This window comes from Dermacentor silvarum, chromosome 10, assembly GCF_013339745.2.
Source record: "Dermacentor silvarum isolate Dsil-2018 chromosome 10, BIME_Dsil_1.4, whole genome shotgun sequence".
Lineage (NCBI taxonomy): Eukaryota > Metazoa > Arthropoda > Arachnida > Ixodida > Ixodidae > Dermacentor > Dermacentor silvarum.
The window spans coordinates 25440983-25506744 of NC_051163.1; the positions used below are offsets into that span (position 1 = coordinate 25440983).

The 65762-nt window shown below is 45.4% G+C and overlaps 3 protein-coding genes across 3 annotated transcripts in view; all 3 read right to left on the reverse strand.

Moving 5' to 3' along the window:
• LOC125940870 (uncharacterized) overlaps nt 1-4919 on the reverse strand; it is a 14923-nt gene extending 10004 nt beyond the window's left edge. The window contains exons 1-4 of the mRNA XM_049657501.1: nt 4776-4919; nt 4641-4685; nt 2665-2756; nt 325-651 (exon numbers count right to left, since the gene is read on the reverse strand). Coding sequence (XP_049513458.1) covers nt 325-651; nt 2665-2698 — 361 coding nt within the window. The 5' untranslated portion in view covers nt 2699-2756; nt 4641-4685; nt 4776-4919. The remainder of the gene's footprint in view (nt 1-324; nt 652-2664; nt 2757-4640; nt 4686-4775) is intronic.
• Nucleotides 4920-12630: 7711 nt separating this feature from the next.
• On the reverse strand, nt 12631-23429 carry LOC125940775 (protein FAM135B-like). Its single transcript, XM_049657338.1, has 8 exons — nt 23274-23429; nt 23035-23171; nt 20784-20875; nt 20222-20322; nt 18531-18682; nt 17378-17488; nt 16430-16546; nt 12631-13274 (listed from the first exon to the last, which is right to left on the reverse strand). Exons 1-8 carry the CDS (start codon nt 23408-23410, stop codon nt 13063-13065), a joined length of 1059 nt encoding a protein of 352 aa, XP_049513295.1. The 5' UTR covers nt 23411-23429; the 3' UTR covers nt 12631-13062.
• A 1979-nt stretch (nt 23430-25408) lies between these two features.
• On the reverse strand, nt 25409-41619 carry LOC125940872 (protein FAM135A-like). The gene is made up of 7 exons (XM_049657502.1): nt 41554-41619; nt 39004-39160; nt 37877-37926; nt 30000-30232; nt 29270-29454; nt 26980-27217; nt 25409-25466 (listed from the first exon to the last, which is right to left on the reverse strand). The coding sequence occupies exons 2-7, from the start codon at nt 39098-39100 to the stop codon at nt 25409-25411; spliced, it is 861 nt and encodes a 286-aa protein (XP_049513459.1). The 5' UTR covers nt 39101-39160; nt 41554-41619.
• Nucleotides 41620-65762: the final 24143 nt, after the last annotated feature.

Consider the following 65762-nt stretch of genomic DNA (forward strand, 5'->3'; position numbering starts at 1 on the left):
TACTTTATGCTTTGACGATGGCGTTTCTATGCTCCGAGATAGCACTCAAGGGCCGTGTACGAAATTCTAAAACTGTAATAATTTCTTTCTCAGCCTTTTATTTATTTCTTTATTTAAGACAATCTTCCAAATTTGACAAAGGGGTCATGGCTAAATGGGAACAGTCGCCTGACTATAGGTCGTGACACCTTTATAGCTGCAGTAAAAGCAGAAGCAATCTAGAATAGCTCATTGTAATTGCGTGTATAACGTCCCTTTAACTAAGTGGAGCAGCGGGTGGCTTACCTGCCTACGCCATCTGTAGTGTTTCTACAGTTCGCTTACCATACAAGCCAGTGTCGTCGTTGTCGTCGTCGTCATCGTGAGTGACGTCGTGAGCGTCGCCAGTCACACCGTGAGCATCGCCACTGACGCCGTGAGCATCGCCAGTGACGCCGTGAGCGTCGCCAGTGACGTCGTGAGCGTCGCCAGTGACGTCTTGAGCGTCACCAGTGACGTCTTGAGCGTCACCAGGGACGTCGTGAGCGTCGCCAGGGGCGTCGTGAGCGTCGTCTTGGGCAACCCTTGGGGGTTTATTCTCCGGAAAATTGAGAGGAGGCAAACTCATCGATATTATCGTGCCTTCCGTGACTTCTGCTCCGCTTTCGGTGGCTGAAACGTGACAAAACAGTGCCAGACAATCGCGGAATGTGTACATTTGGGCCCGATATCGTAAACGGCGGCTCATCGTTCTTTCTAACAGAAGGCGTTGTATCCTATCCGCCACCGTTCTTGTCACCGCCTTCGTGGCTGCCGTACGATCCAGCTCGGAAGCTGGTACAACGTCATCTGGGGTTACAAATTACATGCTGACTCAAATACGCTAAAATTTTCCCACCTGTATTTGAACGCACAAGGATTACCTCACACAATACAGATTATGATCGAAAATTGGGTCTCATGCCCCATGTAAGAGTGGAACTCAATAACGCAGGGTAGAGCAATTGCTCATACCCTCGTAAGGCAGAGGCACAAGCAGTGACTCATCAGTGGTTCATACCCCCATAAGCAAGGAAAGAGGGGTTTGTGTTTGAGTTTTCGCGTAACAGAATTATGTTTTCTCGCATATTCAAATTATTTTCTCGTAAATTCAAATTGCAATCCGACGCTATCATGTCTGTGGTTGTGTGCAAATCGGACGCTACGAATTTTCTAGCGTATTTTACTTTGAGAAACTCAGTTCAGGAACGAAGTTATTCCTGACTCCCCCCTCTTCGGCGTGCCTCATAATCAGATTGGGGTTTTGGCACGTAAAACCTCAGAACATAATTACTTTAATAACGTCGGACGCGATAGCAGTGCTGCGCATTTTTTTAATCTACGCGACCATTAGCAATAATTGCTACTGAATGCCCGCTGGCACGTGTATTAAAACCGAAACGAATTGGCCCGGTTCTGGTTCTACACCGTCACTGCAAAGTGACAATGCAAAGAATCCGTCCCGAAATGCTACTGCAGCACGCGTGCTAAAAAGATCGTGAAATATTACCACGTGACCATTCAGGGAGTCGCGAAAGAAACATTTGAAAGACATTAAGCTTCGCCTTTAAGAGTGGAACGCGATAACATTCAAAGATCCCAGACTGCTTTTCAGGCTTCCCGGCAACTGCAGCTTTCTTTTTGTTTTTCGCCACTTTCTCCAACGCGCGCCGCTGCCGCGGATGCGCTGAGGCTGACGCCATCTGGATGGTGTTGTTGCGAGGAACAGAGCGGGGCGTGCCGCTCTCTGAATGGTAGAAACGCAGGAAAAGGGGTTCGTGCTTGGTGTTTCCGTGTAACAGAATTATCTTTTCTCCTACATTCAAATTACAATCCGACGCTATCATATATGTACGTTGTGGTTAAGTCGTACTTCGGAATGATCTTCGTTCACAAGACGGTCGGCGCCGCACGCCGGACGCCGACACCGGATTTTTTGCGACACGGGGCCCTTAACGCTATCGCGTTAACGTGGACTTACGGTTGGATGCAGCTCGAAACGCTGCTGTCGCATCCTACCACTCAAATCAAGCTGCCAAGCAAGTTGCGAGGTGCCATACACCATGTTCGTACGGCGGCGAACACTGCGATATAGCGTAAGAAAAAAGTCTCGTCGACTTCGAAGGCTTGGCGAGTACGTTTGTTCACGCAGCTTCTCAGCTACGTTCTCCGTGATAGTCCGCATCAGCAGAAAAATTCTTACTCTGGAAAGACCAAGTACCCGCCTATCGTCACATTGAACACCTTAACGATGACGAAAGGTCAGTGGCAAGCAGCACTTGCTAATGACAAGCTTTGTCAGATTATATGCTGTGCCGCCTTATTGCTTTGGCATAGTCCTCTATTCCAGCATACAGATGGTATAACGGAGCGATAAACGAACTTTACATTATTTCTTACGGACATGCCACGTATGGTGCAAGACTCGATGCAAGCACTATGTTTTTCCATAGGTCATTAAACAATAAACTCATGCTCATGTTCAGCGCTCTCTTATCTTGTCTGTTTCTTTCTCGAGACCTGACCTGATACTCAATTAAACAGCATTTCACTGCATCCAGTTGCCGAAGCTGAACTTTTCAATGCGGGAGACAAGATTGTGAGCATTGCAAAAGCATTCTGATCCCCCTCAGCAGGCAAACTTACAGAAGACGATGGCGAGGATCATCGTTAGGCTCATCGTCACCACAAAAACGAAGACTGTTATCAGCACGGTCGACGACCCGAGGACGGTTTCTCTGCACAAAGTTAACACAGCATAAATTTTACCATAACTTGGAGAGCGAAATGGTGAACTAGCATTGCTGTTGCATGCGTGGAAAAAAGTTCAAGCTGACTACTGTGCAACGTGCGTCTCAACATGGCAGCCGTGTGGCAGGTCGACATTTCAACGTCACTGAGAAGACGATTCGCGATTGGCGGAAATCTTAAAGCAAGCTACAGAAGATAAACTAGTATCTCTTTGCAAAGTGTATACATTTTTATAAGACGTGGGCATTATACAACGGTGCGCCTTATATGAAACCTTTTCGTAAACATGGCTGTTTATTTTGGAAGGTACGTCTTATACAAGGGCGCCACTTGCGCACCGGAGAATACGGTATAGGTAATTCACCCGAGTAAACAAAGCTGGAAGTTCTATTAAGGCATAACCAAATCTCCTCATGATGCCGTAATTCACTGAGCAGCAACCTAGAAGGAGCAGGAAACTTACTGAGTCGTTCCCTGGAAGGTAAAAAAAATGATTCGGCAATGAATACAGGTTGCAACGCAGCACAATTCATTGAAAACCGCGACGTATATACAGGGTTGTCACTTAAATTGAGCGAAACTACGTAGCTGGACAGAGCCAAGGTAATGTTGTTTGCCGTCGCATGGAGATACTCAAATTATTTTTTGCATTCCGCCTAATTAGATAATTAGACTTAATTATTAATTAATCAACTTCGCAATTATTAGAGTTAGAATAACGTTATCAATTAAAAATTGTAGAGCAACACGAGAAACTCCCAATGCAGCTAGATTTCCGTTGCTCAATACGTGCTGCATACAATTGTTTTTCCGAACATGAAAAAAGCCCGCGAATACACGCAAAGTGCCTCGAGCAGCCAGTTGCAGTGTTGCGTGCATTCGCGGGCTACTTCCACGCTCGGAGAATCATTTTGATGTAGCACGTATTCAGCAACAGAAAGCTGTATTGGGAGTTTCTGATGTTGCTCTACAATTTTCTCAATGACACTTTTCATCTAATTAAAATAATTGAGTTTAATTGAATTAAATGAAGACTACTTATCTAATTAGGTGGAATACAAAAAATATTCTCAGTAACTTCAAGCGACGGCAAACAACATTACCTTGATTCGGTTAGGCACGTGGCATTTTGCATATTTTCAAAGTTTGGCCCAAGTTACGCGAAACACTCTGTGTCTACTTGAGAAGGAATGTTCGGGCATACAAGCATCGATACACGTTCAAGTTTCCCCTAGCAGGCATAATTACCTCAACTTCTGAGTACGGATTATGAAAATGAAGAGCAAAACTGGGGGCGTGTATTTCGCGTACTGTTTAATAATATTTCTATTATATGCGATGCAGACTCAACGTCTATGCAGAAAGGGCGTATACATAAAAGAGCCACGAACGTAAACCTACGTGCAGGAAGAGTGACAAAAAGAAAAAGAAAGAACAAGCACAATCGTCACTGAACGACGTGACACCCATCCACTGGTATAAAATAAATCAAACGTGCTTTTGGAACAAAACGCCACCTCACTACATTCTAATAGCACTTTACACCCTTCGTAACTTATTTTCATGGATACGTAGTGACTGTAGCAGCATGTATTTGGTTGTTGCAGAGAGAAAGCGGCAGCGTGAACAGCATAAGATGGCGGCACTAAAACGCTTCCCTAAAATAGTCTACATTAGGCGAAAGAAACTTTTATTCTTCGGTTTCACCTGCCAAAACCACGATATGATTATGAGGCACGCCGTACTGTGTGGACTTCGGATTCATTCAGAGCATCTCGGGGCTCTTTAACGGGCACCTAATACACGGTACACCGGCGTTCTTGCAACCAACAGAGCGACGGAGACACTTGGTGGAATCGAGGTGAACATACCAACGGCGATGCTCGATTCCTCGAAGGCAGGTTGCTGTGGCGATACTGCAAAAGAAAATCAGCGAGCTGTCAAAACGGTAACCGCCAAGCCAACCGAGCTGCGCATATCGCATGTGGCAGCTAGGGTCAACTCACGGGCGCCGGCGGGAACGTCGGGAAACATTTCTGCAAAACAATCATTCACGGCCAGTCAACGCGAGATTGTCTTGACACGTGACTAACAACCTAACCGCCAAGCCAACAGGGCTACGCATGTCATATGTGGCAGCAAGAGGCAACTCACGGGCGCCGGCGGGAACGTCGGGAAACATTTCTGCAAAGCAAGCATTCAAGGGCAGTCAACGCGAGATTGTGTTGGCACGTGACTGTGGCGACAAAAGAGGCGCGCAGCTAACGAATAACGAACACGGCATACTTTCATCGCGATACCTGAGCACCCTGAATGGATCCCTTAGACGTTGGTGATAACGACGAAATCTTGATAACGCTAATCTACTTCGTAGCAGGATATACTAAAGTCCCTATATAAGAAAAGTACCGCCATCCTTTGATAAACGCCGCTTCTCTCTCTCCTGTATCTCCGATTGGACGATGACAGCGCGCGCTTTTCACTTCTCTATATTTTCTTTTTTTCCGCCTCAGAGCCATGTTGAAAGTCCTCTGCGCAGCCGCAGTCGCCGGCGGCGGCGGCGGCGGCGGCGCGCGCCCGGCCTGAAAGCTTCAACGTGGACTTTCTAGGTGCGCCACCGTCGACTTGGCTTTCGCAAGCAAAAAGTAAAGAAAAAAGCAAGCGCTTTAGGAGAGGAGGCGGCGGAGGAAAGAGTAGATGGCGGTACTTTTCTTATATAGGGATTTTAGGGTATACGGCATCTGGGGTATACGCGCTCTTGACGTGGCGGTGCAGCCAACGGGAATCTAGGTGCCGTTTCACTGCTACAGACGCCGGCGTTTTCGCTCAATGAGCCATTCGACGCTTTCGCATCAAAACTACATTAAATTCCGCTGTTATATGCACCAAAACCACGATGTGATTATGAGTCACGCCGCAGTGGGGCACTCAGGATTAATATCCACCCCTTGGGGATGCTTGACGGGCCCCCAATGCACGGGACACGTTCTTTTTTGCATTTCGCCCCCCCATCAAAATGGGGTCGCCGCGGCCGGGATTTGATCGCGCAACATCGTGCTTAGCAGCCTGACACCATGGTCGCGTAGCCACCACGGCGGGTTCGAGGCCTTATTCTAATCCGCTAATCTCCGACAGAGTTGCGCAAGCTTAAATGTGGGTGTGACGCAACGCACAAAAGTCTACAGGGCTTCCCAGCCACGGAGTGGTCCCAGCTAACGTTAACGCCAAGCTGTTTAACGGTAAAGGATAAATTAAAAACACGGTGCAAGATACGATTACAGGGCCTAAGGTGTTTGGTCGTCGGACCTCTGACGACTAGCTGAGCACAGTGGGTTTTATAATTGTATCTTGCACAGCATGTTTTTAGGTGTGTTTTTTTTTTCGGTAAACAGCTTGGCTAGCTGGGACACGCGGTATTGAGCATTTGAGACGCTGGTTAACCTGCTGTTTTGTTTTTCTTTTTCTCCCGTGAGTTCTAAAATCACCATAGCCTGGCGGCATGAAGTTCATGCAGCTAACTGGGCTACCACTCCTGCTGCCTGTGGTGAAGCCAGCAGATCCCATAAAAACATGATGTGCCCCTCAATATTGTCACTAGCGCCTTTGTAGCGCGCGCCCTAATAAAGAAATTATAAAAAACAGTTTCGTTTCTATTGACTCTATGTCGCCTTCAATAAAATGCCTCTCGATATGCAATTGAATAACGTGCAGCATCGCTGTAAGTGCAGCGGGCAGGCGCCAAGCGACTTAAATGAGTGAATCGGCGTAAATGAGCTATGAAACTGGTGAACGAGCATGCTGACATGTCCCGAGCCATCGTCAAAATTGGGGCGTGAGCCATAGCAGTGAACTGAAACAAGTGCACAAACAGAGAATGGACCTTTGTAGTTTTCTCAAGCGAAATCGCCCTTCAGGTGCCGCCATTTCTCGCATCGCATTTTGCGAGCGCAAGCGAGAAATCGAAGCGAAAATTGCCAGCTCACCTGCCAGCGTTAGAAGTTTGCTTGTTTGCTTCTTGCTTGCTTGCTCGCTTGCTTGCTTCCTATACCATGGCGCATACCCACTAAGGGGGATTGGCCAAGAAGCCGGCGGTCAAATGGGTGAGGGGGAGAAAACTTGAGGGAAAAAGTATTGTGAGGGTACAGTTGAAATTATTCCATGAAACTAACTGATGTTAGAGCCATAATTGTTTTTATCTTATAGGGAATCGCGGGCTTCTTGAAAAGAGAGCAAGCTAGAAGGTAATAAATTTCATCAGTTTAGTTGGAATGTTCTAAATAATAAATAATAAATCAGTAAATTAACGTAAATTGCAATTTTGTAAAACAATAAATCAGTAAATCAACTAGGTATTCTCCTTGTGTCACCAAGGAACTCGCATACGGCCCTGCATACGTTCCTCTGGCTAAAACCTAGTGTAGATGCCACAAAGGATAGAATGATTTCAGTATTTAGAGCGATGCCTAATATTCGGAACGGAATTTCGAAGTATTTCTTTCTCTGTATTGCGAATCGGCGGCAGGTTAATAAAAATGGTCAATGGTTTCAGGTTCTTTGCAGAAATGACATAGAGGGGACATCGTCGAGCCTAGGCTGGTTTGGCGTTGTTTTCTGTCATTGATGGCGCCCACCCACTGTGCGGGATTGACCATGAGTCACAAATGACATTAGAGGGGGCGTTTAATACTTACTAATAGTGAAATAAATATTTAGACGAAACGAAATAGTTGAAAAATATCGTAACGTAGTTTCTTTTTAGATGCGAAGCAGCTTATGGCGGGAGCTTTGCCCGTCCCTCCCGCGGCGTCCCACACCCCCACAGCGCATGCGCGTCCCCTCCCCCTCTCTATCCTCTCCCACGCTCGCCCCCTTTCTCTCCTCTAGGAATCCTCTAGTGTACGGAGCGGCGCCTGCGTGTCACACCCCTACAGCGCATGCGCGTCCCCTCCCCCTCTCTCACCTCTCCTACGCTCTTCCCCTTTCTCTCCTCTAGGAATCCGGAGCGGCGCGCACGACAGGTGGTGCGACAGCTGCATAATCCGCTGGAGGCGCCACGGTAGTTCCGCGGTAAGAAAATCATAGAGCGCGCGCACCTCATTCTCTCTCCTGTGCGATGAGCGCTCGGGCCGCTGCCGCGAAACCATCTCCCGCTCAAGCTAACCATCTCCCCGCTGCTTCGCATCCACACATGGTTCCCTTTAGCGGGAGACGGAGTAGTTTTTTTTAATTTTCTTGAAACAAGTAAAAATTCTTCAACGGCAGAGAAAGCATCCCTACGACAGTGTTAAAGAGGAATTTCTTCCCCCCCCCCCCCCAGAAAAAATGTCCGGGATGAAAGCATTTACTCCAAATTGTCGAAATGATAATTGTAATTTATTTTTACTTAAATATGATAAACGGCGAGAAATAAAAGAAACAATAAATGACGAATCGTCTCTGCGTCTCCACAGAATGGACTGAAATGGAAGGGCGCCGATCATCCCGGTGACGACATTGTCTAAGGCATGCATACGACAGCGTACTCGAAGGAAAAGAACTTTAATTTTTCGAGAGTAAAGTTAATGTTTGGTTTGGTTTGGTTTTCTTTTTATCACGGCGCATACCCACTGCAGTGGTTTGGAAAAGATTTGAATTTTATTATTAAATAGCAGTTTCTACTAAAATTAGTAAAGTTGCCAGGAAGAAATGAATAAAAAATGTCAGGCAAATGTTTCTTTTCTTTTTTTTTCTCCCCCAAATGACCCTTCTCCGCACAGGTATGGTTTAAGCGACCATGAGGTATAGAGAAAACCTAATTATAAACATCAATTATCTGACCTTAATTAACAGCACAAGAGCACACGCACAAAAGAGCGAGGGAACAGAAAAAAGTCAGGAAAGCGCTCCTCTCACAAATGAAATTCAGTTAGGCGATGAATGCTAACCAACTATTCCTACGTTGTCATCTTGATGTAACTGAGCTGCATCTTATTCATCCAGTACAGAGATGAAGCGATGTCACACGAGCGGCCAGACGTGTGAGTGCGCAGTCAGACTTTACACGGCGATAGGTCAAAATCCCTGTGCATGGAAAGCGACGAACCACTGTGAAGTTGCACTAGTGTCTGACCAGCATTTCGACAGCGACAGCAGTCACTGTTTGGTTTACTTAGTAGTGGCTCATACCCGCTATGGGTGGTTAGCCAAAAATCGGACGAATTATCAATGCAATTGGTCAAGGGAACGCATTTAATCTTCGACGGGTTAGTTTTACGCTGTCAGTGAAGTGACGTCACGTAATACTTCAACCTACAAAGGATAACGCCGAAAAGACGAGTGTTGGTAAATTGAGTTGATTGTTTATCGAGATTAAGTTATATTTTAAGTTCTCGATTACACAGTACTATTGCGCTTTTTCTTGCACTTCCTTGTTTCCTAATGTTTGGCTATCCTCCATAATGGCTACGTGCATGTTGAAGACCATCATCATTATTGCAATAATGACCGCTGCATTATGAATGCAGACATGGTCGCGCCATTCTCTGTGCAAGGGATTTCTTCCTATTATCTCCCCTAAGGCCGGGAGTAATTCTTTTTCGTTTTCAAGACAAGCTTGTATTGGCTCGGAAGTTTCGGTGGCGTTGTCGTCACGCAAAAACCCGTGTGTGACGCATACCCGCATTGCATATGCGGGTATAAGCCAGGGATATACGGGTATGAGCCAGGGACGAGAAAGAAAGAAGGGAAGAAAGAAAGGAAGAAAGAAAGAAAGAAAGCGCAGGTGAGGGGAAAGCTGCGCTGGCGCCGGATCACGTGACGCGCGCGACCAATGTGGGTCGTTTGGCATGTCGCGGGCAGGGGAAGGGAAGAAAAGGAGGTTGGTGTGCGCTCCACCGTGCTTCCCTCGCGTCAGATCAGTTTCGGCGTCCGGATGGGAAAGCCGCGCATGGTGCGTTCCGCCGAGGAGCAGGCTGGGTTTGAGCAATGGCGCCACGAACTCGCTCGGGAAAGGGCTCGTCGTCGACTAGCCGATTCTAGCGGGAGGGATTCCGAAGCCTAGGCGAAACGTCATCGAAGAGCCGTGGACCATAAGTTGAGGAACGCGATGTTGAGGCGAACGTCACCGTCATCTTGCCCTCCAGGTCCCCGTAAAACGGTGTTGCACGCCTCGGCAACGCTAGCGCCAACTTCCGCCATGCGACGGCCAGGTTTCAACGCGAGTTTCTCAACCGGAACTTTGGAGCCAGTTGCATTCCGTGTGACCGGTAGTGGTTCGAGCACAACGTGGTACTCGTCAGTGCAATTCCTTCCAAGGAACACCGAAGAAACACACAACAAGCTTCGCTTACCCCCATTTCCTCGACAATGGAGGGGCTACTGATTTTTTTTTCTGCTTTTTTTTGACAACAGGTGTCGTTATTGCGTCAGCCAGAAACAGGGCCGTATTTTTCACTGTAAGGTTGTGTGAAAGCTAGTTATTTCCTTCGGGCAAGTGTCGCGTACCCAACCATGGGTGGTTGGGAATGTAAGAATCGGGTGGTTTGCACAAAATGCGTTAAAGAGATTTAGAAAATAAGAAAAGCTGACGTACTATAGAGAAGCGCGTTGTTGAACTATCATACCAGTCACTAGAGGAGCGAATCGAAAAATAATGAAAATAAAATACCCCTACTTCTTTATCTTAAGAAGTGAGCCAACAACGAAACCTTTCATATCATTGCAAGCATTCCGGTGGCTGTACTCGCACGTAGGATTTGCAAAGGAAGCCCGGTGGTTATTGACGGTTGTCCATAATAGCAGCTAAGTTGTGAAGCACAGTCATAACATGGCACAAACGAAGAGACGCAATCATATATATACCACGTACGTCCAGACCTTTGCGTTTAAGGGCCTCGTGAGGCGATTGTGCCACTGGCATTGATATATTTTAGTATATCATCTCTTGTAACATATCTTTTACGGTCATAACACGCCTCATTAGTCATTGTCGTTATTTTAATACTTTATATTTTACGCACTTTAGAGGGACTGATTTTTAGGCTTTTTTTACAGACACGATAGACGTACCGTTACCCACTCATTTTTCCATTCCATCTCACTGATGACTGCTTGACAACCCACCACCACATCCATGACGCTCTTTGGTCATATATCTAGCACTTACCATTAAAACTGCAGCATAATTATCATCGTCACCACACACAAAAGAGGGAAGTGCGTAGGAAGATGAACACTTGAAGTGATCTATAGTGTTCATACAAGGGAAGCCAACGTTTCTACAAGAGAACTTGTCTTCCTCAGAACAATGACGTCATCTTGTCGTAGGCGCCATCCTGAGGCATCCCTTTTTTCCTCCGCTGTTACATTCACACGCAGGACGATGGGCGAGCTAACTGTTTTTCTACATATTCAGAACGCAAAATATATAGGATATCAGCCCACGAATAATAACAAACAAACGACAAAGAGGAAAGGTATTTAAACGCGCATGCTCATGCACTACTGCTTTCCGCAAAAGTCCACATTAATTGTAATTGATGTCATGTCGCGGTCACTCGGCGTTGTAGACGGAATGGTAACGAGCATGCCAAATATACCCAACGACACGCCGAAAGCCCCGATTATCTGCCACTTCCATCTGTAATTCTTGCGCGCTAGCACCATAAATATTTTCAAACAAGACCGTACAATCGCATCTAGCGCAATGCCCAGCATGATTTCAGGGTCACTGTCACTGTTTACATATACTGTTTACATATACTACTGCTTTTGAACGGAACAAGAACAGACGACATACACAGCACTTGTGTATGTCGTCTGCTCTTTTCCCGTTCAGAAGCGCTGTTTCTTCACTCAGGAATGTTTTGACGCTGGCGTCACTGTGAAAAAAAAAAAAAAACGTTCAGTGCAAAGTGTCTATAGCGATAGAAGGCATTACGCTCTGAAAAATATATGTGCTTGTGAAAAGATGCTCGTGCTCTGACCTGCCCAAGCTCATTGACCAGCGCCCTCCGCTGAAGCTCTCTCTACGTTTCCTGACCATTTCCGCCTGGCATGAAATTGCGCGTGCCACCGATGCTGACACCTTAGATCTTCAGTTAACCTGCTGGACGTGCAACCGTTGGTTCGGAGACTTGGGCTCTGTGCTGCTTACTTTGTTCCAAGCTTTCAGCCAAAATAATGTGCGACGTCTTGGCCTCTCCTTCAGGATCGCTGTAGCAATACATCGGTCAGTCACAATGAAAACTCACGCGGATTACCTGTCCCGTGCTAAGTATATTTACTCGGAACTTTCTCGAGAAGGCGAAAACGTAGAGCCGTGGTATCGCGCTCAGGAGCACTGGCTCTTGCCTGACGCTTTCAAAATCAAATGCAAATCACATTTTCTTCAGATCACAGCAATGTTGGAGGCGCAAACAAACAAAAAAAGCTTCTACGAGGGCTTTACTAAGGATCCGCGCACCTGAAAAAAGAAACTTCGCTACTTTTTGGTAAATAAAAAAATACTAATGCAATAACTTGGCGCCAACACTGGAAAATAAACGAAGGGCAACATGACAACAAAAAATACTGCGATTACAATTATTGAAGAACAGGGCACTGATCAGCAAATCACTTAAAATATTTTATCCACAACGAAAAGATGCACCAGAAATGCAGAAACAATATTTTATACGCAATATAGTATAAGCAGATTGGCATGCTCTTGTGTTAGATGATTACTTACTAATGAAGGATATCTTCACCAAGCATGGTAAGTTGTATGATAACATTTGATGGTCGTAAGCGGTTCTAACTCTTGAGGTCTACAAAAATATGGCTATGGGTGCGTCAGAATTAAACCTAGCATGTTGTAAATTAGCAAGCATTTGCGAGGAATCGCTTATACTGTGTTATATTTCAACGATAGCGAATCATTAAAATTTCGTTGTACACTTCCGGGATCAAAGTAAAATTGAGTTTCTCAAATTTTCCTGTCAAAAATTATTTTTTTTCCACATGGAATATTCTCTGGCACAAAGGGGAGTCGTTTTGCTACCTGCCAAGATGCTTCAGTCCTCACTCCAAGCACTCAGTGGCAGAGAAGAGCACGATCTTCTCGAACTACTCCTAAAACAGGAGCTTGCAGACTTAAGCTTGGTATACAATCCCGTTCCAAGTATATTTAATCAGCATTTTCTCCCGAGAACACAAGAACGCAGTGTTTTTTTGTTATCGCGTTCAGAAACCCTGACGGATTTTTTTTTTTTTGCAAATAATAGTTCTTGTAACATGAAGAGAATAGCTATAGTGTCTGTCGAAAATTCGCAGAAGTCACTTGAAGCATTCGGCAGCCGAGAGCAGCATGAACTTCTCAAATAAGTTCCGGGACATGAGTGCACAAACGTGCGATAGGCTGGAGAACACCGGTTCCAGGTATCGCAGCCGACCGGTGTCGTAGAAGACGTCGAAGCGCTTGAGCGTCACGTCCTCACGCTTCAGCAGTGGACCGAGAAGGTTCCTGATCATCTCGTCGTACGTCTTGCCTGCGATCGCGCGCGTATGCAGATTTAGAGTGTGTCCGTGTGCGCTTATGTTCGGCTGACGTGTTAAGACTGTTCTAACGTGTGCGCAAACGTCATTTTTTTTTGTTTACGGAATACCAGAACCTTGGAAAACGTGCTGCTGCTGCGTGATTGCTAATGGCGTCCACTTCGCATCAAAGTGAAGAGGAATAGTCACTAAGCTTGTGGGAGCCACTTAGGTGTTACCATAAATACTCAACAGGGTGATCATTTTTTAAGTTTTACGTAATTTTCAAATATTGGTGGGGCAAAAAGCATATTTCTTGTCCTTGAGCTGGATTATTCGAAGAGGCGGACATTACTAACACAAGAAATTGAAAGACATGTTCAACTAATTCACAAAAACTCACTAAATAATTTCTTAATTAATTACGTTGTGGCACATATTGCAATTTACGAATTGTAGCCGGTGAGATTGCAAGATGTTCCCACTTGAAATGATGATACCAGTTTTGAGATATAACTTCACAAAGTGTGGGGCAAAATACGTGGATGTTGCAGTTAATTTTGTGCTTCAATGCGCATAACACTGTTTAGTTAAAAATTAAGTGGAACAGTACACTTTTACCGAGAGTTTCAAGGCGCAGATCTCCAAACTGGTCTCGTTCTAGAAATACATTCCAAGTGGATACGCCTTCCAAACTCACCGGCTACATTTCCTAAATTGCATTATGTGCTTAACGGAAATAATTATAAAGTTAATTAGTGCTTTCTGTTGATTAGTGGAGTACGTGTTTCGATTTCTCGTGTAAGTAATGTCCGCCTCTCTGAATAATCAAGCTCAGGAGTAGAATTAAGTTATCTGCCACAGGCGATATTGAAAAATTACGTAAAACTTAAAATTTATCACCCCCCTGCAGCATTCTGTCTGTTCCTACTTTACCTCTTAAAGTTACCTGTACTTGTGGCTATCCTGGCCCCGATTACTTCCCTGCCTTTTTTCCCCAAAAATACTTTAATCGTCGCCTGCTTTGTTGTCACCGCTGGCCAATAAACACTCCAATTAGCTTGTGATCCTTTCGCTTCAAGTTGGATGTTTATACAGTTTTGCGGTGTCGTCTCGTGATATTTTCTCAGCGGGAAGAGCGGTCTTCCACCATGGCAGTAAATCAGAAGCGCTTGTGACGCCATCTTGCTGCACTTAGGTCACCTAGAGCGCACACTCACTGTAAATTTAACGGCCACGTTCGACCTATCTGCCGGGGCGAGCGCGTTGGCAGCAACAATCATCCCAGGTATTGTAGATTCATTTTTTTCTTGTTTCCTCTGTGCAAAAACAGTGACGCAACGTGAAAATGTTCCTAAAGCATTGGGGTTTAATAAAGCATCACAAGATGCCGCTGCCAGCACTGTTGCTGTAGAGGTGAAGAAATTGGCCAACCAAATATGGGTACTTGAAAGTGCAAACACACGTCGATGAGTCATTGATGAGTCATCCAAGAAATGTGAGAGAAACAGAGACAGTAAATCAGATGCAAAGAATCTGTAAGAAGCATTGGTAACTATACAAGGCAGATTTGGAAGCTTTAATGAAGAGAGAAAAAAATAATGTGTATGCAAATTGCTATGCTGATAAGCATGTATAGATTACCTGATTAGCTAAAGCAGGCTAGGTGATCATTTATCACCACCCGTTAAAAGGGGTTGCCCATAAATCACCATCATTGTCATCATCTATACGCTGTTGCCGTAGACGTCTAAGATGTTCAGGTATCCCCCCCCCCCCCAACAAAAAAAAAAAAAAGGCTGTACGAAACCGGAGGTCTAAAACTCTAATAGCATCGTTGGGCTATTGTATTGCACTGTAGGGCATGAATGTCGCATTCGACGGAGGCGACATATTTCATATTGTCGCCTCCGTCAGAACTTCTGCTACGGTTCTGGGTGGGTTGCGCGTTAATGCGGCAAAGAGTTCTTTCTTTACGCCACGCATGAGGAACCGAATTTTCTTCTCCTCAGGCATATCCGGGTCGGCGTGCCGGAAACGTCGGGTCATCTCTTCCGTAAAAACTGTGATGTTCTCGTTAAGCAACTGCACTCGTGTTTGCAGTAAATGCCCAGGCCTTTCTCTTCTGACGACGCTTGTGAATGGCCTTAGGAACTCGCTGCAGAAAAGGTGCCAATGTCGTTAACGAGGCTTCTCGATTTTCAAACCAAGTTCCGGCTGCTACTTTCAATGAAAAAATATACGTGACGCAATTTGTCCTCAGCGTTCCACTTGTTGTAGGTTGACACGCTTTCGAACGTCTCAAGAAAGGTCCCCGGGACCTCCGATGAAGCTCCATGGAAAGTAGAGGGCTCCCTGGGTTGTTGAAGCACGATGGGGGACGCTGGGGTAGTCATTGTGGTTGCTGACTTGGCTAAGATCTTCCTGTTCGGTTCAGGGAGAGGTTCGTGTTCCGGGGCCAGGTTTTGTAGCTTGCGGCTAGCTCGATGGCTGACGCTGATGCTAACTTCGGGTTTCGGGCTTGGATCGCGGCTTTGCGGGGGCGTTCGGTACATGAACGCACTAGCACCTCCACCAGATGTCACGTAGTAGTGTGACACTGAAGAAAACAGCAGCAGTACTGTGAATGACAAAGCTAGCTTTTTATTGGGCGAACTTCTGCCCACAAAAACAGGCTGCACTGAAAGAACAACGAGATAGCGGCGAACACAGTGGGCGATCGTCGAGAATCTGATCAGCGGGTCAACCGTGTTGGCTTTATAGATCCCTCGTCGAAAGTCCCAGTGAAATTGTTGGTGCCCTGCGTGGTTTCCAGAAACTACTGCACAATTCGTGTCGCGCCTGCAATCTGATTATAGTATAAGGTTCGGCGAGGACATACACAACACATAGAATCAACGATAACATTCGCGCGAGTTCTAAATCATGTAGGCACGTTGTGCGCTGCGCGGTAACGTTTAACGTTTGTTAGCCGGTGAAAGCGGTCACCGAAGAAAGAGAAAGAAGTACACGTGTCGATACGTTTGTTTGTTTGTTTGTTTGTTTCTTTGTTTGTTTGTTCACTTGCTTGCTTGCTTGTTTTGTAGCGCTCCCCGAGTGAATTCACGTGAGCAAGACCAGCAGATTTCATGAGCGTGAATTTCAAGACTGCAGCGAATGACGTACGTACCTACGACGGTGTTGTCCGCGAGCGATTCCGGGCAGTGCTGTATGTTTGAAGAATGCACGGGCACAAGTCTGTCCTGGGACGAGCCGACGAGCAAGACGTTCTTGAAGTATTCCAGACCTGCGAAAGGCGACGAACGAACGCAATTGTTTATCCAGAAATTGCGATCCCTTTTTTTTAGCCTTTCTTCGTATTGTTTCGCCACCCTCGAACGTTCGCACAGTGTCATAAACACAGGACACCGAGGAAAGTGGAACCAGAGAATGAAAATAAAATCTTATTTATGAAGTTTGGGGACAATATATAATGGCAATCACAATCCTGAAGCCTACGACTTCCATTCAGATCATTCTGTCGTCGTAACAGCGCGAAAGTACGGGAAATATACAGAAAGGTGACACGAGAGAGCGCTTGCTATCGTAAGATTTTGTGGTTGTTGTTGAGAAGAACAGGATACAGGCGACCTAAACTTGGTGGCGATAACCATGCCTGCAAAACAAGTCACTGCTTTGCATGCATGCATGCGCGCTAACTATGTAATGCCTCACATATCTTACATGTTAGGGTGAATTCGATGCTAGAAAATGAAGGTGTAAGCGTGGGTAAGTAAACGCAAAGTCGATTGCTGCGTTTTGATATGCTGGAGTGAAGTTTCAGCTCGGGACAATTCAACAAACAAATTGCTATTGAATTATTAACGATACTAATTAGTTTTGAACAAATGACAGTTCATTGTCATTTTGGGGCAAATGTACTCTCCATGGTCAAAAATAAACAGGAACAGTAAGTGTATTTGTCTTTCGTAACTGTTGTTTAGTATTACAGGAGTAAGGGAACTCCAGGCTAAATTTATTGCGGAGCCTTTTACATCCCTGTGTACCCTTGGAATGTTGAAATCCATCAATGGAAATTAAAGTATTCAGCGTTCATCGTGTTGAGCGCCGACATCACCTGGTGCCTGGCTGAGGATGTACAAGTAGCACTTTCGCAGGTCCGCCGAATCCTGAAACGTGAGCTCCTTCACCGATCCCTTCATCTTCAGCTTGGACAAGACTGAAATTTCTGTAATTACAAAAAAAGCACATATGACCAGTCCCAATCAGTACCTTTGTCAGACCACAAAGCGTCACAAGAAATGCATACTTTAAGGGAAGAGAAAACACATCATATTCGCACATCAACATGAAATCATAAGATGAAGCGTGCTTAGAAGAAGACGCCCATCATACGAAAGCGCGACGTTTAACAGAAAAGCAGTCATTTCTGTTCTTTTCCCTAGCCAAGGGTAATAAAGTGGAGGAGGGTGAAGGGGAAGACAGGTTACTTAGTATAGTGCTGAGTATAAAGAATGCTCCTCCCTCCCCCCCCCCCCCCCCCCTCCACTAAGCTGAGACGAAGCAGGCACCAAATAATTTAGCTAAGCGCTGCCTCACATTCTGGTGCTTTGGACTCCCATTGTGTGCTTAATTTAAAACTATCTACTGTTCCAACCTTAAGTGTCCTTTAAACGCGGCTTCAAACATCTTGCAGAGGACAGGTTCGTGCTCAATCATCCCTATGGAGCAGTTAATACTAGGTTAAGAAAGCCATTTTCCTTTATTTTGAGTATGCTTAAAGGCTATGTATCTCCATCTGCAATATAGTTAATGTTTTTAATTCTAATTTCAACTGTAATTAATAAAGGCCTGTGCGTACTTATGTAAATGGATGTGTGAATGTGCACGAAAGCTGTCCCTGCTCTTTAGAATACACATTTAACTTTCGTGTTATGACCGATTCCTGTGAAAGAGGGATCAACCGTTCTTCTTTTTTTTTCTTTTTTTTTCTTAGAGACAAAGATTATCCCCATGACTTTCTGGCGCAAACGTATTCTCTTACATGAATAAGAAGAAAAAGAACCAGCACGAAAACATTGGGCAAACACGAGAAACAAAACAGAACTAGAACTGTATCTCTTTATTTGCTTCTTTCTTTTCTGTTCGTAAACATGTGCTAACCAATATGCCAAGCAGCTCGCCTCACTTTCCCCTTACACGTGCACCAATGAAAGCAAACAATTAAGACGCTACTAGCGCGAAACTTCTTGCAAAGAAGGGGCACTCACGGAACCTGAGGAATCTGTTCTTGACGTACACGACGCCCAGGTGTGGTCCGTTGATGGAGAAGAATGTGTGCAAGTTTTTGATGTACGGTCTCATCTGAGCGCAAATGAGCGCAGCGCGGACCAAGACACAGCCTAGAGAGAAACCAATAAAGCTGAAAAGAAAGCGAAAGTACGAGAAGACATGGCAGACTTGAGAACTGTTCACTTAAACATGGTCAGCCGAACAGTGCAAGGACTAAAGGATGATGAGGATGATGATGATGATGGTTTATTGGCATACCCCTTTGAAACGGGGCGGTGACAAATTGTCACCTAGCCTGCTCGATGTAATCAGGCATGCTGTACATCAACGAAACAGACTGGAGGGCTAGTTGGTAACGCATGCTAAATCGTTTTTATCACCAACAAATCATCAATAGATCATCAGTTGTTAGTAGCGCTGCGTCGTGTGTCCTTCTCTCGCGTCATGCGTTTCATTGCGCTAAAAACTATTAACACGCTATACATGGTTTTCATTCTATCATTTTTGCATATATCTCCTTAATCTTTCTTTTTTCTCAAGACTTCTTTATCTACCTTGTATGTCTGTAGTGGATCCGGTCGTATCAATCTCTTCCCCGCTTGTTTCAAGATATCAAGATATACGCATTACAGAGATAACCCATGATGCTGCGGAATGCGAGCGTTAAGTACAAGGACAACCCCACTGACATAAGAAGAAGATTGACATTTTTAGCATTTGACTTCAGTTGAGGAAGTGACCGAGACCGCTGGTCGGTGGCGCGCGCATACCTATGACGCCAGGTGAGAACAATGAATCAAAACAGCAAGCTCTGCGAGTTGTTACGTTAACATCGTAAACGAACAGAGCGAAACGGACGACGGACAATGATTCACACAACGAGAGCGCTGACTCACAACTGAATGTTTTATTACAATGACAAGGTTATATGGGTACAAAACGTCACCTGTTGCCTGCCAGCTAGGCAAGATGCATCAGGAAATCTTGCCACTCATAAGTTATGCTTCTTTTTGATGCAAGGTGATAGAAGTTTGACTTGCACACGAGGCAGAATTTTTATACTATACTATGTCTCGACAATCTCGTGGTTTAGTTAGTATTTTTTTTTTTAGATTCCGCCTGGCATGTAAGCCAAACTTCCATCACCTTGCATCAGAAAGAAGCAGAATTTATGAGTGGCGCCTTGCATATCTAGTACACACCACGGGATTTTGTGTATGTATACAATCTTTTCAGTGTAATGAAACGTTCAGTTGTGAGTCAGCGCTCGTGTTGTGGGAATTCTTGTCCGTCGTCCGTTTCACGCTGTTCGCTTACGAAGAAGAATCAATCGGGGAAAAAAATTCAAGCTCGAATGCACAAAACTCTTCTTTCGCAAGATTTGTGTGATATTGGCCGGTCGGTTTCGATAATATCGCTGAAATCCCAATCATTTGGCATCTAACAGCTCACACAAGCACTTTTAGCGCTAGAACTCTTTTGTGAACACTGACCCAGTCTCAGGTTGCCCTTATCAATGAGGCTCATAGGCAATGAGGCTCATTCACATTTTTATCTCCTTTTGTTCTAAGCTATAATCCTGTTGAAACAAATCCGCCGTTAATAAATCTCAACAAAATTATTAACAGGAATGAGCGAAAACTAAACATTATTAACAGACAGTGAGTACCTCAACTTGAAGTTTTTCGTTCCGATATTGTCCAGGTAGGATGCAACTTCGACGGCCAGCCTTTTGCCGCAAACTGAAATTTCGTCAAAGGTCTGCTCTTGCTGGGAAAATAAAAATAAAAATACAAAATGTATGCATGTATATCTAAGCTACATAAAATAATTATTAAAAGTTTTCACGCAATAAAGGACAAAAGAGCGCAATACACAGGACACAGAGCAAGACGAAACGGCATGAGCGCTTGATCTCGTCTCTCATTGACCTGTGCATTGCGCTATTTTATTTTTGGCGATGCTACATCAACTGGCCTGCCCTTCTATACTTATGAAGGTTTTCATGTGACCGCAGCAGCCTTAAAGATTGCGAACATCTACTAAGCCTTTAACGTCGAAGCTCGGGTGAGACCGCTGAAACGTTGTTGAAGAGGAAAGCACGGGAGGAGTTGGTTGCGATATCATCTGAGAAAAGCCGTTTTCCCGAACAAGTTCTTTCTACTGGTATTTTTCTTTGTTTTTACGCATCGCATGCGGGCAATCAATACATTGTCGAAACGTGGCCTTACCTCGTTGGCTTCAGACCAGATGAGGATATGCTTCGGCGCACCTATTAAGAGCTTCATCCATCTCTTGGCCCAAAAGAAGTCGCTGCTTTTGCCTTGGAAAGAAATAAGCCATCGAGACAAGACTGCGGCAGGCATGCAGCGACATCAATTCTTCAGTCACTTCCCAACAGAATCCTGTGCATGAGTGCTGCTTTCGTCATATCCTCAGCACCGCGTATGCAACAAATTACTTCCTTCCTTTCCACAAACACATTCCGAGCTGCGCTGAAAGTTGTGCCAGGGGGTGCTTCTGCGAGGACATCACGCAACTTTTTTGGAAATCACCTGTGGTAGATAGCACTACTCTAATCCTTAAGCTGGTCTACTCGAAGAGGTGGACATAACTTGCACAGAAAATCGAAATACATATTCGATTAACTATTACAAAATTACTAATAAAGCTATAACTAATTATGTTAGGTACATATTGCAATTTTCGAAAAGTAGCCGGGGGGTTCGCAAGGAGGATCCCCTTGGAACGAATTCTCAGGAGGACACCAGTTATGAGGTATTAATTGCCGAACTTCGCGAAGAAGTACATTGGCGGTCCGTTAACTTTTGTGCTTTAGTGCATAAAACGTTGTTTTGAAAAAAATAAAACAAAGTAAGTGGGAAGACAATGCATTTTTAACGCAAGTTTGAGGGTGCATATCTCGAAAATGGTGTCATTCACCGAATTCCATTTAATTGGATATGCCGTGCAGGCTCACCGACTACAATCTGTGAATTGCAATATGTGCCTCAAGATCATTAGTTAAACCTAATTAGTGAATTTTTTGTAATTAGTCAATTTTGCATTTAAATTTCTCTTAGAATTCTGCCTCCAAGACTAAAATTGTGCTATCTGCCACAGGTGATTAAAAAACAATTCATGTTTTAAATATTCTTTTAGAAATTACCTAAAGACTTCTCCGGAACATCTGGTACATATGACTGTTCCGGCTTTATCGAAGGCTCGATCGCACTGTAATGTTGACCTGATGTACGCAGTTTAGTGCCACATTTGCAGGTGCATTGCTTATTTTTTTTTTTAGTAACTTAAATCAGCGGAAAGCGTTAAAGCTTTAAACTATGCTAAAATGGATCAAAATTTTGGCAGCCATAACTTCAGTTGAACGCCACGTAATGCGAAGCATTGTTCTTCGGTACCATGGTGATATTGGTAACATGGTAACCATGGTAGTGTTCTGATAACCATGGTAATAACCATGGTGTCATGGTAACATGGTAACCACGGGTACGAGCACGCACGCACGCGTTTGTATTGTAGAGCGGCCGCCTTGGCTGCGAAGGTGTCCCAAAGTCGATCGTCTCCACCTTAATAGGAGGGATTTGGGGTGCCACATAGGAAATAGTCGCCATGGAAGCGACCCGAACCTCATTTCCAAGATTTGAGGTCCCATAATAGCCGAGCACCAGGCCGGGAGCACTCTTGTACCTATTTTGCTGGTAAGTACCCGGCGGCAGTACTTCCTGTTACAGCCGCGGCGGATGCTCTTCAACAAGGCAGTCTGTGGTTGGACAAGAAGTCCCTATGAACTACTCGAAAAATCTCTATTGGGACCCCTTTAAGATGTGAACACCCACGAGAGCCGAACACCGGACCATGGAACATCTCTATTCATTAGAAAAAAAAAAAAAAAAACGGTGGGTTTCCGGCGACACCAGGATTTCAACTCGGTATACCTCCTGCATACGAGGCGGATGCTTTACCTTTAGGCCACCGCTGCGATTCAGGCTTCGAAAAAGCTTTTATGTAGCACGTATAGAGCCATAAAAGATGAACGGGAAATTTTCCCTAATGATCTAATAATGACAGTAATAACTAATAATAACCAATCATGTATAATTAGGCAAAATTCAATAAATGAAGCCTGACTTGCTCCGAGAGACGGCAAGCAACATTCCCTTGGTTCTGTCCAGCTACGTGGTACTCGCATAATTGTTTTCAGTTGTGGCACAAATTACGTGGGGACACCCTGTATAAGTGCTGACAAGGTCAGCAGTTGCTGCCCAGTAGAAGACAGGCTGTTGATGATTTCTACACTCCCTGTTTCTCCAAATTTTTGTATATATATATATATATATATATATATATATTCAAGCTTTAGCTTCAGTTACGCGAAATACGTCAACGCACAATCGCCCTGTAATAGCCACGGATTATATATGGGGTTATATGGTATGCGGGACAGTTGGGCCTTTCGCTCACCTCCGAGACCATTGACGAATACGACGAAGTGGATTGGATCCGAACTACGGTACATGGCTCCGATGGTTTCGCAACTTCCCTGAAGCTGCCGGAACACGAGCGTCTTCATGGCCAGACTGACGAACTCCGGCTCTGACCTGCGTTCTCGGATAGAGCGAAGTTACAAAATAAAGAAAGTCAATTTCCGCTATATAAGCAGACAGTTTTCATTTGCGATGCTGACAGATTGTATCACTCACATGATCCAATCCGTGCGCCCGAAAAGGTTGATGCGGCTCTTCAGTTTTCGATACCTGAAACAGAGGCTGTCCTTAGTACACAGCGGGGAACGAGTCGAACCACTTGGACCAAAAGAATGCAATACAATAACACACATTTATATTTTAATGTTTTCTTTCTATCAACTTGTAGTCTGCACACATAGACAAACATTTAATGTTTACAAGCGCGGATCCAAAGACACTTTCGGTTCGCAATATGAAACAGCCCGCTAAACTTAACGGGTACCAAAAAGAAAGTAAACTTTACTTCCAAGCACACATGAAAGCTACATATACGAGCTCAAGGCATGTGGCGCGTTTCATACATTTGAGCTCAGTTAAGAACATGTACGTGTAGAAAAATGCGGGACAAAACAATTTTTTTTTTTCTTCGGCAAACTTATGTCGTAAGATCGCGGAACCGGACGGTTTCTGGCATATCGAATACGCTGCCACTGCGCTCATAAGCCGCAGTTACTCATCAGCATTTACCGGCTATCCTGTCTCACAATGGTGAAGTCCGCTACAGAACGCCACGCCGCTCGCACATGACCACATTACATGTCATATTTTACAGCGTGTCGAGTGTTCCAATGAGGGATCGAGAGCAGATTTCAAGCCGCGACCACTAGCTGTTCCAACTGGCAGATGGACCGAAAGCATACGTGGTGTATTTTTATTGCGATAGCAATTATATGAAGACTCCAGGCGCATTTTTGCCGTTGTCGCCGTCGCCGTGATGTTCCGTATAAAGTCCAAGCGCGATAACATCGTGGCCACGCGCCGTATGCTGTATGTGCGAGTGAAAGCTTGCGAGGGTCGGCCGACGACCGTGGCTCAATCTCGCCCGCGCAAGGGAGGAAAACGAGGAGGAAGGAGCCCGTCTTCATCGCGCGCGAGGCACCGGGGGAGGGGGAGGGATGGCAGGCGGGGGAGTTCTAGACCAGTGGCTGTTGCGTACGGCGCGGCCGCCGTATCCCGACAGTGATATGCGATGTGGACAAAGTGCGCGGTCGCGCGGGCCTCATCTTCAAAGCGACCTACTATCTGTATAAAGTGCGGCGAGTGCTGATAGCTTTGTGTGCGATCTGTACTCGCTGCTTAGTTCACGTTGAAGTGAGAGGCAGCACGAAGGTCAATTCGGTCGCTGCTGCTGCCGCACTTTCTCACTCCAGCGTTTTGACAGCAAGTTTCCACGGTCATCGAGTGAGATGTGTTCATGTTTACCTGCGCGCGCGTGACACCGTGCTTGTTAATTTAGTTAGTAAGAGAATGTTTGCTAGTTTATACGGTCGATAAAGCTACTAGCCTTACTTCTACTAATCTGCTATCGCAATCGAAGCTTTCGGGCGAAACTGCAACTTCTTTTTCTTCACGTGTGCTTTTTCATAGTTCTTTTACTGCTCGCCGCGATTGGTGGCGCCGCGGCAGCCATAGACTTTCGCGGTAATGTGACGAACGCCGAGGACGACTCGTCGTGGTCACAGCATTGCTTTTAAGGCTCGATAGCATAGGGCAATTTTGTTTTTACCTACGTCGGCCACACGAGTGTAGCTAGTGTAGGAAGACGAAATTTTTTTTTATTTGGTGCAGAGAAAGTGTAGCTCCATCCACCTACATGAAGCCATTTCTTATAGCAGTAGTGTAGCGTGAAAACAACACTTTCTACACTGCAGTTTCGATTAGTGTAGGTAGCAGACGAAAAACAAGCGGACCTGCGTTGCAAATGCGTGACGCCATTTTGTCTGCGACTGTCAGCGCTGATATGGCAACGATAGTGAAAGTTCGCTGCTGCAGGGACGGGTAGCTAAGTGCTGGCGTGACCGTGTGTCGCAGACGGTCACAGATGACAAAATTATCTGATACATGGATGGTGCAGGCTGTTTCAGACTCCGCGCTGTGTGATATGCATAGAGAAGTTGTCTTGGTACGCTGCGCATTCGCAGTGTATTTGGCTGCAATTTGTGTATATTTGTTGCTGAACTCGTACATTGACTTTTAGTTTCAGGCAAGGGCGGCAAATACGCAGCTAGTAAGTGCGAAGTCCGGCGCTTTTCGCCTTCTCATGCAGAAGACGACGCGCAGTCTGCTCTGATTGGCTACATCCCAGTGAGTCAAGTGCAGCACACGACGTGATAGTCTTTGTACGAGACTACAGTCGGCTGCACGAGCCTGCACGAAATGCAGGTAAAAAGGCAATTGCCCTAGTGACAGCACCGACTTGTATATTTGTGTTTCTGATAAGTGATGCGAACAGTGGCAGCGAATTGCGGAAGCGGATGATCACACGCAGTGTATCTTGGGTAACTCTGAATCCGGTTTAGCACTTCCGCTCTCACGCTATGCTCCGGCGGATTAGGTTGTCTTCCAATCGCGGATTAGCAGGCGTTGCTCAACGACTTAAAGAGGTCCTCGCTCGCAAAGTCGGTCAGCTTCTCCGAATCCGCCATTGGAATTCACCATAAAGGACCCATGGACTGAACTTAGCAAGCGTCAAGAATATTTACTGAGCCGCAACGTCGCGAATACGAAAGAAAAAGCAGGAAAAAAAACGAAAAAGTAGTTCGAAATTTCTGACGTCGCACTGACGTACCGGCGATGAGATTTCGACACGAAATTTTTAAAAAAGTTAAATTTTGGTCTTCGTATGACAGTTTGACGTGATTGAAAGCACCGCAAGAAATTACGCACCAACTAGCCCAGCAAAGCATCTTATGGTCATATTTTGATTCAATAACGAGCCTTTTACGACGAAATTAACGAAAGTATTGTTTTTAAAGAAGACTTTATCATTCCTAACTGAGTTAGTGTTTCTCTATATATTTGGTGACAAAATAAGAATTCAGCGCAAGCTTCACCCACAACATCGCAGCGCACCTGCCCTCCGTGCCTTCGCTTTCCGAAACATAGTGCCCGACACTGAGGTGAAGCCAACGCTCCCCCCCCCCCCCCCCCTTCATCTCTCAAAGGAGAGTCACGCCATTTCGAGCCCGCTCACAGCTTAAATGCTATTGCTCTGCTATGCAAATGCTCGGCTAATCAGAAAATGAACGACACTTGATTATAACAAAAACGTTACCTTTGGCTAAGCACTGGTGCCATGATCTCCCATAAGAGTTGACAAGGCGTCCACCTGTCACCCTCAAACCAGTGACACAAACATACATCTGTACAATATAATTAGCGGCCTGAAACTTGCAGCAAGAAATAAAAAGCGCTTTACGTCACCATAATGAGCGAACGTGATTGGCTGACGCATTTTTACAAATTCTCTTTTGACTTGGATGATGTCACATATGTCGCTGCATTCTAAGATTGTCGCCGAGTATAGTGTCCCCTTTCAAGCAATAAAGTGAAATGAAAATTGTGCAGAAACGATCGACGACGATTGTGAATATTAGCGAATAGCCAGAACAAACGAATGCTTTCCTTGCCGAGTCCGACCATCGACCATCACAGATCTCCGACCACCAACCTACCACGAAAAAAACGGCCGAAAGAGCCAAGGAAAGCTGTTCGCTTTAAAGTTAAACTAATCACCTCTCGCAGAACAGCTTGCCACTCTTGATGGGCGTCTTGCCGAGTCCGACCATCGACCATCACAGATCTCCGACCGCCGACCAACCAAGATAAACGGTCGAAAGTGCCAAGGGAAGCTGTTGGCTTTAAACATGGAACTAATCACCTCTCGCACACCAGCTTGTCACTCTCGATGGGCGTCTTCCTGACCGGCGCTGACACCCCGGTGCTCGTAGATGCAGCGTCCCCTACGGCCGATTCGGCAAACAGCATCGGCGTGTAGTATCGAAGGGGAGGCTCGATGTCGCCTGTCCTGCGCGGAGTGTGGGCAACAGCGGCCCTAACGCCGGTGCCCTGGCCGACGCTGGACTGGCCGCCCACGTGCATTTCAGACACGCACCCTTCTGCGAGTGAAAGGGAACAGGGACCGGGTCCCACGCTACTGAAAAAGGCAGGCGAGCTAACCCGGGCACAAGAAGGAAGGGCGATGATGATCTATTAGCATTCTCTCTGAAATAGAGCGGTGACAAATTGTAACCTAGCCTGCTTGATTTAACCAGGCGTACTACATATGTTTGTCATTCTAGTATTTTTGTATATATCTGCTTAATCTTTGCTTTCTTTCTTCCTCAAAACTTCTCTATCTACCTTCTACCGCTACCTATGGCTGTAACGTCTGGTCTTTTCAATCTCTTCTATGCCTTTTTTTTTTTCGAGGATACCCTAAGGTCTCTCGCTTATTTCGACTACTGACCGGTTAATGCTTTTATCCGCTTTAAATCCCAACGCTTCTGGAGGCTGGAGACTCCTTACGGGTCTTGCTGGGTGAATATATTCGCATTCTATTAGGATGTGCAGAGTTGTCTCCAGATTTTCGCTGCAGCGAACACATGCCTCATCTTATTGCAAATATTTGCCCCAGTATGTTTTTGTCCTTAGGCAACCAGCTCGAGCCTCAAATAGCAAGGCACTTCCCTTTGTGTAATCGTACATATTTTTCTTTCAAATTTTTTTCTTCCCATTCTTGTAGATCTCCATGGTTTTTATGCTTCTATTATTTGCATCCAATTCGCTGTCTCTGTTTCTCTCACCTTCTCTATGATGACTCCTGGTTGTCCATTTACATTTTCAATTACCCTGTGCCTGGTTGCAAACTTTCTTGGCCACTTCCTTCATTCTGTGTCCACGATTTTCAGGTACAGATACTTGTGCACTTTAGCCACCAATTAATTTTTATCTATGTTCACGAGTCTTTCTTCAAAACTAATTTTCCTATGCGCTCCTCTGACTTCAAAAGAGGCCAAACACTCATTTGAAAAGGAACACACGAACGCCACCTATTAACAGCAAGGTCACACATTGGCTGAAAGAAGGAAGACACAAAACTCATCTGCGCATGCTCGAGGGAAGGCAGCACCAATCCGTCAATAATGGACACGTGGAGGCACCCGCGAAAGATAACTGTATGAGAATGACGATTCTTCTTTGTGTACGATAATCGAGGCTCGACTCGCGCACACGCTACCGCTTTTTAATAGAGAGGTTTAGCTTGTCCTGTAATCGGGTAAAACGCAGACGGTCTGGGCGTTGGGGCGGAGGCGTAAACGTGAGCGGCCTATATGGTGCTGCCACCTGGTGGCGCAGAGTTGAAACAGACAAAAACAGCTAATATTGCAGTAACCAAGTGTATTCTACTTCGCTGCTGGCGTAAATTTTCGGCAGTGGCGTAATTGTGTTGCTGCCGAAAATTTACGCCAGCAGCGAAGTAGAATACACTTGGTCACTGCAATATTAGCTGTTTTCGTCTGTTTTATCTCTGCGCCACCAGGTGGTAGCACCATGCCGGCCGCTCACGTTTGCGCCTCCGCCCCAACGCCCCAACGCCCAGACCGCCTGCGTTTTCCCGATTACCAGACAAGCTAAACCTTTCTAATGATACTGGACGGAACTATATAGTCAGCTAATTTTGAACTACACCTTTTTTTTAGTTCCATGGTTTCCTAAATAACGATAGGATTGTGAGGCAGGCCGTAGAGGGTGACTTGGGATTAATTTTGGCCACCTAGTTTTGTTTAACGTGTCCGTAATGAATGATCCCGCGCTCTCGGCCTTAGCAGCACAACGCCACCACGACGGGTGAACTATACTTGCAATCGCAACGGTCAACGGTCAACGACCCTATATGCTGTTCATGCACGCACGTATGAATGATTGGTTTTTTACAGCTCTGCTTATAACCTGGCTTATACTACAAGCATGTGTGTATATCAGACTGAACTGATAACTAAGTCACATAAGCTAACGATCCAAATAGTTTTGTAAATATGTAACCTGTTTTGGCAATAAACTCCCATTTTATTGATCGATACATTTATTTACGTACATGTTGACTGGCAAGGCTGAATAGTGCTATTTAATATCACAAAAGTAGGGGTACCGTTCCGGCGATTCCTCACCGTAATGCTGCACGAGTCCGCAGAGCGGGCAGAGATCGCAGAAGCGGTCGTACTGTTCTTCGAAGACGACCACGGGTCGCCTGGGACATTCGTCAACCTCGGGGCAGAACACCTCAAGTGGAGGCACCATGGTCGGGAACTGGAACTCGCGAATTGCCTCGGCCAATGGACTATACGACCCAGTCCTGGAAGCCAAAGAAGAAACGTGCTATTCAACGAAGATGTCGACCCTTGGATTTAGTGGGACACACCGGTAAGCGGCCACTGGCTGATCCGAGGACGAAGGCGTGCCTTGTTGTATATATGTTGGCTGGCTTCCACCTTGGCCAGTGCTTGCTACCCCTCGTAAGTACACCTTGTAAATAGTTTACCTACTGTGCTTCCACGTAACGTTTATTTGGTGGAGGTATTACGTGGAAGCACGGTAGGAACACTGTGTTGTTGGCCCAACACTGGCCAACATGGAAGCCGGGCCACATCCAGCAAGACACGTCGTCGTCCTCGGATCAGCCAGTGGCCGCTTATGAGTGCGTCCCACTAAATCCAAAGGTCGACATCACCTTCGTCGAATAGCACTTAGCCTCCAGGAAGGAGCATACCGCATTGTTTTGCGTCACTTCCAACGAATGGATGCCGTCGCGCGTACAATGATATCGCAGTAAAGCGCTGACTTCAATAAAGGGCATTCGAAATTTCAGTAAGTCTCTCTATATAGAATATGAACACTCACAGGCAGCCCTGCGAGGAGAGGACGCAGGCACAGCGGTCCTTCTCGCAGCTGAAGTACAGCTCCTGGAAGTACTCGGCCTTCTTGCGGTAGTACTCGGCGCACAGGAAGCGCTTGGCCCTGGACCGGCCCACGACGAGACGCAGGAACGCCTCCCAGAGGAGCGCGTTCAGGCAGCACAGCGTAGCCACCGTCTCCCTCGCGAACTCCACGAACGCCCGCTCGCCGCTTACAACCTGCGCGATTGATTGATTGATTCATTCATTCATTCATTCATTGATCACTGCTGCGGAACAGCAGCTGGTGAAGAGAACGATGTGACCAAACTAAGCTACAGGTGCCCACCGCTTATACCATCATCATCATCATCATCATCATCATCAGCCTATACCATACACCATACCATAACATACCATACCATGACATTTTCTTCTATCCGCAATACACGCATAGTGCCTCGCGCGACTGGCCGCTCGAGGCACTTTGCATGTATTCGCAGGCTTCTTTCACGGTCGGAAAAACGCATTTATGTAGCACGTATTGAGCAACTCAAAGCTGTATCGGGAGTTCCTCATGTTGCTCTACAATTTTCTAATTGACACTTTTCATCTAATTATAATATTTGAGAAGCTGATTATTTATAAAGACGAATTATGTAAGTAGGCGGAATGCAAGAAATTATCTGAGTATTTACAAGCGACGGCAAACAATATTACCTTGGTTCTGTCCAGCTACGTGGCATTTGCATGTTTTTAAATCTTGGTACATGATAGTTGGGACACCCTGTATACGCACAGGGCGGGGAAGTCCTATCGAAAAAAGACATACGCCCTATAACTCCCATATCTAGTAATCCCGTATATGATTCCTGACATGCGGCTTTCTATTTGGAAATCCATAATGTTCGTTTAAGTGTATAAATATTGTATTGGTGAACGTGCAACAATATATAGAAGTTTTCAGAGCACGTGTCTTCTGTATACGAACGGAGCGAATACGGACTTAAATTGACACTAATGACAAACATTTAAATCAGTTTAAACTGATAAAGCATTCTCTCAAAACACTACTCTTGTTAATTTCAATGTAATATAGCTTGATTATAGGCAGAGAAAATATAGGGTATTGGTTTTAATAATAAATTTTGATTTTAATTTCGCGCCGAAATCCTGTATAGTCGGTATATACGTAAGTGTGACGTCAGTCATTTCCAAAGCATTTTCTCTTATTTCGACCGTTGTGATCTAGTTGTCCAAACTTGCTAATTTCAGTCTTTACTTCGTTTATAATACAACGTATAGTACATTTTATTGTGATAGCAATTATATGGACACTCCAAAGCGGATTTCTGCCGTCGGCGTCGCCGTCGCCGTGAGGTTCCGTATGACGTAAACGGCGATGATGATGATGATGATGATGATGATGATGATGATGATGATGATGATGATAAGTGGTTCTTGAGGGAAAGGGAAAGGTTGGCGCTATCTTCTGCAGCCCTTGAGGGAGCACGGCTCAGCGCCAAATGAAATCATTGCCCCGCTCCGGACGCTGTATGTGCGAGTGAAAGGGCGCGAGGGACGCGCGCTTTCACGGGGAGCGAACGCACGTCGGAAAGCCAACGCGCGTTCTGCGCCGTGTTCCCTGAAGGGCTGCAGAATTAAGCGTCTCTTTCCTCCTTTACAATCACCATATATAGAGAGCAAACGCGCCTTCTTCTATCGAGCGAAAGGCCAGGGGTGGGGGGCGGGAGGGAGGGAGGGGAGGCGACGTTTAGCTGCGGCACCAAATGCGTATTTATATAAACATGTTGCGAGGCGAAAAGGTGGGTAAGATTTCCGACGCTGCTCGACGAGCGTCCCATTCTGATCTCGTCGAAAACCTCCGAGCCGCCCCCAGAGGCACCGGCAACAGACACCAACGCCGCGCGCGTTCAGTGCGAACGTATGGCGAGCTAACCCGGGCACAAGAAGGAAGGGCGATGATGATCTATTAGACACTCCAACACCGACAGCGTCGACAACACTTCTGTGCGTTGCTGCTGCATGTCCAAGTTTATACAGCTGATAAAACCACTATCCTTACTCCGTATAGCTTTCTACTAATTTGCTATCGCAATTGATGCTTCACCTTTCGGGCGAAACTGCGATATTTTTTTGGCAGCAACAACAACATTAAAAAAATGACAGCAGATCCACGAGGTGAATGATGATGAGTGGGCGAAGCTCCGGAGGGAATTATCGGATCTCCCGCTTAAGGGGACGCTAGCACAAACGCGTTAGAAACGTGCAGTACTCTCTAGTAAGGGGGAGCGGCCACAGCGTCTTACGCAGCCATTTACACATGCCGGAACGTGCACCGCGTTTGCCGACGCCATCACATGACTGCTGAGAGAGTATACCCCCCGTATTCATAAACGCTCCTCGACTTGAACTTGACTTGCCACCGCTTTGGGCAGCGCGTTCGAAACGCGTTGAAGGTAAGGCGGAGAGGCCACAGCGTCTTACACCAGCTTCTTGCACGGGCCGTAACGCGCTAGCACAAACGCGTTAGAAACGCGGCCTTTCGTTAATGTTGGGTATTTATAGCCATCGTGGTGCGTTTGTCCATGTCCGCTTCGTGGCGTAGTTCAATAAAGAAAAAAAAAGCTTCGTGGCGTAGTGGGCTAACGCCGCGCGCTCGGAAGCGAGGGGTCCCTGGTTCGATTCCGCGCTACGGACACAACTTCGGAATTTTTTAACACGAAAGTGTTTTATGCCGGGGTCCACCAAGACTTCACTGACGTATTTCCGTCACGGAAATACGTCAGCTTACAATGTACACGAACATAATACAAAGAAAGAAACCAGAAGAAAAAGTTCCACAAACATGCAAAATTTGGAAATCGAACCCACGACCTCTCGGTCCGCGACGATAGATCGCCGAGCGTTTAACCCATTGCGCCACAAACGCATTTGCAGAGAGCTACACAGACGCGCCTTATATATCTAACACTCCTCCGTGTACCCGCGCTCTTGCTCGGGGCGGTGCCGCCGCCTACGAGCAGAAAAGAGAAGTACTGCATTATGACACTAACGCGCACCGACAGTGAACGCTTCGGTGGTCTCAGCACTACGACGCCTCGATGCCAGCATTCGAAGGGACGCTGGCATCAAGAAGCACTACCAACGCCACCTAGGTGGCGTTCACCGTACTCAGCACAGCGGAGCGTGGCCTCCGCAATTAGCTCTGAAAATGTTTCTGAAGTTCATCGCGGAGGCTGCAATTACGACGCGCTGTACGCGCTGATTTGACTCGGTGACGATTCAGTTACGTGCTTTGTCTTGCGCGTTGTATTAGTGTGTCAGTTACGTGCTTCGTCTTTCGCGTTGTGCTAGCGTGTGCAGCGTAGTGCAGCTTCCATATGCACGACGGTTGCTCATGGTCATCGACGTTGGTAGTCGTGATGGAGGAGACGTGCCACCAGGCATCAGCGTGGGTGCATCAACGCCTAAGGGCGCTTTAGCCACAAAACACCAATAGACATTATATATCAATGTGCAATAAACATTACACTACTTCTGTGAAGACACGTTTCACTTTCGTGTTCTATACCGATTCCTATATAAGAGGGATCAACCACATTTTTTTCTCATTTTTCTCAGACTGGTTACACACTACTACTACTACTACGACGGGGACGGAACGGGTGCCGCTATAAGGAGCTTCGCCCCTAAAAAAGATCCCTAGGTCCTGCAGGAGGCGCCGTCAAAATCCATGATGACAAGGCGCGCTAATGCGGGAACTGCACGGCACCTGTGCCGTGCAGTGTCGCCACTTCTCCAGTATACGCGGTATTTTTTTCCTTTTAAAGACGATAGTCTTTCTTGGGGAACTTAAACGCTGAAAATTTGGTCTGTCTGTCTGTCTGTCTGTCTGTCTTTCTGTTTGTCTGTCTGTCAACCGATACAGCCACCCGGCCAAAGTTGGACCACTTGCTTACCGCCCACACTACTCAAACTGGTACGGCTGTTCATACTTGTGAACTTTATCGATCAAAAAGTAAATATTACGCATATTTGAGGCGCAACATCACTAGGTAAGTATTAGGAGGTGTGTTCCTTTAATAGAAAATACATAGATACGTAACTCTAAAGACCCTAGTTTCTTAAGCTGCGCTGAAAATGCCATGCTATGCGTGCCGACGAACGACGTCTGCCACGAATGGAGGGAACCTTCTGCACAAGCTCGTGTTTCCCCGACTGCGCGCCGACGAGCGCCCTCTGCCATGGAGGAAGGACACCCTCTGCACAAGCTCATGTTTCCCGATGTATTGCCAGATGGCGTCCATGTCTCACGCAGCGCCTCCTCAATTTTATCAATGCCAGCCAGATGCGGCCGATTCAACATAAAGGAAGCGCTGTCTGAGGCAGGGCAAAACATAAATGGCCGCTTGATGAAATACAACCCACTCTACAAGACATGACCAGACAACGCAGCGCACAGCCATTGACCCTTCCACGCAATAAAATACATTCATGTCTCACAAATGGTTCTTCTTTGCAAAATGTCATGCTATACAGTATACCACACGCGACCGAAACATTGCTGACATATCGTGGAGGTACGAACACATGGCATGCCAGCAGTGATAATGCGGTAAAATGAAAGCTGTTCAAACAAACCTCCATTGCATTTATCATGCCAGGACGGAAATGGTACGGGAACAGCATCACGGCTGGCCGCGGATCAGACCAGCACTCATGTAGTACGGCCGGCAGAAGATTATCGTCTTTCGACGACATTTGCAGCGAAGCACGCAGATACGCGGCCATTTTTTCTTTCGGTTTTTTTTTTCTTTTTTTGTACAGCGAAGCTGTGTATGGCTAGGGTTCTATGCATTTTTCGCGTCCGGCAACAGATCTGCGTGTGCAAAAACTCAGCTCCCGAATTTGATGCACAATCGCTTCATTCTAAGCAAAACCTTATACGTCTCATCACTTGGATATGCATCTCGAGTAATTAGTTATCAATAGGACTCTCTGGCAGATAAGAAACGTTTCTCAAAGATTTACGGCTGTGCGGCCCGCTTCGGCCATGTCTACGTTCACACCGCCGTCTCTTTTTGTCGTTCCAAGCTCATGTGTGCCTAGTTTTCTTCCGCTCTTCGGGGGTGGCGGCACCGTCGTGCGTTGTCAGCAAGACCCAAGCTGCCGTTCTTCATTTTCAATTTCACTACTCTCGTCGTAGTGGGGAGGCCCCGTATAGTGCGCACTCCCGAGGAGCATCGCGCCTATACGAATAGCGACGGCGAGAACAGATGCAAGAATGCAATCGGCGGTGGCGGGCTGGTAAACACCGATGAAAACCGTTCCCGAGAGGCCAGCTGCAAGCGGCTTGCCAAGCAAGACGACGCAAGTCGTGTGCTAAATAACTTCGCTGGTCATCCACCTGCACAGAGTAGAAAGCTCGATTTTTAACAGCGAAGCTGCTTAAGCCAGCCGTAATTTATGGTGCGTAGCCGTGGTAGCCATCGCAACCCGGAAGTGGCGGAGGAGGAGACCACGCGGTCTCCTCCTCGCCAGCTCCCTGCCTTCCCGACCCCTGCCTCTCTTCTCTTCGCGGCGCGCTGATCTCAGGAGGAAAAAAAGTTACACCATGTTCCCGTAGGGGAACCCTGAGTAGTATGTGAAGCAGCCATAGGGTCGACTCAAGGTAGTTTTATCAGCTGTATAAACTTGGACATGCAGCAGCACCAGCAACGCGCAGAACTGTTGTCGACGCCGTCGGTGTTTTGCCCGCGTTCGCACCGAACGCGCGCGGCGTTGGTGACTGTTGCCGGTGCCTCTGGGGCGCCTACCGTCGCGCGTCTAACCTAAGCTGCTTCGCATTATCGAGCGCGGAGCCGCAGGTTTTGCCATTCGTTGCGCAATCCGGAGAGTAGAGGAGCGTCGGAGAGGAGAGGAGGAATGAGAGAATGGGGATGAGAGAAGGAGAGGAGGGGGAGGAGGGAGGAGAGGAGATGAGACAAGGAGAGGAGAGAAGGATGCGCATGCGCAGTAGGGGTGCGCGGGCGCTGCACGGCGGAGAGAGGGAGGGAGGGAGTGACATAGCCCCGACTAGGGTGCCTACATGCAACGCCGTTTTAGCCCCGACCATAAGCTGCTTCGCATCTAAAAGGCGAAAGCTTGCACCAACTAGGCCGCGCAAAGCTCAAGACACAGCGAAGCTGGCCGATTAATATCGAGCGTCTAGCCTCCAATGCGTTCGGCGTCGCCAAGCAGCAGCGTTCTTGGCACTGTGTCAACCTTGGTTAGCCTGCCTGCGTTTGTGGCATGCCAGAAACGTTGTCGCTCGTATACGCGCCGAGGCGTCCAACGCTAGTCACACGAAATGTCGCCAACGCGTTCGGCGTCGGCAAGCGACAGCGTTCTTGGCACTGTACCAAACTTGGTTAGCATGCCTGCGCTTGTGGCATGCCAGGAGCGCTGTCGCTCGTAGGCGCCCACGCGTCCCGCGCTAGTCACGCGAAATGTCGCGTAAGGGAAGGTACCTCCGAAAATGATCGCTCGAGAATACCTTTCTACATGCGTAGTTAAGTTAAACCAAGTTAAGACCTAGCAGCAACCAAGTTTATACCTAGCAGTAGCAGCCAGTAAGCTTCGCTGTGCGTAAGCTTTGCGCAACCGAGTGCAAACTCACCTGATTTTTTTCTGGCTTATCATGGCTACGGTAAGAGTTTCTTTGCTGGTATCGTATAAAGGTAATCTACTAACACATGCAGCAGCCCAAATGTCTACGGCCCCATCAAAGCATCGGGAACGAAGACGCTTGCGTAGCAGTCACCGTTTCCTCGTTTCAGTATTACCAAACAGTAGCCCATTCAGGACATTTCGCAACCTTGTGCAAATAAAAGTAACATATGCCCCCCCCCCCCCCCCTCCTTGATTTTCTTTGATTGTTTGCACTCGTCCGCCACCTGACGGTTATGTTTTCGGGTATTGTTGCTTGCGCGGCAACGCATTTGCCGAAATTGCGTTCCAATACTACCAACTATACCACTGATTTGCTAGCTGGAACACAAAAAAAAAAGAAAAAAAGAAATAGGTTGGTACGCGAAGCGAAGGTCATTTTGCGCACGCGAGGCACATTTAGCTTAAACATGATGCGTACCTAATATATTGGCCTTTTTCTTAATGCACGCACGTAATATAGTAATGTAGTTAAAATAATGCGCGTGGAATGAATAACGCTTCTGGGGTTCTCAAGGCTTAAGAAATGGGGCAATAATGAAATTTAGTGGATTGGAAAAGAGCACCACATTAATAATTCAGACATATGCACCCTGCCTGGTTGATTTTGCATGTTTAACCATTTCTCCCGGTATCTTTTTTTTTTCTTCACATACATACGGCACATATACTCTCTATTTACTAGCGAATGCCTGAATACCTGTTCGGCGAATACCTGTTCGGTTCTTTTGGTTATTTCAACCGTTAGCACCCCAAAAGTTTCATATATACAAAAAAAATAAAAGAAACCCCTACGTTAAATACTGGAACCAGCTCCCAGTAACTTGAGTAATTACCACAAAATCGACTTAAACAAGTGTGTCCTGATTTACTGTACTTGTTGTGCTCTTTCGTCTGTATTTCTTTTGCCTTGTGGACCACACCTTTACGTTTGTTTACATTGCTCTTTTGTAATACGGCTACCAACTGCGTCGTACTGATGCGTACATATCTGTATCCTTGCTCTGGGCTGCTTTGTAAGTCTCGACCTAAAAGGTCACAATCAAATCAGCTTACGTGGGGAGTCATCAAGAACATTATATCTTACATTAACATATTCAGTCAAATAGTCAGAACGTATGCACAGTTTAGTGCATTCCGGTTACGCTTTACCTGAGATGTAGCCTGTATCTTCAAAAACGTGTCCTTTGGGCAAATCTTCTCTGCAAAAGCAACAACAAAAAAGAGAATATACAGCTTAGTATTTGCCGTTTTACACGCAGGGAAAGAAGCGATAAAATTCGAAAAAAAAATTAAGATGGCGTCATATCTGAAACAATCGTTTGCGGTATGCTTGTTATGATAGTTATTTACTTGAGCTTTCTTTTTGTTTTTGCTTTTGGTTCGTTTTTTGCTGCACGCGAAGGTTCAATAAAATCGCCCTTACAATCTCCTTACCTACACTATGCACGTGCCATCGCCGACACGTCAAGACGTCAAGCCTAATATGAAATTTTTATTTCGGTTTCAGTTTTCCTATCGTGAGCGTTGCTTATAAATAAAACTATTGAAAATGAAATGTGCTTTAAGAGGTCCTATGATTCAGGAACCGTGCATAATACTACGTCCCCTTCAAGGAATTTTTTTTTAATACAAGAAGGAGCATTTGAGCAGCAAGCAATACCTTTCTGCTCACATTAAACAACCCCCCCCCCCCCGCGTCCCCCCAACAAAACAAGCTAACTAAATCACGTATGAATAAGAAAGTGATTAAGTTGAAATTTTTCACCGAGGACGAGATAGCACGTGGTTATGAACGTGGTCACGGAAGCTCTAGCTCGGGGCCAACTTCGATTTCCATATTCAAGTACATGTCAAACACATAAATGCTCTCACACGACAACTGCTGAACTGATTTGAATGAGATGGGTGCACTTGAGAGATACTTTTAAGTACTAACTACTGTAGTCCGGGAGCAGAATTTTGGATTAGAACCTCTAATATATATATAAATCCCGAACACGGTACTCAAAAAAAGTGAAGCACAAAGTTTACAAATCCATAACTCTGCACCAAAAACCCATATGACAGTTTCGTAAACTACATCCGATAGAGCATCTAAAGCGGACAAGCGTGACCTATAGATTTGTAGCTTACAAAAAAAATGTTATGACGTCTACGAGGGTTTCGCACAGCAATGAGGCGACGAAATTTCACGCAAACTAGCACCCTCTCCCTCCTCCTTCGCGAGAATTGCTGGTTCTCGGTAAACTAGACGCAGTGCAAACAAATGCCCTTACTGAAGAAATCTGTGTCGTCCCATGGGTGCAGGATTTCGAACGCACCGAGCGCCGCATCGTGGATATTTCCAAGAGCGGTAAGTATGACGTAGCACATTTCCCTGTGCACAAGCCTAGCAGAGGACAATCGCTGCTTCTCGTTGGCTTTCTTATCCTCCTAAAAGAAAAAAAAAGAATTTTATAATGAGGCGTTTATACATATAAGAAAGGCGAGTAAGTGGCGGATGACATCGAAGAAAGGCAAGGTCTTGGACGCATAAGTGTGCCACGTGGTTTGTTGCTTATACCACGCTACCTTCGGTATCGCCAAACACATTTAGACTGCGCTATCTCTGGGATCGGCCCACAATTTTTGTTGAATAAACCCACACTTCTGGTTCCGATTTCAGGCGCACGCAGTTTGAACGAGCGTATCTAAGTTTAATTCTGGGCCTTTTTTTCGCTAATTACGCATCATTAGTGCTCCGTGCATAGTTCTACGCTAACTTAGTGCGTCTTTTTCGTTCCAAGCTTCATTACACCTTTCTTCCTGTCATACGTGCACTAGAAGGGCTCAATCATCTAATTTACTAGACGGAGGTTTTCAGACCCCCGGGTCCCACGAATGCCAAATCGACCTGAAGTCTCCAAAAAAGGTCTTGTCTTTTAAAGACAAGGCCTTCTAATTCGTCGTCGGTTCTACTCCGGCGGCGACTGCGTATGGTGCGGCCGCGCGGGCCCTATCTTGAAAGCTATCTGCGATGTGGACAGAGAGCTCCGAGTGCTGATGGCTTCTTGTGCGCTGTGTTCTCGCCGCTTAGTTCGCATTGAAGTGAGTTGAAAATCAATGACCGATGCTTCTGTAAAGTTGAAAATGCGCGCGCAGAAGTCGGGCACTCTATCCCGCTGTGTCCTAATCATATTAAACCGGGTACTGAATTACATATGAGGCTTATGAATCTGTTACGATTCACAAAGTGCTGCTGTCTCATTTAAAACGTGCGTAAAGGCCTTGGTCAATCTTTGAAATGGTTTTAGTTGCAACCCCCCCCCCCCCCCCACACAAACTTTATGATTTTATTTTCGGGTGCTGAAATAAATTGACTTCACGTGTGCACGCAGCATGGTGTACAGTGCTTTCGGAAGCACTGCTCTGAGCGTTATGCGCACGTAAATATAGTTCTCCTTATTTATAATATAGTTCCTCCTTAATATAGTTTCTTAATATACTTCCTCCTTAATATAGTTATCCTTATAAAATACTCCCTAGTTCCCTAAGACTTGCCACGTGCGCATGAACGTTCTCCAAGCGACCACATCTCTCGGCTTTGTGAATTACGAGAGGAAGTTGTATACAGTATGAGACGCCCGTTATAATATGTCTATTAGTTTCAATTGTCCTTGATTTTCGCCGTCGTCGAGCTTGATAAACAACGTCCACTGTGAACAATAATTGCGACCGCCATCCAGATGTGAAATAAACATCACTCGGTGGTTTCCACAGTTAGTGACATCCTGCGAAGGTTCGCAGACCGTGGTGTTGACTTTCACTCTTAAGAAATCAGTTGGGCAAGCTTAAGTTGGGTCTCTGGAGCTCCTAAGTTTAAATACGTAGGAAAAGAGAATTCCTGTTCTCCGCATTCACTGCTGCGATGCTTATAACATTTGTTTCATTTCAAAGCAAATGTCAGAATCTACCGGCTACGTGGAGCAGATTTTTTTCTTTTTAGGCTTACAATTGTTTATCAAGGAAAATCTCGAAAATGACAAACCTAGAAGAAAGAAAACCTGAAAAGTCAAGTTTAGGACTGTGTTAGCAATGAGGAACGCCATCACATTTCTGAAAACCACACTTGTTGAGAAATCCAAAGCGGTCAGAATGAATGTACTCAGCGCCACCCTGACATATGCCACTAATTTCTCAGTAGGACTGTTGCAAGACCCTCGTAAACGCTGCAACTATTTCCCATGTAAGTCATAAGTTCATGCTCCCCATGTGCCCGTTTTAGGTACTCTAACAAATGCAGTTTAAAAAACTGCGATTGCTGCCTTTTCTATTCTTATTACTATTTCGGGTGGAGGGGGAGGGGAGGGGGGAGGCAGTGTTACGGATTTATAAGGTTTGTGCATCAATTTTATTTAAGCTAACCGAATTTCGTAAATTTTCGTATAAATTACGAGGCCTTCACTCACAACTTATCATTCTCTTTTCACTGCGACAAATTTCACTCACATCGGTTCTGCGGTTGTCTAGAGAGAACATTGCGTTTCGCATGCAGATATTTTAAAAATATATACATGTGATATTACATGTAATACTACATATAAGATCAATGAGGATATTTAAAAAAAATTGTCTATTAAAGACAAATCCTCGGAATCGTCTTTTATAGACAGAATTCGAGTCGGTCCCGGTGTAAAACTTCCCCTCAACAGCTTTAGTCGTTCACGACAGCTTGACAACGTGACGTGGTTATATACGTGCCTCGCCACAGACTGTAATACACAAGACTGCAGATGTGCTATTAGGCGTGCATACCATGTGACATAAAAAAGGGGGGGTTCACCTACCAAGTGCGAGAATAGGATGTCCTCGAACTTACACGACGTCTTGCACAGCGCCGCCAGCCTGTGTGAAAGCGGAGAGTCGAACAATGCAACAACTGCAGCTGCTAACAGTGGCCAATTCTACCTGGCCCACGTTTACCCAGAAGGGAATACAGATCATTGCGTGGTTAACAAGCAGGAGGGCTGACTGCTGAGTTAGTTGTTCTTACACTAAAATTATGGTAGTTTAGCGCAAATTAATCCACGGACACAAAAAAACAAAGTGGGCAAGCACGAGCACTCTTTATCAAAGAGAAGGACTCACGCCAAGCTGGGAACCTGGAGATCAAGAATTGTTGCATAAAGTCACGGTTCATATCCATTTATTTCGTGTTCCTTGTGCGTGTGTTTATGTCATGCAGTTCTATTTAATGCCTATAATTCCAGTTGGGTTATATTTCAAGTTTCTGCTGTAAACAATGTATTAGTCGTTGTATTTCGAGCGCTAGTGCTGTACTTGTCATGCATGAGTTTGTGTCACCCCCCCATTGCATGAGGTCTCTTAGGGGTATTGTAAATAATTAACTAATAAGAGAATGCCTGCATTTGTGCTATCTAAGCTTCGATAAGCTTGCATTAGTCTGAATACGAATTCATGCAAGCCGCTCTTCGATACGCGCGAGCCTTGTGTCGCGGTGTGTCTTCCTTCGTGATGCGATGATTCGACGGCGCGCATGCGCAAGAAAACTTTACAAATATCGGTGGTTGGCATGTGAATAAACAGTTGCTGGAAGCTCCCGTACTTGTCCACTTTGTTTTTGTTTTTTTGTGTCCATGTATTATTTTGCGCTAAATTACCATAATTATAATACAAGCAGAGAACCCGGAGAGATTTCGGTATGGTCTGTAGTCACATATGCGTCTAAATATTGCGGACAAGAAAGGCCAGGGCGAGCAGCTGCAGTGAGCCAAAACAGCATCCCGCCAATTTTCAACACATTTTACTTGCAGGCAATCACAATTTTATAAATCACTTTTCCCAAGAGCTACACCAAAAATTATACTTTCTGTGTTGAGGCGCAAAAAACTCAAGAAAAGAAAGACTTTCCCGTGCGTTGAGCCAACTTGAAAATGTTCGTTGTTGTTGTTGTTGGAAGTTTCTTGGCGCCATCGGCTCATTGTTGCAGGGGTACGCGCGAAACTGTCCATAGACAAAATTATTCCCAGCCCGTGTGTATCGTCGCACATGTGCGACAGCAAAATGCAGGGCATGCGAAGGTTCGTTCAATGCATCCAGAGGTCGACTGTTGATTTCCTCTGCAGCGATCATTCGTTTGTCGTTCATTTCAATATGCTTGTAAGGAAACAAAACCGCGCCTCATGCCGTTAAAAGCGTGCAAACGTTTTTTGACTATTGTGCAATCTAATGTGCTGCTCCCTGCCCTATCTCAAGGAGGTATCTTAAGTTATCCATCGAGGAGCGATGCTTTCGGCGAATCGATCAAAATGTACTTGCAGAATGCAAAATCCATTCAGGAATTAGCAAAATGTGGAGTCACGAGTTCTACTCAGTTTTGTCCAGCCTCGGTTTCTTCTCAAGTGTACTTTACCACGGTTGATCGAGTCAGATTCATTCTAACCAATCATCATCAGCCTGTATTTATGTCCACTGCAGCACGAAGGCCTCTCCCTGCGATATCCAATTATCCCTGTCTTGCGCAAGCTGATGTCAACTTGTGCCTGCAAATTTCCTAACTTCATCACCCCATCTGGTTTTCTGCCGTCCTCGACTGCACTTCCCTTCCCTTGGCAGCCATTCTGTAACTCTAATGGTCCACCGGTTATCTACCCTTCGCATTGCATGGCCTGCCCAGCTTCATTTCTTTCTCTTAATACCAGCTAGAATATCGGCTATCCCTCTTTGCTCTCTGATCCACACCACTCTCTTCCTGTCTCTTAAGGTTAGGCCGAACATTTTTCGTTCCATCGCTTTTTGTGCGGTCCTTAACTTGTTCTCGAGCTTCTTTGTTAACCTCCAAGTTTCTGCCCCATATGTTAGTACCTGTATAATGCAATGATTCTACACTTTTCTTTTCAACGACAGTGGTAAGCTCCCAGTCAGGATTTGGCAATGCCTGCCGTATGCACTCCAACCCAATTTTATTCTTCTGTAAAGTTCATTCTCGTGATCAATGTCCCCTGTGCGTAATTTACCTAGATAAACGTGCTCCTTTACAGACTCTAGAGGCTGACTGGCGATCCTGAATTCTTGTTCCCTTGCCATGCTATTGGACATTATGTTTGTCTTCGGCATATTAATCTTCAACCTCACCCTTACACTTTCTCGTTTAAGATCCTCAATAATTTGTTGTAATTCATCCCGATTTCACGTATATATAGCGCTAAACATTGAGAATGTTAGGGCCTAAGAAAACGAATACAGACAGACGTTCCTGGTGTCGAAGTGTGAGCCGAGCAGTTAAGATATTATACAGTGGTCAAGTCAAGCGAAAAAGCAGTATCATTTTAGTTCGCAACTTTCACAGAACAGGTTCGTAAAGCTAATTAGAACATAACCATTGTTTGGAGAAGAAATAACCAACATGAGATTTCGCTTCTTCAGCTCCGTCTTGCTATTTTTTTCCCACGCCTATAATTGTAAATCCCAAGACTCGCGAAGCCTGGAATATTATGTGTTTGTTTTCTTATTGGCAGTATTTTTTCATAGTGCGCATCAGTGTCATTGTGCTCAGGCGAAACGTGTGGACATGAGACACCTGACTAGGCCCTTATCACATCGAACCACTTGTAGCGTCAAAGCGTAAGCCACAAATTATTGACATATACACATAGACAAAAAAAAAACACTTTTGATATACAATGTATTTTTATATGTTGCTAAAATATATGAAGTTAAAGACTGATAACACGAACCGTCCCATTAAATGAAAGAGTGCATACACTCGGGCAAACTGTTAGCATGGAAATACATTGTATATACATGGTAGATACGGACAAAGCTTAACGAATAGACAGGTTTAGCAACAGTTCCGAAAGAACTTCGACTGCTTCCTCGCTAAAAAGAGTGAGTGAAGGTGACTTTTAGGTTAGGTAGAGTATGTACAGCATATTTCTCTGTAGCCGAGCTCCTAATGACCGGCGTTTACTATAACCTAATGCTTTTTTCCGCGTGGCGGTATGGGCAGTGAAAGCGCGTGCGCAGGTGCGTTTCCTCACGGCTGGTCCGGGAACACGCACCTGGGCGTCGGCGGGCAAATGTACACCAGCGCTGCGAACACGGTGATGTTGAGGAGAGTGATCGGACTGAAGCACATCATCAGAGGCACATGGAGGCACAGGGCGTTGGTGGGGTCAAAGTTCAGAACGAGCGTCCTCTTGCTGATGCACTGGAACTTCTCGTAATAGTTTCCCCTGCGACAAAAAAGCGTTGATTGATTGTTTGTTCGATTGATTGATTGATTGATTGATTGATTGATTGATTGATTGATTGATTGATTGATTGATTGATCAACTGAATATTGTGAACCCACCGCTGTGGCGCAGGGGCTATGGCCTTCATGGTTCTGAGCCCGAGGGAGGGGGGTTCGATTCGCCGCCACGGCGCCCGCATTTTGATGGGGGCAAAATGCGAAGACGCTCGTTTAGTCCTATTCAAGTGCGCGCTTAACATCCACAGGTGGTCGAAATTAGTCCACAACCCTGCACTAAAGGGCGTCCCTCATAGCCTCGGTGTTGCTTTGGGACGTTAAACACCGTCGATCAACCAACCAATCGATCAATCGATTATTACTTTGCGAATGCAGCGCCATGCCAAAGAGCTCAGGTCGAATGCGTAATACCAGGTTCAACAGCATGCGCTCTAAACGAAGACTGTCGCGCAGGGACTGCACAGTTGACTTCAATGCAGGTTTAGCTCCAATATGCAGCTCGACTTCAATGTTGATCGACATTCACTGTACCGAGGGTTTACCAAGAATTGCAGTTCTTTTTCACGTAGTCCGTGCAAGCCATTATTAGCAGTCGCTCAAGAACGATAATAGCAACAGCTCCAGCCCGTCACTGCTGATTTCAGTTTATTTCTAATCATATTCTAAACGTGCCGCCTAGCTAGAGACGCTTGACTATAGTGGTGCAGGCGACATACTTTCGCATATCACAGGGACGCATTACATCATAAAAACAAACTAAGATGGATTACTAAATTAGCCTTCTGCAACAGTAAAGCGGCGCCTCATACTATAGGATAAGCCTTGTTAATTAAGCCAGAAAACGCACGAAAACGAAAGACGAGCGACGACACCGCATTGAAGCTCCCGCACGAAGCCACCGTGACGTCACAGACTTTGACAGCGTCTACTCAGGTTTAGATTAGTGTTCATCGGTGAAGGAGAACTACATAGCATTCTCACGGAACCAAGGTAACAATGCAGCTAGTTTCGGGCACGTTCCGTATACCAAACTGGCCTATAATTACTAAATACCTTGAAATCTGTGAAATGTTTCAGTGCCGAGGCTTTGAAGTGAAATTCAAATCAAGAGAATTAGGCCTAAATATTTTCAAGTAATGCATAAACCATAAAGTTCCTATAATCAATTCTGTAGAAGATGTTTCCCATAGAGGCCGTGCATTGAAATTGGTAACCGCAAGGGCACCGCCATGTCACTATACGCTGTGCAGGCGCGCAGGCACCAACGACATGCAAGATACATCGAAGAGGCGCGCAATCAAACGCGATCCCGAGCCTTTCTGGGTATGGTGGCGCCATCTAGTTCAGCGACCTGCAAACGCACCAATTCGCGCACCGTAATAGTTACATTAAAAATTGATAATATCTATCGGACCTTTCTAAAAAATATACCGAATGAACTTTACACATTGCACACAAGTACATGCTACGTGTAAGCGCTTGTTCCTGCATCATATTTTGATATTTCAGCATTTAAAAAACGAGGGGTAGCAACATGGCGGTGCCTTAGCGGTTGCCACTTTTCTTCCCCCAGCTTTCCCTGTAGAGTTAGTATACGAACTCTATCTCATAAACCCTCTCCCACTAATTAGCAACATGACGGTGCCTTAGCGGTTGCCACTTTTCTTCCCCCAGCTTTCCCTGTAGAGTTAGTATACGAACTCTATCTCATAAACCCTCTCCCGCTAATTAGCAGCATGGCGGTGCCTTAGCGGTTGCCACTTTTCTTCCCGCAGCTTTCCCTGTAGAGTTAGTATACGAACTCTATCTCATAAACCCTCTCCCGATAATTAGCAACACGGCGGTGCCTTAGCGGTTGCCACTTTTCTTCCCGCAGCTTTCCCTGTAGAGTTAGTATACGAACTCTATCTCATAAACCCTCTCCCGCTAATTAGCAACATGGCGGTGCCTTAGCGGTTGCCACGTTTCTTCCCGCAGCTTTCCCTGTAGAGTTAGTATACGAACTCTATCTCATAAACACTCTCCCGCTAATTAGCAGCATGGCGGTGCCTTAGCGGTTGCCACTTTTCTTCCCGCAGCTTTCCCTGTAGAGTTAGTATACGAACTCTATCTCATAAACCCTCTCCCGCTAATTAGCAGCATGGCGGTGCCTTAGCGGTTGCCACTTTTCTTCCCGCAGCTTTCCCTGTAGAGTTAGTATACGAACTCTATCTCATAAACCCTCTCCCGCTAATTAGCAGCATGGCGGTGCCTTAGCGGTTGCCACTTTTCTTCCCGCAGCTTTCCCTGTAGAGTTAGTATACGAACTCTATCTTATAAACCCTCTCCCGATAATTAGCAGCATGGCGGTGCCTTAGCGGTTGCCACTTTTCTTCCCACAGCTTTCCCTGTGGAGTTAGTATACGAACTCTATCTCATAAACCCTCTCCCGCTAATTAGCAACATGGCGGTGCCTTAGCGGTTGCCACGTTTCTTCCCCCAGCTTTCCCTGTAGAGTTAGTATACGAACTCTATCTCATAAACCCTCTCCCGCTAATTAGCAGCATGGCGGTGCCTTAGCGGTTGCCACTTTTCTTCCCGCAGCTTTCCCTGTAGAGTTAGTATACGAACTCTATCTCATAAACCCTCTCCCGCTAATTAGCAGCATGGCGGTGCCTTAGCGGTTGCCACTTTTCTTCCCCCAGCTTTCCCTGTAGAGTTAGTATACGAACTCTATCTCATAAACCCTCTCCCGATAATTAGCAACACGGCGGTGCCTTAGCGGTTGCCACTTTTCTTCCCGCAGCTTTCCCTGTAGAGTTAGTATACGAACTCTATCTCATAAACCCTCTCCCGATAATTAGCAACACGGCGGTGCCTTAGCGGTTGCCACTTTTCTTCCCACAGCTTTCCCTGTAGAGTTAGTATACGAACTCTATCTCATAAACCCTCTCCCGCTAATTAGCAGCATGGCGGTGCCTTAGCGGTTGCCACTTTTCTTCCCACAGCTTTCCCTGTAGAGTTAGTATACGAACTCTATCTCATAAACCCTCTCCCGATAATTAGCAACACGGCGGTGCCTTAGCGGTTGCCACTTTTCTTCCCACAGCTTTCCCTGTAGAGTTAGTATACGAACTCTATCTCATAAACCCTCTCCCGATAATTAGCAGCATGGCGGTGCCTTAGCGGTTGCCACTTTTCTTCCCCCAGCTTTCCCTGTAGAGTTAGTATACGAACTCTATCTCATAAACCCTCTCCCGCTAATTAGCAGCATGGCGGTGCCTTAGCGGTTGCCACTTTTCTTCCCGCAGCTTTCCCTGTAGAGTTAGTATACGAACTCTATCTCATAAACCCTCTCCCGCTAATTAGCAACACGGCGGTGCCTTAGCGGTTGCCACTTTTCTTCCCACAGCTTTCCCTGTAGAGTTAGTATACGAACTCTATCTCATAAACCCTCTCCCGCTAATTAGCAACATGGCGGTGCCTTAGCGGTTGCCACGTTTCTTCCCCCAGCTTTCCCTGTAGAGTTAGTATACGAACTCTATCTCATAAACCCTCTCCCGCTAATTAGCAGCATGGCGGTGCCTTAGCGGTTGCCACTTTTCTTCCCGCAGCTTTCCCTGTAGAGTTAGTATACGAACTCTATCTCATAAACCCTCTCCCGCTAATTAGCAACACGGCGGTGCCTTAGCGGTTGCCACTTTTCTTCCCACAGCTTTCCCTGTAGAGTTAGTATACGAACTCTATCTCATAAACCCTCTCCCGCTAATTAGCAACATGGCGGTGCCTTAGCGGTTGCCACGTTTCTTCCCCCAGCTTTCCCTGTAGAGTTAGTATACGAACTCTATCTCATAAACCCTCTCCCGCTAATTAGCAGCATGGCGGTGCCTTAGCGGTTGCCACTTTTCTTCCCGCAGCTTTCCCTGTAGAGTTAGTATACGAACTCTATCTCATAAACCCTCTCCCGCTAATTAGCAGCATGGCGGTGCCTTAGCGGTTGCCACTTTTCTTCCCGCAGCTTTCCCTGTAGAGTTAGTATACGAACTCTATCTCATAAACCCTCTCCCGATAATTAGCAACACGGCGGTGCCTTAGCGGTTGCCACTTTTCTTCCCACAGCTTTCCCTGTAGAGTTAGTATACGAACTCTATCTCATAAACCCTCTCCCGCTAATTAGCAGCATGGCGGTGCCTTAGCGGTTGCCACTTTTCTTCCCACAGCTTTCCCTGTAGAGTTAGTATACGAACTCTATCTCATAAACCCTCTCCCGATAATTAGCAACACGGCGGTGCCTTAGCGGTTGCCACTTTTCTTCCCACAGCTTTCCCTGTAGAGTTAGTATACGAACTCTATCTCATAAACCCTCTCCCGATAATTAGCAGCATGGCGGTGCCTTAGCGGTTGCCACTTTTCTTCCCCCAGCTTTCCCTGTAGAGTTAGTATACGAACTCTATCTCATAAACCCTCTCCCGCTAATTAGCAGCATGGCGGTGCCTTAGCGGTTGCCACTTTTCTTCCCGCAGCTTTCCCTGTAGAGTTAGTATACGAACTCTATCTCATAAACCCTCTCCCGCTAATTAGCAACACGGCGGTGCCTTAGCGGTTGCCACTTTTCTTCCCGCAGCTTTCCCTGTAGAGTTAGTATACGAACTCTATCTCATAAACCCTCTCCCGCTAATTAGCAACATGGCAGTGCCTTAGCGGTTGCCACTTTTCTTCCCCCAGCTTTCCCTGTAGAGTTAGTATACGAACTCTATCTCATAAACCCTCTCCCGCTAATTAGCAACACGGCGGTGCCTTAGCGGTTGCCACTTTTCTTCCCCCAGCTTTCCCTGTAGAGTTAGTATACGAACTCTATCTCATAAACCCTCTCCCGCTAATTAGCAACACGGCGGTGCCTTAGCGGTTGCCACTTTTCTTCCCGCAGCTTTCCCTGTAGAGTTAGTATACGAACTCTATCTCATAAACCCTCTCCCGCTAATTAGCAGCATGGCGGTGCCTTAGCGGTTGCCACTTTTCTTCCCGCAGCTTTCCCTGTAGAGTTAGTATATGAACTCTATCTCATAAACCCTCTCCCGCTAATTAGCAACACGGCGGTGCCTTAGCGGTTGCCACTTTTCTTCCCCCAGCTTTCCCTGTAGAGTTAGTATACGAACTCTATCTCATAAACCCTCTCCCGCTAATTAGCAACATGGCGGTGCCTTAGCGGTTGCCACTTTTCTTCCCCCAGCTTTCCCTGTAGAGTTAGTATACGAACTCTATCTCATAAACCCTCTCCCGCTAAATTTATCAAAATAGCTTTGAAAGAATAGTTCACTTCTCTAAACTGATACAGAGTTCCCAATTTTCCTTCGTTTGTAAATTGTCACGAAGGCTATAAGAGCCTTCCCTTACTGCTCGCATTGGCGACCAAAAAAGTAGTGGGTCATAGATGAAAGAAAGACACTGGTATGCGTCAGGTTATACGATGCAAGTCTCATTCCATTATGCCACGAAACATGACGTAATTGTCACACGGAAGGCGTCGCAGATATGAACCTATATTCACCGCCGAACGAGCGGAGGGACATGTTTCCGCGACCAGCGGCCGCAGTGCACCGCCAGCTCTCGCGAGCAAAACATAGTACGTCGCAAATCGGAAGCACAAATGCGCATAAATATTACGTGATTCCACTTAACCATCTGTTCACGAGTTGTATTTATAGCATATAAAGTAGTCATTCCGTAGAAAAACGCGTCGCAGATTCAAAACCAACTACACTGCAAAATGCGCGGAGGGACACTTCCATGACCGGATAACTTGCGTAGCTGCCCCAGCGTTGCCTGGGATGTAGGAAACGGAGTACTGGGCTGTCACATTAGCCCACGAAACAAAACAGCCGTATAGTAAAATATTACAACGTTTGTTTCTTCACTTTACAAACCTATGCGGAATATTTGCGCCATGACAGTGAAGGACGACACAGACACACAGAAGGCTGACTCACACTTCCTACCTGCAAGGTACTGGCGAGCGATAAACTTCCACCGTGAAGGTAAACGTGAACGTTTCAAAAACTTCTCGCAGCTGTAAGACGAACGTAAATTGGGTCAGCATATAAAGGTTTCTCACAACAAACGCGCGTACCGGAACAAAAATGCAGCGCGCAGAGTGGGGCACATTTGCAAAGCAACGATAACAGGGGCATTTTTTGACAGTGTGCGAAATAACACAGGTTACGCACACTTTTTGACGAAAGTATGCGGGTGCCTTTTGGGAGAGTTTCTGTGGTATGTCATAAGTTCCAGCGCCCCAGGGAATCAAAAGAATTCTCATACTCGCAATGCAGATATCGGGAGTGTCAGGAGTGTCACGGGACCCGTATAACACAGCCGAATGTGACCGGGCCAATAAAATGTAGACTTTGCTTTCCATAATTGGGCTTCGCACGGGGAACTGTCCACTCTTCAGTACTGCGTCTTGCGACACTACTTCTCTTTAGGTTTTAGCAAGTTGATGCAAGTTTGTTTTAAAAACAAGTTCTAACACACAAGCACCATCCGAAGCGCAGATGCTCTGGCATTTTGCACAGCCTGACAGAGCTTAAAAAATTATGTATCAGCAATAATATTACACTCGGACTTGTTATTTATTCGACCTCCGTTCCCCCTACGGAGCACGCTATGCATTCAATGTACTTTTAATTGAAATTTTTCACGGGGTCTCTTTTGATAACCCGAAGACGACTTGAAGGTGAAGGCCCAAGTGCCAACGCATTAAAGACACGGACACTTGACGTACACATCCCCCTTAATTCGCTCAGTCTACTTCGCTTAGTCAAGCCTCTTAATGCGCTTCATCTTCCTCTTAAGGTAGGTCACCACCTTCGAGAAAAATTTTCACAGTAACGGTCCGAAAGTTACAACTGCACTTTTGGTGTGTAAAGCTTAGTAATTTTGAATGTTTAAAATCAGAAAATTGCAGAAAATTAAAATTCTTTTTTTTTATAAAATCAAAATGTGCCGAAATATGCATGTTTCGCCAACAGTCATAAGTGAAATATGGTCGATGCGATTCAAGTGCGACTTGGCAGGTATGTAGTGTGGACAACAGTCTGTGCATCTAAGCACCATCATCACCGTATCTCAAAGCTGAGGCGCGTTATCATAAAAAAACTAATAAAGATGATATCCGGCAGGTTGTTTTTTTTACGAAATTGGCCATAGTATAAAAAGTTACTGCTCGTTTTCATTAATTCTGCTTGAATGCACAGCTCTATGTATAACAAAACAGCAGGAAAAATTTTACGCGAAAATATTTATTACACGGAGAGTTATCACTGTTCGCGCAACTGCACATAGCAAAAAAACATATTTTGAGAAAAAAGGGTTTAAAGATTTCAAATCAATGTTTATGTAATAAAAAACATCAGAAATGCCTAAAATCCACCAGACTCTTAGCTTTGGCCCTCCTTGGAAGCGGCACGGTCTCCTTTTGAGTGAGCTGATGCACGGATTTTTTTTCTTGCCTGCTTTGCGTCTCCACCTGAGTTGCGCGCGGCCTTCCTTACACACCAGCAGACACTGGTCAGGCATGCCATCGTCGTGTAGTGGCCGTGTTTTTCATATTTCATAGAGTACAGAGACTTTTTTCTTGAGTGGATAGCGCTAAATGCACGATGCTCAAAAAGCGCACGAAAAAGCACACGCGACACAGACGCAAACGCCACGCGAACGCGCGCAAAGTAAACAGAGTGTGCTGTATCGCCCCGTAGCCCTCCAGTGGAATTTTTTAATGAACTCAGAAAATGACTTGCACTTGAAAATGAACGAAAGCATACTAAAATGACGTAATATGCATTCTGAGAAACATTTATGATGAGGTAACAGACTCCGTGGTATCAGAAATCTTCAGTTTCGGTTTCGGACGCATCTAGGAGGGGTTCGAAAAATCGCCAGAACTTTTGAACCGCTTGAGCTATCAAAATAATTCTTTTTGCTAAATATTCTTCAATAGACAGGGAATCTAAAAATATTAATTTTGAAAAATCAATTTTTTTTCAAAAAATCTGTTTTCGAAGGTGGTGACCTACCCTCTTAATTCGCTTCCTCATCCTCCTAATTCGCTTAGTCATCCCACTTAATTCCAGAGGTCGAGAATTCGACTCCACCCAGGATCGTGTGTTCAAGTGCCTTAATTAACTCTTAACTTAACTGTGCCTTAATTACGTTCGCTTTCTTAACACCACTGGTCGTGGTTTCGACTCCTACCTATGGTCGTAGGTTCGAGTGCCTTAGTTAACTCTATTTTAATTACCTGTGCCTTAATTAACTGCGCCTTAATTACCACCAAAGGTGGTGGGTTCGATTCCCACCAAAGTTCTAGGGTTCCAGACTCCCATTAAAGGCCGAAGGTTCGTCTCCCACCAATGCTCGAGGGTTCGTAGCCTTAATTCACGCCAAAGGTAGTAAGTTCGACTCCCACAAACGGTAGTGGGCTCCACTCCCACCAATGGTCGAGGATTCGTAGCGTTTTTGTACCTTTCGTGTCGCCGACGCGCTTTCGCTCATGGTCGAGTGACTGATGAGACATAAGGCTTTCGCCTTAATAATTCTACACAGGTGCGTTGGAGTCTGTATGCTCTAAGATGCTCGTTCCGCTCAATCCTACAGCGCAACTGAAGGTTCAAAATGAATCGCAGCACCTCGTTTATACGCACCAGATGCAGGGGCTCCAAGAGGTGGATGCGGAACGAAAATGTGTCCCCGAACAGAACCCTACGATCGTGTGGCTTGAGAAAGCACGTCTTGCTCACCCCGGTACCGCTGTTCGTGCCGGCAGGGAAGCTGCACTTGTCATGTTCCTCTATGGTGAATAACAATATCAGACCGAACTTAAAATATCAGAGACGTTTAACGTGTTCACGAGTATAAGTTTCATCACCAGAGGGCGACACTCTCACCAAAGCAGTCCCTAAAAGTGCACTAAAGTGAAAAATTAGGTTGAACTGAATTAATAGTAGTAGTAGTAGTCTTTTATTGTTCCAGACATGTAATACATCACATGGCTAAGGATATGGGAAAAAAAGCCACTGTATCGCGGCTTGACAAAGCTCCCATCTCCCGTAAGTGCATCAAGCAGTTGCATGCCGACGGATGATCCATGCGATAAGAATATTGCAAATAGTAATTTAAGCGAATACTATAACATCACTGAAATCTAAAATTCTACATTACCACAACTATTACAACTACAGAAAGAAATCACAAAAATATTTTCTTAAGGTTCTTATAAGAGATGTTTTTTTATAGACAAATCATTTAAACTATGGTTATTTAGTGTTGACGGACACTTATACAACAACAAAAGCGCTACTCTCACCGTAAAATAAGCCTGCATGGCAATTAAGTCAGGGGGGGGAACGAAAGAACGAAATATGGTTGAGAACGCCGTCCAAGTTTTCGTGTCAGCTTCTTATGACGTCATGAATTATGACAACGTCTGCTGTGGCCTAGTTAATTTTTAGCAGTCATGATGGAATTCAATGTTCTCTAAAGGAGCCGAAGACTAGACATCACAAGTTTCTAGAATTTATACTGTGGCAGAACGGCCCAACATGAAATCCACGACGTTACAATGGCATATACGAGCTCTGGCGTTTCAGAGTGAAATTAAAAAGAAAAAATGTGGTTGATCCCTCTTATATAGGAATCGGTATAGAACACGAAAGTGAAACGTGTCTTCACAGAAGTAGTGTAATGTTTATTGCACATTGATATATAATGTCTATTGGTGTTTTGTGGCTAAAGCGCCCTTAGGCGTTGATGCACCCACGCTGACGCCTGGTGGCACGTCTCCTCCATCACGACTACCAACGTCGATGACCATGAGCAACCGTCGTGCATATGGAAGCTGCACTACGCTGCACACGCTAGCACAACGCGAAAGACGAAGCACGTAACTGACACACTAATACAACGCGCAAGACAAAGCACGTAACTGAATCGTCACCGAGTCAAATCAGCGCGTACAGCGCGTCGTAATTGCAGCCTCCGCGATCAACTTCAGAAACATTTTTAGAGCTAATTGCGGAGGCCACGCTCCGCTGTGCTGAGTACGGTGAACGCCACCTAGGTGGCGTTGGTAGTGCTTCTTGATGCCAGCGTCCCTTCGAATGCTGGCATCGAGGCGTCGTAGTGCTGAGACCACCGAAGCGTTCACTGTCGGTGCGCGTTAGTGTCATAATGCAGTACTTCTCTTTTCTGCTCGTAGGCGGCGGCACCACCCCGAGCAAGAGCGCGGGTACACGGAGGAGTGTTAGATATATAAGGCGCGTCTGTGTAGCTCTCTGCAAATGCGTTTGTGGCGCAATGGGTTAAACGCTCGGCGATCTATCGTCGCGGACCGAGAGGTCGTGGGTTCGATTTCCAAATTTTGCATGCTTGTGGAACTTTTTCTTCTGGTTTCTTTCTTTGTATTATGTTCTATGAAGTCTTGGTGGACCCCGGCATAAAACACTTTCGTGTTAAAAATCCGAGGACACCTAAGCCCTTCTTATGAGTTGGGAATTATAAAGCATTAATGTCCAACTGCAGAACGCCGCTGAGCGGTAATTCGAGCTATGAACTCCTCGCGGGCAGTGAGCGCATTGAGACGCTTAGCCAAGGTCTCCAGATAACACAATACCTGTGCACTTCGATCCATGATGTGACGCTACTTTGCCCGACTACCATATAATCTGATGGGGGCGCTCCCGAGTAAGCCACGGTGTTTTCGACATCACCGCTTTAAATAGTTTAAATAGAATTGCTAGCCGAGCGTGTTGGCACATATTTACAGAAAAACGTTAACAGCGCAAACAAAAAAGCAGGCGCTCGTTGATATCACTTTCCACTGTCCCTTCTCACTCTCACTGTTCACTTTTCTGCAAAGTTTAAGAAGTACTAACTCGACGGCTCCTGTCTAGGAGGAATTGTCCTCCTCGGCGACCATTGCACCGGTATTGAGTACGTTTGTTGTAATTAAAATTAAAAAGTTATTCTGCTGCCTCTAAAAGCAGATATTTAATTTAGGCCGTGAACTTTTGTTTTCATTTTTCTTACATTCCTGAAATTGCACAATTTCAGAACAGAACTATCAAGTTTACAACTCTAACGCAATAATAAAAATCGATATCACAATTATGCAAGTGCACGTAACACTAATTTAAAGCGGACATAATTGATCTATTACTCAGCGCTCTGAAATGTACTGATAGTTTGTGAAAATAAATTTTTTGCGTAAAACTCGTAAACAGTGTAGCACAATCGCATAACCCTAAATTTATAGATCAAATTTATCTGTTTTAGATTATCTTCTTGGTGAAGAATTACGGATTTGTAAACTTCGATCGTGTGCTTCTTTTTTCGAACTATCCAATTTTCAAAACATTTATGTGAGAAATTCCAGACCCGAAGTCAAAATTTCGCTTATACAGTCACTAGCATACATGGTTTCATTTCAAAAAAGCATTGCATTTTTCATGCATTTCAAAAACAAAATTTGTGTTGGCTCCAACCTAAAGCTTTCTCCTAATAGATTGCCGGTTGTGAAAGGAAGTTGATCCATTGTCTCACACTGACTAGGCTGAATTGACTTGTCGCTCACCTTACGAAGGCGGTTAGTTGCACCTTGCAAGAACGCGGGTAAACTAAATAATGTTGTATAAAATTTTCTAGGCGACTTAGCATACACACTAAACTTGCACAATACCTTCAGCCACTATGGCAGCTTTTCCTTTTTTTTTCGTAATGGCAAGGGACAGATGTGTCCTAAATCTTCAATGCGTAATCCAAGAACGAGGAGTTGAGACTCACCCGTTTCCATGAGGTTAACTTCACATATAAAGCGACGACGGTCAATCTTTTTTATTTGGGGTGTTATGCGAACGTTGTAGTGCCTGAAAAAAAAAAACTGATCGTGAGCTCGTTTGCTTGAGTAATAAAATAAGAGTACCGGCCAATACGTCTAAAAAAATTGCACATGAAATATGTTCATGTGCAATTCATACTTCACTCTGTTCAGAATGTGAACAGAGTGAAGTGGGAACTTTACTATGACCTATTTATTATACTCAGAAAACATTCGCGGGTGATGGCCTTTATATTCTGTAACCTCGCACATCGCAGATGTGCTAGACAAGAGCTCTGTCAACGAGCTGTCAGCTGTGCCGAAAAGTGCTGACACCACTTCTCGTTCGTTTTGTAATCACGCAACATCTGCACATTTCAGTGAGTTCAAACAGAAATTTTCTAAACAACAGGGCCTGAATTCACAAAAAAACACTTCTTACGCTAGAAACCTTCGTAGGAGGAAATTCAGCCAATCCTGTCGCTCGACACATCATTAGTGAAAGCAGTGAAGGCGTCTGGCCAAATTGCAAAAGGGCAGTTAGGAACGCGAAGCATTGTGAATTCGGCCCCAGATATGTTGTTCACTCACCCGTCAACGCAGTCGGTAGCAAAAGTAAAGTTGCTTATTTCGAAAACAACCTCGATCAGGGTTTCCATTTTGCTCAATCGGTGGGCCGATGTCATCCGGTGACCTGTTTTCCTGACGCCTCGAGTAGGAAAGGCCGTGCGAGTTCTTGAAAAAAAAAAAGAGAATTAACTGCAATAAAGAAAGAGCGATACAGCCTGTGACAAAAGTGTCGAGCTAAATCATGCCTTAGAATGTCACCAAAGCTGCAAAGTCGGCAAAGAAGTTCTTGGCAGTCATCTTACTAAGATGATCCACAGGTAACCTAGTAACTTAGTGTCAGTAACTGTATTTTGTGCACTCACGAAGTCACTTTCGGAAACAGTTCATTTTTATCGAAAAGGCCGTAATTGATGATGATGACCTGCTCAAAAATTCATTTCTTTTATGTTTTAATTGTTCTCAGTCTTATTTATTATTATGCTTTAAAACTGTGTCTTCAACGCCTTCGGGAGCGCATTATGTAGGACTGTCTATATGTGCTTCAAGTTTACACTTAATTCCAAGGCACTCGGCAATCAAGAACTACAAGGTGCTAGAATGGTTAATTTCAAGCACTTCTTTAATTATGATAGAGCGTAATATTTTTGCTAAATATTGTGCACTCAATTATGCTCTGTTTTTGCATGAAATAAATTCAATCACAGGCTTGAAAAACGTCAAGAATTTTCCCTATTGACTGCATGCATTAACTAGCAAAGAAACATTTTCCCCCTTATTACTGCCGTAACGCGGCACGTCGCACTGCCCGTGAAACATGGTAGTATACCTTATGCAATGTGGTCGTCAGTTGCAGTACGAAGCAGAGCGCGTATTCACAAAAACGTTCTTATGCTAGTAAAGTTCGTAAGAACAAGAACAGTCCAATAGAGATAGCAAACGTACCATTAGTGAAGGCCGCCAACCAATCAGAAAAAGTTCTTACGAACAAAAACATTTGTGAATTCGGCTCCAGATAGAAAGTGAGAAGAATGTCACGCTGATCATAGGTGGCTCAATTCACCTGAAGATCAATGTCTGCTGCTTTTTCTTGGCCACCACTCAACAGAATCGGCAAGAGCAAGTCGCGTCCACAAATGTGGACAAGGCTCCAGAAAAAGTTAAATTACCCCTACGGGTGCGGTCAACAGTCATAATGTGAAAAGGGGGATAAGAACCCCCCGGTTTTCTAAAAAATAAAAAAAAAACATTATTAGACTTGAAATTTACGTCTGGCTTTCTAGAAAGGCAGCTGCGCTGCACCCCGATGACTCAATAACATGTTCTTAGGTGTATATTTAGAAGTTGGGACAAATGTAGGTGCATATTGCCACCTTATTACAAGATCAAGAAGAAGTAGTTTAATGATTGCAAAATGTAGAGAGGTCAGCCGGAAAATGGGGCATCTGGCCTGCTACTCTACGTAAGGGAAGGGGAAGAGGGGGAGAGATTGGGTCACAATGGGGGATGATAATGGGAGAAACGAGGTGAAAGGACACAAGATCAAGGCAATGCGTTGAACTCAGCCAAGTGCCTGGAGTAATTTTACGAAGACTATTTTTCCGCCATTCACGTCACTATAATGTCGCTAAAACTCTGAGAAGTGGCAGAGATGTCGTTCAAACCCCTAAAAACTCGCTAAACTGAACAAATTTCTCGCTACGTTACCAACACTGTCCCTTAGGTGCCCTCTAGACCGTGGTGGGGATGTCAAAACCGACCGGTTTAGCCTGGTAGTCAAGGCAGGTAACTGCTCCGTCTTCAGGGTCTCTTTCAGAGTATATAAGGTTGAAGAACATTTTGCAGACCGGAAAAGAACGTGCAGAAGCCGTTCACTATAATTTTCATTGTAATCCAATCGCCGAAAGCCTCCAGAAAGCTATTCGCTTTATTCAAATGAATGATGCGCCTGAAGGCGTATGTATTTGTTGCAGTGAGAATGTCTGAATAGAGAGAGAGCAAGCGAGAGAGGAAAGGCAGGGAGGTTAACCAGAAGTCAGTTTCCGGTTTGCTACCCTACACTGGGCTGGGGGATAAAGGGGTTGGAGACAGTGAATAGCGTTTGTTGCTTCATTATGAGCACGTGACCTTTGCGTCGGCGGTGAACGCCCGCGACCAACGCGAAAACGGGCGAAAGAGCCAAAAATAACCATACGCGTTGGTATGATGACCAAAGTTATAGTCGTTGTTCCCCTTACCGGTCAGATGCCTTCCTTGGGTCTGACGCCGGCCTGCGCTGTCGTCCAGCTAACTTCGGTCTGAGGACTACCTATAACCCCAGAACGAGGACTGCCTTCCCCGATACCGAAACGAATTTCTCGGGGTGTCGACCGGGAACGGTCTTTGCGCTTCGACTGTGGATTGAGTCGGTTTGGCACGTGCTCCGTTCAAGCATTTTTGTGCAAGCCACTGCAGAAGGGTTTCAATACCCATGTAAAGTTTTATATTATGTTCTGCCCTACATTTGATTATATGACAGGATACCGAACGCGGTAAATAATTTACTACAGAAGTACACAACAGATAGCTACGGGTAGGTCACATTAAACGATGACAGCGAAATCATCTTGAGACAGTTGTTGTGCATTCAAAACATGGCACGTACCCACAATGGCGGGTGGGCAAAGAATCGGGTAGTTGTACGTTCAGTAGATAGCTAATAATAAATCAGTTAATAAAAAGGTTTACCTGCGAATAAAAAGCGAACGGTACATCTTTTAAGCATGAAATGCTTTTCGCTACCATTGTCGGCGACCTTCAAGTGATCTTGAGCGAAAAGCCAGAGCCTTTATCCGGGCATCGTTGCGGGAACAAAACGAGATCATCCGGGCAACCAGTCAAAAGTTAAGAGGATACGGTCTCTGGCACCCAGCCCTTTGTAGAGGACCGCATTACATACGCTAGTTACTGCCCAAACAAGTTACAAAAAATATTGCTTCCGAGAATTCTTTCCTAATGTTTGTTCACAATATCACTCAAGCTGTAACTTTTAGTACGCTGAAAATTTATTTGTCATTTCCAAAAGCGACGTTCAAAAGCCACATCCAGGCCCCCATACACTTGATTGTCATCTTTGGCGCTGAGACATTGTGGCCTGTGCTCTTCTGAAGGCCAGCGGTCCGTGAGCTCCGCGGCGTGGGTGTTGCGTCGCCTCGAGAGATGGCGCCACGCTGCGTGGCGCCTCGTTCAGTTTGTTTTGTTCTATAGCTGGGCAGCGTCCATATAGACCAGTGCACAGTGTGGCGTGCTGCGGTGTGGTGTAGTGGGGTGTGCCTTTGCGAACATGCACTAAACACATTTTAAGATTGTCGCTAGTATCATCTCGAACCAATCTGCTTTGCTGATAGCCTTTTCATGCTTACATCTACTCGCGATTACTGGAGAGCCAGCAATTTTTTTTTGTTCATTACACTGTGCCAGCCGATTCTTGGCCTATTCCCCTATTGGGCATTGACTTTTCATTTGGAAGCAACCCATCAATCAACCTACAGAATACAGGGATTTGCCAGCGCGTCACGAAGCATTTCGTTGTGTATTTTGCATTTTATAATGGCAGCAATATTACCGTGCGTACAGACACTGCTGATGTGAATCTTAAATGTATTTGCTATGCATCTAGATTGGTATATGCGCTAGCTCAATGCTTTGCAAACAAACACAAAAAAGGAGCCGCTCTCTTCCATCCTTCAAGAATTGTTTTTGCTATACCGCAACATTTATCTCTGGTGCCACTTTTTTTTTTATTGAGGCCATCAAAATCAATATATTCATTATAATTTTATCCCGAGGATTATTAGTCGCAGATTCGAGATTGTGCTTGTTAAAGGAAAAGAAAAGGCAAATGTTCAGAAATTGTATGCCTCTTTTTTTTATTTATACATATATACGCATCTGAGCCACATTTATGTTTGCGTTATTTTATACATCTACTTTCTCATTGTTATTTCAAACTACCCGGTTCTTGGCCAATCCCCCAGAGTGGGTATGTACCAGTAACCCCAAGGCTCTACCTCTACCTCTATTTATACATCGCCGTTTATATTGTGGAGGCAGCGTGAAACGGTAACCGCCGCGGCCACTATTTATTGGAGCCAACCAGCCTTGGTGCCGATGGTATCCGGGAGTGGTAGTTATATAGGCGCGCTATAGGACATGATGTTACGGCAACTTCGGGTGGTCGTTTCGGAGCCCTCCAGAGGTAGTAATCTTGTTTGGGTGGGCGAGAAAGGACGCTCCAACTACATTCGGTTGGTACTTTCAGATCACTGAAGTCAGACTTGGAGAGCCCAGAAATTCTCCCACCTACGACATCGGCACAATTGCGAGATACGGTCAGTTTACGGTCGTGCGAGCGCTATGCGTCTCCCGTCAGCGCGCATTTGCCGGTGTCTGCTCGGCCGTTGAGGCGGTTTCGTGATTGTGTTCTTGTGATTTATGTGCCTCACGTCAATGCCGGTGGAGCGGCAATGTTTGCATTTCTAAGTGGCGCCTTCACTTCCACTGTTGAGTCGAAAGGCGAGTATTGACAGCATCTTATCATGTACAGGGCGTTTCAGCGAACACATTCAAGTTTTTTTCTTTTTTTTTTTTAAGTTGCCTGTGGCAGATAGCACAATTCTAGTTCGTGAGCTGGTCTACTCGAAGAGACGGATATTACTTGCCCCAAAAATTTAAATGCAGAAGTCCCTAATTAACAAAAATTCACTAATTAGTGTTTAATAAATTACCTTACAGCCCATATTGCAACTTACAAATTGCAGCCGCGGAGTTCGCAAGGCGGATTCACTTGGAACGAATTCTCAGGATGACACCAGTTTCGAGCTTTGCGGAGAAATGCATTCGCGTTTCAGTTCCTTTCTTGACAAAACGTCGTTTCATTCGTTGAAGCACAATCCAAGGTCCCAAGGTCCAGGCCCGCATTTCCAAAAAAGAAAAAAAAAGTGTCTCTTACGCCACAGTGGTTCGTAAGATCAGCTGCATATATTATCGAAGGCGGTCGGCCAAGCGTGAACCACTCTTAAGCCAGAAATCTTGGTGAATTCCACCCCTGTTGTTTGAGCTGTCTCTCGTCCAATTATCTTAGTGCGCCGTTCTTAAAATAAAGCGTTAAATGAACGCATCGTGAAGCCGACGACGGCCACGCGCTTTCGAAGAAGGGGAGAAAAAGTGGAAGGCACAACAGTGGGCACAGGCACAACAGTGGAACCTTCGCCGCTGCTCGCCGCTCGCCTGCTGTCTTCGTCTGCTGTCCTGTCTCGGGTGTGGTCAAGTATCGGGCGGCGGTTATCTATTGCTCTTTTAACGTCTCGATTGTTCTTTTGATTCATTTATTGATCTTTTTTCTTCACCTTTAGGATTATTGTGTCGCGAGTGTAAAGTCAGACTAACCTGATGTCTCTTTCTTCCCCCGGTCAAGGGCATTCCCCTTGGCTAGCCTCAATCCCTTCCCGAGAGTGGCCAATAGACTCTTTTTTACGCAGTGGCAACAAAAGTGTCCCTGTGGCTCTTGTGCCTACAAATGGGGGATCGATTCAGATGAAGAATCCGAAAGCGATTCAGGTGGAGCTTCGAAAGGCCTCCTCCCAGTTCCAAAAGATCACCGAGGTCCGCCAGTTTGGTCGCGGTGGTATTCTTTGCTGCTCATCGGATCAGGAGTGCGTTCGAGACCTTCTAAACTGTTCTGAATTCGCATCGAATCCGGTGAGCCCGTTTATTCCACCACACCTTGCATGCTCGAAAGGCTTAGTTCGTGGGGTCGACGCGAGCCTGGACCCCTCAGAAGTGCTAGACTTATTTTCAGTTGCTGGAGCTGTATCCGTATACCGGTGTAGCCGAATTATTGAGAACAGGAAGTCACCTACGGAGTCGGTGATTGTTACGTTCGCGGGAACAGTTCGTCCAACTGAAATCAAGGCATGGCCCCTGATATACAGAGTAGAGCCACTTTCCCCAAGACCACTACAGTGCTTGAAATGTTGGCGCTACGGACACACTATAAAAGGATGCAGATCGGTTACTCGATGCCGCCTATGTGGAGAGAATCACGACAGCACAGAATGTAAGTCGCAGGAAGAAAACTGCTGCCTATGCAATGAAGCACACCCTGCAGACTATTCAAACTGTTCTGCAAAGGAACGAGAATTAAGAATACTAGAAGTGGTGGAACGCAGGCGTTGCTCACGTAGGGAAGCAGTTACAGAAGTTCAGGGAAGATCCCAGGGCTACGCAGGCGTAACAGCTCGTCACACCGCTAGTATGGATGTTTCTCTATCCAAGGCCATAGCAGAGGCAGTAGAGAAAGCTATGGAAAAGGCAATGGAACGACTTGCAACAACTCTTTTTGAGTCCTTGACACAAATGATGACTAGCCAGATGGCGCAGGTCATTGGTGCAGCCTCTACCCAATCTCCTGCATACCAGGTTGCAAATGTACTAAACATAACTCAAAAACAAACATTGTCATCAAACTCGTCAGCTGACTCCCCTTGCGCAGGACCTTCTACTCAAGTAGAACGGACGGAACCGGAACCCCTAACGGAAGAGTATGAAGACTACCAGGATGTAGACATGGAACACAAAAGTCTAAAACGCACACGATCTCCTCCCCACAAAATTTCTTCAAAGTCAAAAACTCAAAAATATGAAAAAGTGAACCTTTCCAAGAAGGACTTTTTGAAAGAGACTATTTTGGATCAGGCGGTTTCCGCTACCGTTCTATCTTCACCATAGGGTCTCTAAAAATCTTGCAGTGGAATTGTCGTTCAATTGTTTCTGCTACTACAGATCTATCGTATATTTCTTCTCAATTTTCTCCAGACATCATTATCTTACAAGAAACCTGGCTTTCAAATGGTCAAAAATATTCTCTAAAATATTATCGAATGTTTCGTTTGGATCGGCCTGCCAGAGGTGGTGGCGTTGCTTTCTTGGTTTCAAATAAATTTAGTCACAAAGCAACGATATCGTTTCAAAGAATGTCTACCGAATGTGAAATTTTAGCATTAGACATTTCACTCCCAGACTGCTCCCCTTTTACCTTAGTTAATTTATATTTCCCAGCAGGAGTGCAGGATACATTTTCTCTAGACACCGTATTAGCTTCCTGCAGAAAAGACATAGTATTCGCTGGTGACTTTAATTCACACCATGTATCTTGGGGTTTTAAAACTGATTCAGAAGGAAAACGCCTGTGGGAATGGACTCTTGATAATAATCTATCTTGTCTAAATTCAAAAGTTATTACGTTTCTTCGCGGACAGTCTCAATCGGCTATAGATCTCACTTTCTCCAGCTCATCTTTAGCTATATCATCGTGGAATACTATAGACTGTGCTACGAACAGCGACCACCTCCCAATTATTTTTCAAATTGATTTCCCTGTGATTTCTCTTAGAAGGAAAAATAACTCATTTATAAACTATAACAAACTTCAAAAAGACTTGAAGTCTACGATGCTTTCACGTACGGCTATGCAAGAGGATATTAGGGCTCTGAGCCTCTGTGCAGTTTTAAAGCGTTCCGCGAAGAATGCAACAGTTAATTTAACCTGCAACACAGGTAAACCATTAAGTCCGTGGTGGAATTCAGATTGCGCGAGGGCCCACCGAAAACGAAAAGCTGCCTGGAAGCAACTTCTTTGTAATCAATGTCCAAAGAATTGGAGTGATTACCAATTTGTTGCTGCAACATTCAAGCGTACGATAGATAAAGCCAAAGAGGAGTATGATATGAATAAATACAATCATCTGTCTAAATCAAAAAACAAAAAAGCCCTTTTTAGGTTTTTACGCTCTCGAAAAATGATTCCAGTTCCAGCAAATATTGACTCTTCCGTGCTTTCGCCACGTGAATTATCCGAATTATTAGAAAATATTGGAAAAGGACTGAAAGATAGGTTCACTTCAATCATTCCACCGTACATAGTGAAACCGTTACCACTAGAGGAATTTAGGGAAGTCACAACACAAGAACTGGCGGATGTTGTTCGCTATCTGCCTTCTTCAGCGCCAGGACCAGATGGAGTTACCACAGCCGTGATAAAAATTCTGTATGAATTGTCCCCAGAAGAAATTTTGAATATGGTAAATTACTCTTTAAAAAATGCGTGGGTACCTTCAGAATGGAAACTTGCTAAGGTAATTCCGATACTTAAAAAACAGGGAGGTCGATATGATTTAGATAATATTAGACCAATTTCCCTAACATCAAACTTAGTTAAACTAATTGAACGAATTTTAAATTGTCGAATTACGACCTACATTTCTGAAAACTTAATACTTAGCCCCTGTCAAATTGGTTTTAGATCAGGGTGCTCGATTTGGTGTGCGCAC

Excerpts from the sequence above, each read along its gene's own strand:
- LOC125940775 (XM_049657338.1), bottom strand. The coding sequence starts at position 23,410 with ATGTGTGTTATTGTATTGCATTCTTTTGGTCCAAGTGGTTCGACTCGT. Across the intron at positions 20,876-23,034 it reads ATTCGTCAATGGTCTCGGAG|GCAAAAGCAGCGACTTCTTT; the intron begins GTGAGCGAAAGG and ends TTTCTTTCCAAG. Across the intron at positions 20,323-20,783 it reads TCTGGTCTGAAGCCAACGAG|CAAGAGCAGACCTTTGACGA; the intron begins GTAAGGCCACGT and ends TTATTTTCCCAG.
- LOC125940872 (XM_049657502.1), bottom strand. The coding sequence starts at position 39,100 with ATGTGCTACGTCATACTTACCGCTCTTGGAAATATCCACGATGCGGCG. Across the intron at positions 37,927-39,003 it reads GGACGACACAGATTTCTTCA|AGAAGATTTGCCCAAAGGAC; the intron begins GTAAGGGCATTT and ends TTGCTTTTGCAG. Across the intron at positions 30,233-37,876 it reads AGATACAGGCTACATCTCAG|GTTGTAAGCGGCGAGCGGGC; the intron begins GTAAAGCGTAAC and ends TCAATCGCGCAG.